This window comes from Arachis stenosperma, chromosome 9 (assembly GCF_014773155.1).
Source record: "Arachis stenosperma cultivar V10309 chromosome 9, arast.V10309.gnm1.PFL2, whole genome shotgun sequence".
Lineage (NCBI taxonomy): Eukaryota > Viridiplantae > Streptophyta > Magnoliopsida > Fabales > Fabaceae > Arachis > Arachis stenosperma.
This window is the reverse complement of record NC_080385.1, coordinates 26,162,051-26,234,139: the sequence shown is the minus strand read 5'-3', so window position 1 is coordinate 26,234,139 and position 72,089 is coordinate 26,162,051. Positions and strand designations below refer to the sequence as shown.

Sequence of the window (72,089 nt, the reverse complement as noted above, 5' to 3'; positions counted from 1 at the left end):
CATTTCAATTAAATAATTAAACGTAATTGCAAATTGAATTGAGCTAATCCAATATTAGATTAATCTTTTCTAAAGTGAAAAAATAATAAAGTAAAATAATAAAGATCTAATTACCTTTAAATTAGAATAATAAAACTCATACATTATAAAAATAATAAACTCAATAGTTATTTAAATCTCAATTTTTCATGTTATCAAATATTTTTTAGAACATTATAAAAATTATAAACTCATACATTTTTTTTTTGTCCACGATATCCTCTAACCTAATAAGCTAATGACTAATTTCTCGTAAATCAGAGCTCGCCCAAATCCAAAAGTTAAATTGATAACAAAAACTTTTAGAAGGTCGGCTAATTTTGACAAATAATTAATCAGTCTTAAGATATAATTACTTATGTATTTTTATTTATTAATTTAAATTTTTAACTATGATATAATATTAAAATTTTTATGGCTTAAAGATCTAAAGTCTAAGTTTTATTGACTTAAAAAAATCAGTATAAAAAATTAAAAGTATAACCATATACCTAAATGTAAAATAGTTTGAGCAAAAATCAAATCATTCGATTTGGTGCAGTAAAATTTAAGAAGAATTGAAATTATAGAGTTAAATTTGTATTAAATTAAAATTTAAAATTTTTAATGTTTAAATTGGAGCATTCAATTTACCTTAAAAAAATATTTAATTATTTAAAAAAACGAAACTATACTATGCGATTTTAATATGATAAATTTATTAAAAAAAATAAAATAAAATATACATATCTTTTGAATAGGAGTGTACATTAAAAAATCAAAATATAATTAATCGATTAAAAAATTATAATTATATTTTAATTAATCAATTTAATACAATAATTTTAAAAATTATATTCTTATTATTTAAAATTGGTTACTCAAAACCAAATTTATAAAACTAATTTTGAACGGACTAACCAAATTTAGAGAAATCCTGTTTTCAAAAGCCAAATATTTAAATTCTAAACAAAGTTCTAAAAATAAGTTCGAATTGACCAGTCGAATAATGAATCGACGCAAAAAACAAATTGATCAAATGTCAAAAATCGTAGATTCTAAAAACGTCTTTGAATAATTGAACTGGCCAGAAATCGATCGGTCGAATCGAACCATAATCTGCTCGGTTTTTTGAATTTGCTGAAACGCCATCGTTTGGCTGTGTAGAGGAACCCGAACCCTAATTCCAGCCCTAACCAAAACGCACTCTCTCACACTCAGCCACTGTCCAGAGCTCTCTGAGCTCCTGCTCCTCCCTCACTTCCGTCCAGCCATCCCCTGCTACCGTCGCCGTCGCAACTTCTAACTTCAAACAGCCACCGTCGCAACCTTCCAACTTCGAACAGCCACCGCCTGCTCCCTCACTTCCCCTCCATCGCGCAGCAAACGTCGAAACTTCCTTCCCTCCATCGCGCAGCCATCGTTCGAACGTTGAAGCCTCCATCGCACAGCCACTGTCCCGCCGCGCCAGCTCTGTTCCACTGCGTTCCTGTCCCTTCAGCGGCGTCAGCTCTGTTCCATCGCGCAGCCCTTCCCTCGAAGGTTTTTTTTTTTTTTTGTAACTGTAATTGTGGTTTTAGTTTGTTAGTTAATCATTTAATCTGTGATTTAATTCTGATATTCTTGATTCAACCTTGCTACTGTTAATTTTTTTTTATTGTGTATCACTGTGTCTAATTATCTATGTTGAGATTAATGGGTTGTTGTAAGCCTACAATATTGTTATTGAAAACATTGCAAACATTGAAAACATTGCTGATGGGCAATATCATGTGCAAACATTGTACGAACCGATCGGTGTTGCTGGTCAGATCATTCCCTGGAATTTCTCTCTTCTCATGTTTGCTTGGAAGGTTGGACCGGCATTGGCCTGTGGCAATACTATTGTTCTCAAAACCGCTGAGCAGACACCATTGTCTGCTTTGTACGCAGCAAAACTATTTCATGAGGTGGACATATTCTCTGTTAATGGAACCATGCTCATTTACTGGTTTGGAGGATATAAAGAGACATAGTTTAAATTGAAATAGCTTTGATGATCAATCTTTCTTCCGAATTTATAATCTGCTTAGCAGGCTGGACTTCCTGAAGGTGTTTTGAATGTGGTATCAGCCTTTGGTCCCACTGCTGGCGCTGCTCTTGTAAGTCACATGGATGTGGATAAGGTGCCAAAGTATTTTAATTCTGCAGTGGCATTAGATTCATTTTATTGATATCTTTGTTACTAAAATAAGTTTCTTCTGTAGTCAACTAGATGCCAAGAATATACTGCAGCCCATGTCCCCTGTAGTCTCATGAAATTCTATAACAAATTTCATTGCTATTAAATTTTCAATTCAATATTTAGTACTTGATTTTTACCCCGTCTGATTATTGTTGCTGTGGGTTACATACAATTGTTTTATTTGTAAATATATACAATAATGTCCCTTGAGATACATTATACAATATTTAATATTCTTTGTAGTTTATATGACACTTATCTCCTTTGTAGTTTATATGACACTTCTTTCCTTTGTTATTTGATTTTTGAGTTTGTATTTGAATGAGATTATAACATTGTGGAATATGTAGTACTTTTAATTTGGATGATATTTTAAAATTTATATTAGATTATAATTATACTTTAGTGTATTTTTATTTATATTTTATTTATTATTTTATTATAAAACAGTTTTCCGGTTGAATTATGGTTGAACTGGTTAAATCAATAAACCAGTAAATCAGTAACCAGAAAGGTTCGATGACCGGTTTGGTTCGCAGGATTGGTGATTTTTGGTAAAATAATCCCAACAAAGTTCATCGGTGACTATAAAAATTCGGATCAAAGTAGTCCTTATCTTATTTTCTTTGTTGTTTTCGTTTATTCTTGTTTGTTCATATAGAAATTTTGGTGATTATTTTCCCCATTTTTATGACCCTAAGACAAAATTCGTTAGGAAAATAAACTGTGATTGGTGATTATTCTTGTTTGTTCATATAGATAATGTATGTGGGAGAGAGGGTTATTTTGGGTGCATATGATAAAAAATAAACTGTGATTGTTTCAACTCCTCTCTTTGTTTTATTCCACAATTTGTGAAATGATTGGATCATATGCTTGTGTATGCATTGAGGCCCTTCCTTTGTACTTTGCTGTTTTTTGTTGTTTGATGGAAGAACAATATATTACAAACAACACATGAAAATGATTAATTGATGTAGAAAGGAGATAAAGTGAAAAATGGGGCTTTGAGTGGGTTGAGTAATGTCAAGCTAGAGTCGAAGAAACACGGTTAGTTCAGTGGGATGGAGCAGATATGGCAAAGAAAGTAAAGCATTAGAGAAGTATGATGGGTGCACTAGATATCTTTCTATGCTCAAGAGGTTTTGCTGGAATTCACTGATTTTTATTTTTCGGATAGGAAGAATTCACTGCTTGATTAACTCCTATTTGCTATTGTGTACAATTTAGCAGATTTTGTTATGAGCATTCTATAATTGTGTTCTCTTCTGTTGGTCATTTTATCACTTGCTAATCCAAATATCCTATACTTGAGCTTAAACAAGTGTCTTCACTCTTCAGTCCAAATATTCTTTTAACTTAAATGCTTATGAATGAAATGATAGTAGAGTCCCAATAACACACTTGATTATGCTGATTTCACTTCGACCATTCCAGATATTTTGCTCTTCGGCCCAGCACTGCTCCTTTGTGTGCTTCTTCCATGAAAGATCTTGTTACTGTATTTGTAGACTAGGAAGGTTCTGTTTTTAATACTTTGCTGTTTTTTGTCTCAATGGTGGGCACACTACATTTTGAGAGTTGATTAATTGATTACATTTAATTAATTTACACGTGAATTTTATGTCTTTAATTAATATGCTTTGGTGTTAGCGTTTTGCAAGCATGTTATTGGTTATTATAATTTCTGGTTCAAATTGTTTTACATTTTGTATTTGAAAATTTATATGTATTTTCTTGTGTATGCATGCAAATTTCTGCCATGAATTCCATTGCATTGTTTGAAACTCTGATTTTTCTATTGATGTTAAGCTTGGAGATAGAATTTTTTGGTTATATTTTTCTATTAATGTTTAACATTGTTTGAAACTCTGACTTTCATAATTATATTTTATGGCTTCTTATTCAGAATGAGGTAGCCGATCGTGATGTACCCATGTCAGAGTTTGCAGAGCATTTGATATGAAGAGGGTATGGCTTTCTAAGAAGTTCTCCTACATTTATGAATCTGGTCCTTCTACCAACCTCGCCTTCTTTATGCAATCTCTGTATGCCCAATATATAGGTAGGTGTTTAGATTCCACAGGTTTCAAAAAATGTAGAAAAGGCAGATATGCAAACTTAAAATTTATATATTTATGAAAATCCCACTACTGTGTGATGATTGTGATATGTTTAAGCGCAGAAACTTTCATTTTATTAGCTTTATATCTTTATTTCAGTATACAAACTCTCTTTATGTTGCTGTGCAGGTTACATGTGTGGTACTGCTTCTTTATCACACAGATTGTGCAAAAACCGTTTTTGTATGCAAAAAAATTGATTTTTGTGTTAAAATCGGTTTTTCGTTGTAAAAACTGGTTTTTTAGTGTAAAAATTGGTTTTTCAGTATAAAACCGGTTTTTCTATACAGAAACAGGTTATTTTTTAAAAAGTGGTTTTTATTTTAATAATCGGTTAAAAATCAGTTTTTAAATTTCCTAACCGGTTTTGTCATGTAAAACCAATTTGGTTAATTAACCTAAACTAAGCTTTTGGTTAACCAAAAACAGGTTTGGTTTTTGGATTAACCATAACCATGTACAACCCTACTTTTATAGAACAGGTTAATGAAATAAATCAGGGAGTCTGATCAGATTTAATTTAGTCAATGAGTATCCTCTACAATTTTGTAACTACCGGAGAATTTCAATAATATTAAGATCCGTTTTTTTGGCAAGAATATAGTATATACTGTTACTATATAAAACCACAAACTGAACGCTGAACACAAATTTCTGTTTAGTTTGTTTTTGTTGGTTTGCTTATTAAAGCTGAATATGGATGTTAATGTGCAGTAACTGATTGGCTTGGTTCGAACAGGATTCTTCTGCCTAAACCTGTACTTAAGAAGAACACACAGACACTCCCGTGTCTGACGACAGTAGTTGGACGGAACAAGCTTTGGAAGTGTCAAAATGTACAAAATACATAATGTTTTGGTGGTCATCCGGCCCTTTCACAAGCAGTGCACTTGGTCACATAAGAAATTCTGCCTTTCAAGAGGCTTAATCTTTGAGAGCCGGGTACATGTATCTGATTCAAAACCCCACAAATTGAGGCCCTAATTCTGACCATTACCTGGTAGAGGCATTTTCTTTATGATTGATTGTTGCCTTTGTTCATTTTAAACTGGAATATGGAGTAGACTCAGCACTTTATACACTCCTTTACTCTTGTTCTTCCAAACTATAGTCCAAACCTTTTTGTGTTCCAAACTTCATTTAGTCTCTTTTAATTTGAGTTTTTTGGTTGTATTGAGTTTATATGAGAAAGAGTGAAGCAATTTTCTTGACTGTCATCTTAATTGAACCCACAATGTCTTTGATGTACAGAAAATTGAGAAGCAAAGTGGAGGCTTTACTTGGGTTGCTGGCCGCAGAACAATGACTTTTATTCACCAAGTAAGTTCCAAACCGTTCAATCTCTTCACTAGGATTAATTTTTCCAGACACCACTTTCAACATTTACGGCTTCTTCATACACAAGCCGTGTCAAAGCATAATAATGATGATGTTACTGCAATATGCAACTCATTCAGAAGGGGTTGGAACTGGGATACTATAAGCATCAAATTTGGTACGTTTATGTTGAATGACTTGATGGTTGAGCGAGTGCTCCTGGAATTGAAGGACCCCAGTGATGCAAAGTGTGCCTTGGGTTTCTTTCACTGGTCCACAAAGAGGAGAAATATTGAACATGGAATTCGGTGTTACTGCATAGCAATCCATATCTTGGTTGGAGCTAGGTTGCTTAACGATGCTTGTGCATTGCTCGAATCATTGTTGAACAAAACCAAGGAAAGCAGCTCAAGGGTTATGGTCGCAGATACACTTCTTGGCTGCTACCCGGTTACTGATTCACATCCTATTGTATTTGATTTGCTGATACAGGCCTACGCAAAGCTAAGGCTGACTGATGTTGCTTTTGAGGTTTGCCTATATGTGGAGAAACATGGATTCTCCATCAGCCTCGTAAGTTTCAACACTTTGCTTCATGTCGCGCAAAAATCAGATCAATTTGGTCTAATTTGGGATGTTTATGAGCACATGATTCAAGAACGGACATACCCTAATCTAGCAACTTTGAGGATCATGATCAATGCACTGTGCAAGGATGGGCAGCTGCAGAAAATTGTGGATGCATTAGATAGGATTATGGGGAAGTGGAATTCTAGTCCTTCAGTGATTGTAAATTCTAGCTTAATTTTCAGAGTCTTAGAGCAGGGAAAAATGGAAGAAAGCATGGTAGTTGTGTTGTTGAAAAGGTTGTTACAGAAGAATTTGATTCCTCACTCAGTTGCTTATTCTCTGATTATTCATGCTAGGATTAGGTTGGGAAGTTTGGATTCCGGATGGGAGATGTATGAAGAGATGGAGAGAAGAGGTTTCCAAGCAAACTCTTTTATATATACATCATTTATAGGAGCATACTGTAGAGAGGGCCGAATTGAACAAGCGAATGTTTTGATGCAAGCAATGGAAGAAAGAGGCTTGAAACCATATGGTGAGACTTTTGATCATCTTATAATTGGATATGCTAATTTGGAGCAGTTGGAGGGGTGTTTGAGTGCTTGCGATAAAATGTTGAGTATTGGGCTTATTCCTAGTTGTTTATCGTTTAACACGATGGTAGAAAAGCTCTGCGCAAAGGGGCATGTGGAGCAAGCTAACTCCAGGTTGACTTTATTGTTAGATAAGGGATTCTCACCAAGTGATATCACGTACACTCATCTAATAGAGGGTTATGCCAAGAAGGACGAGATTCAGGAAGTTTTAAAGTTATATTATGAGATGGAGTACAGGTCTATGTCTCCTGGATTATCTGTTTTTACATCAATAATTCAGTGTTTATGTCATTGTGGAAAGCTCGAAGATGCGGATAAATATCTATGGATTATGAAGGGTCAGCCGCTAACCCCGTCTGTTACTATATACAAGACGTTGATTGCTGGCTATAGGCAGAAGGGTTACAGCATAAGGGCCCTGCATCTTCAGAACGAAATGGATTCTTTAGTAATACATAAGTGAAGGTTATCCTTTTAGAAGCTAGTTCACTTTTCCTTTTCGTGGAGTGCTAGGGGCAGCAACTTTTGTGATTTGTAGCTATCAAATAGCTATTAATGATGATTTTAATGGTGTGAGATTTCATCCAATGGCTCACTTTTTTTTGTTAGTTACATGCCAGAATTTAATAAAGTTGCTGGCTCCCTAAACTTTTCCTTTTTTATTTTCTGCAATGTATATATCAATAGCTGAAATGCAAGTTAATTTATTCTTATTCTCAATAAAAAAATATATGTAAAAAAGAGATTTATCATTTTTCAAACCATTTTTAAAAAATCTGTATAATTTATAAAAAGAATTTTGTATAGAAATATTCATTTTCTTCTTCATCTTGGTTCTTTCTGTTTTCACCAGCTTCAACAATTATAAGTCTATAACCATCGAGCACCACCTTCTTTTTCTAACCTACAACCATCTTCCACCACCAATTTCAGCCTTAGTATGGATGCCTTCTTTTTTTTATTAGTCACCTTCAACGTAATGACCAAACTTCCACCTTCTTTATCATCAACCTCAACACCAATGATGTCGTACCACATATAGTTGAACGCTAAGCTAGTAACTCAAAAATGGTGAACTCAAAGATGGTTTGCTTAGCAACTCAAAAATGGTGAACTCAAAGATGGTTGCACACGGGACAATAATCGGAATTTGTTAATAGGATACTACGACAGAGGAACCAACTTGACGACCTTTGATTTGTCTCCGCCCATAATTTTGTGAAACTCTCTGTTGAGCCAATGTACCCACTATTCTCTCGTTTATAAAAAAAAAAGTCTGAAAAGAGATGGTGGCCTCTTTTTAGGTTTTGGTAGTTTGTATCTCTTTTTATAAATTTAGGAGCACATTACTAAAGATATCTGAATTACTAAATTATTAATAAGAGTACTTTATCTTTAAATATATATTAAGACTTTAAAAATTAGAATTTAATATAATTTTTTTGTAAAATGACTAAAAAAAATATTTTTATTCTAAAATTTAAAAATTTTGAATATTTTTTTTAAGTTTTTTGTTGTAAATAGTCAAATATAATTTTAAAAAATTAGAGATTAAATTTTGTTGTCCTTTTTACATATATTTTTTAATTAGTTATTCAAATATAACCATAAAATTTTAGATTAAATACTCAAGAAGGCAAATACATAAGTATTTGTTCCATATAAGTGCATTCTTTTTATTATTTTTATGACATGTTAAAATTAAAATATTTTAATTGTTAACAAATTTAGAAGTGATTTAATAATTAAAAGCCATTTTTCGTTGTTTAGTCTAAGTTTAAAGGTTCATTTGTCTTTATTTAAAAATAAATAAATTATTATTTTTATTCATAAAAGTACAAAATATTAATAAAACTATCTATGAATAAACGAAATAAATTTTTTATATTCATGAAAGAAAAAAATTATTATTTCTATCCATAAAGATTTGCAATATTGACAAAATCTATAAAAAACAACAACAAAGCCTTGTCCCACTAAGTGGGGTCGGCTACATGAATCAAACGACGCCATTAACAAAATCTATATATAAATAAAAGTTTAATTATTCTATTAATTTATATAATTTTATCAAAATTATAATTAAATTTTATATTTCTTTTAATTGAATTTTTAAACTATTTTAAATTTTGTAAGTAGGTCCTATCTATTGTAACTAAAACGTTTTTGTTATATTTTTTGTCTTCTTATTGCACCTTGGAGTTGATTCGAATCAGTCTTGTCTTCTCTTTTATCAACTCATTCAAAAAACTTGCATATCCTATTAAAGCAAGAAATAATTGGGTAATGCTACCGCGAGGAAGCAATTTTTTTTCCTCATCTGTTGAAACGTACGTGAGCAAATGATAAATGTACGCATGTAGTGTGGGTCTTGATGGAGGAGGACAAGATCTGCAAACTATCAAATCTGTGATGCGTATTGATAGAAAATAATTAATTAAGTGAAATTGATTATTGGTTAATGTTATTTATTAAGATTGTGGGCTTTTTTTATTGGACCTTGAATGTTTTTGTTATCTAGTTGGTCTCTAGCTGATTTAGGCTTAGGAAAAAAATAACTGAATGTAAAATAAAAATATAGATTTAGTGTGATAAAGAAATTTTCACACAGAACAATGTAAAAAATGTTATTGAAATTAAAAATTAAATAGATTGAATTTAAATTAATAATTTAATGGGATTCAATTTGATAAAAATAAATGTACTGATAATTTGATATTATTTTTGTCGTATAATTAATTATGTTCATTTGTAAATAATTATTTTTTTTGTTTTGAAAATAATTATTTTTTGTAATATACATAAGAAAAAAAATCAAATCTTCTATCTTTATGGTAATATAAATACATAGGAAGTTTTTATTATGTTAACATGACACTCATATATTAAGTTTAAAAATTATTTGTTTAGGTGTTGTCACTCAAAATCTTTAAAATTTTATTTATAAATTATAAATTTTTTTTTAGATTGTCGCTTTTTGAATTTTTAAATACGCTTTATTAGGTTATTAGATATTTAGTTTTTAATATTATTAAACTAATTTAAAAAAATTATTTATAAATTATTTATGTAGATTGATATTTTTAAAATTTTTAAATTATAGTTATATTTTATTCTTATTATATAATTATTACTCTTTTATTTAAAGAAAAAACAAATAAATTATAATTTTTGAAGAAACTAAGTTCACATAATAACTAATATGGATTTAGTTTTGTGATTTTTGACACTCTCAATACTCCTGAATTTAATTACACCTAATTGGTTGGAAAGTTTATTGTTTTAGAAAAAATAAATTTATCGATAAATTTATTTATTTCATCGATTTTTTTCTTAGCAAACTTATTGACAACAAACTCTTTTTATCATTTTAAGTTATTTGCTTAAGTTGTTACTTTTTAAATTATAAGTTATTTGCATTTTATTCTTTTAAATTATTATTTATTATTTATTTAGGTTGTTATTTTTAATTTTAAGGTATTTGCTTAGGTTGTTTTGCTTAGGTTGTTATTTTTTAAAGGTTTAATTACTTTGTTGGTCCCTATAGTTTCACCAAATTGTTAATTAGGTCTCTATACTTTTTTTCTTTCAATTGGGTCCCTACACTACTTTAATTTTGAAATTAAGTCCTTCCTAGTGTAAAAAATATTAGAGTTAACTGAATATTTTTTTCTTAAATTGAAGATATTTATAATAAAAAATTTAATTTAATATTTAACAGCATGTATTTTGGTAAAAATATTATGTTAATTTTAATATTTTTAACATGAAAATGACGTAATTACAAAATTAAAAACAGTGTAGGGACCTAATTGGAAAAAAAAAATATAGGAACCTAATTAAAAATTTGGTGAAACTATATGGACCAACAAAGTAATTAAACCTTTAAAAAATAACAACTTAAGCAAAATAACCTTAAGCAAATAACTTAAAATTAAAAAATAATAACTTAAATAAATAATAAATAATAATTTAAAAGAATAAAATGCAAATAACTTAGAATTTAAAAAAGTAACAACCTAAGCAAATAACTTAAAATGATAAAAAGAATTTGTTGTCAATAAGTTTGCTAAGAAAAAATCGATGAAATAAATAAATTTATCAATGAATTTATTTTTTCTAAAACAATAAACTTACCAACCAATTAGGTGTAATCAAATTCAGGAGTATTGAGAGTGTCAAAACTCACAAAACTAAATCCATATTATAGGAAGGGCACTCTACTATACAGATTGAAGTGGTATAGAGCTAGGAAGCACCGATACGACACGCGATACGGACATGACACGACACGGATATGCCGACACGTTCTTTTTATAAAAAATTGGATACGACACGTTTAGGATAGTATACGTTGTGAATTAAAATTTAAATAATATATTAAATTAATAAAATATCATATTGTAAATATAAGAGTAAATATTTTTTTGATGGGAAAATATAAGAATAAATATAGTTACATAAAAAAGTCTTAAAATTATGCAATTATTAAAAAAAATAAAAAATTTTAAGCTAGTGAGTAAGTAAGCTACCAAAGACAAACGGTAAGTAGATTTAGGTTTTGATTTATTAATTATTTTATTTTTAAATTTTAATTTTAATTTATTTTAATTTTAGATTTAGAAAGAAAAAATTGGTTAATCGGGCCATAAAATTACAAAATCAATTGAAGATTTGCAATCCAGAAGAAAGATCCATCTCATGAACATCTGAATCGAGTCGGATTCGTTCGGATTCGTGACAGCTCTACCAAAATTCTACACCGCAAGAAGACACGCCGCCGATACGCTCGTTTGAAGTATCCGCCGCGTGTCGGCGTCGGATTCGCGTCCGACACGGATACGCCGGCACCATGAAAGAATATGTGCTTCATAGGTATAGAGAGAGAAAATAATTTTTTTATAATTATTTTTTATTATTTTATTGTTATTCAAAGTGTGAGTCCTACCTTTTTTTAATCTCTCTTTCATCCCATAAAAAAATCTATAAACTTATATCTTTACAGTATAATTCACCATTATAAAATACTTGACGATTTCATAAGTTTGTGTATAATGATACGTTGGTTTAAATCCATATTAATTATTATGTGAACTTAGTTTCTTCAAAAATTAAAATTTATTTATTTTTTTAAATAAAAGAGTAATAATTATATAATAAAAATAAAATATAACTATAATTTAAAAATTAAAAAATAACCATTTACGTAAATAATTTATAAATATTTTTTTTTAAATTAGTTCAATAATATTAAAAACTAAATATCTAATAACCTAATAAAGCATATTTAAAAATTCAAAAAGTGACAATCTAAAAAAATAATAATTTATAATTTATAAATAAAATTTTAAAGATTTCTAGTGACAACACCTAAATAAATAATTTTTAAATTTAATGTATGAGCGTCATGTTAACATAATAAAAATTCTCTATTTATACTATCATAAAAATAAAAAATTTGATTTTTTATTATATTACAAAAAATAATTATTTTTAAAATAAAAATAAATAATTATTTATGAATGAACATAATTAATTATACGACAAAAATAATAACAGTACATTTATTTTTATCAAATTGAATCTCATTAAATTATTAATTTAAATTCAATCTATTTAATTTTTAATTTTAATAACATTTTTTACATTGTTCTGTGTGAAATTTTTTTTTATCAAACTAAATCCATATTTTTAATTTACATTCAGTTATTTTTTTTCCAAGTCTAATTTTCATATAAAACAAATAAATGATCACATTCACCAAAACTAGCAACAATCAACTGGAGACTAACCAAATAACAAAAACATTCGAAGTCCAGTAAAAAAAACTCACGCCCTTAATTAACAACATTAACTATTAATCAGTTTCACTTAATTAATCCTTTTTTATTAACACGCAATATAAATATTGATAGTTTGCAGATCTTGTCTCCTCCATCAAGACACACACCACACGCATTAATTTATTGTTTACCCACGTACGTTCAGCCTTAGTATGGATGCCTTCTTTTTCTTATTAGTCACTTCAACGTAATGACCAAACTTCCACCTTCTTTATCATTAACCTCAACACCAATAATGTCGTATCACATATAGCTGAACGCTAAGCTAGTAACTCAAAGATGGTTGCACACGGGACAATAATCAGAATTTGTTAATAGGATATTACGACAGAGGAACCAATTTGACGACCTTCGATTTGTCTCCGCTCATAATTTTGTAAAACTTTCTGTTGAGCCAATGTACCCATTATTCTCTCGTTTATAAAAAAAAGCCTGAAAAGAGATGGTAGCCTCTTTTTAAGTTTTGGTAGTTTGTATCTCTTTTTATAAATTTAGGAGCACATTACTAAAGATATCTGAATTACTAAATTATTAATAAGAGTACTTTATCTTTAAATATATATTAAGATTTTAAAAATTAGAATTTAATATATTTTTTTGTAAAATAACTAAAAAAATATTTTTTTAATTTAAAAATTTTGAATATTTTTTTTGCAAGTTTTTTGTTGTAAATAGTCAAATATAATTTTAAAAAATTAGAGATTAAATTTTGTTGTCGTTTTTACATATATTTTTTAATTAGTTATTCAAATATAACCATAAAATTTTAGATTAAATACTCAAGAAGGCAAATACATAAGTATTTGTTCCATATAAGTGCATTCTTTTTATTATTTTTATGATATGTTAAAATTAAAATATTTTAATTGTTAACAAATTTAGAAGTGATTTAATAATTAAAAGCCATTTTTCGTTGTTTAGTCTAAGTTTAAAGGTTCATTTTTCTTTATTTAAAAATAAATAAATTATTATTTTTATTCATAAAAGTACAAAATATTAATAAAACTATCTAAGAATAAACGAAATAAATTTTTTATATACATGAAAGAAAAAAAATTATTATTTCTATCCATAAAGATTTGTAATATTGACAAAATCTATATATAAATAAAAGTTTAATTATTCTATTAGTTTATATAATTTTATCAAAATTATAATTAAATTTTATATTTTTTTAATTAAATTTTTAAACTATTTTAAATTTTGTCGTAACTAAAACGTTTTTGTTATATTTTTTGTCTTCTTATTACACTTTGGAGTTGATTCGAACCAATCTTATCTTCTTTTTTATCAACTCATTCAAAAAATTTGCATATCCTATTAAAGCAAGAAATAAATTTTCTATTTGACTTCTTTATTGTGCCAGAATTTTAGAAAACAAACGTGTCTCTGCAAAAAGCAATGAACCCCTTTTTTTTAATAGCTTAAACCAGTCACTTGGTGCATCTTTATCATCATCAATCTATTTAAAGATGTTGTATTTTGACATTCTGCCACAAACAATATACACTTTACCATGACTTGTTATTACCGATGAAGAAAGAACAACAAATGTCTTCCCATAAAAGATCAACCACAAAAAATCCTCAAAATATTCTTATGCTAATAAAAATAATCTCCACTTTATTATTAAAAAATATCTTTAAATAATTTAAAAATGTGCCAAAATTGTTCATATGTGAAGATAAATGTGGCTTATTAAAGTTTTAGTATCATGTGATAAATGGAACTATTTATTAACTTTTTTATTAGACTAAAACATTAAGGAACTTCGTCTGTCTTTACGGATGAATAATTTTGACATATTTTTAAATTATTTAAAGATATTTTTATTGATAATAAAAAATATTATTTTTGTCAGCATAAAATATTTTTGGACTGTTTTTTGCGGTTAACATAAAAAAAAATTTAGAGATTAAATTTTGATCCATTTTTATGCATACTTTATAAATGATTATCCAAACATTTTCACAAAATTTCGAATAAAATGGACAAGAATTTTAATAAATACAAAAAATTATTTACCACTTATTAAAAAAAATTATATTTTTGGATTGTTGGAATAAATTAATTTCTATAACCCAGATTATCCATATTGAATCACCAAAATATTATAATGCGGAAGCGTACCTGAATTCATAAGAGTCAGAAATTGATGGAAGAATTTTGGATCTTGTGGTTCTTTCGATCTTCCTCAACCAAAGTCTTCTGTATTCCTAGGCGGCTGAACTGTAACTCTTTTGATGGGGAAAGAGTAACAAAGGCGGCTTTTGGTATATCGGGGACCGAAACCCTGTAGGTCTATTTATATTTGAGCATGGCACCCATTAAACCTTTAAACCCAAATAAAATAGTATCTAAAGCTCAAAAGATAATATATCTAAAATCCAAAAGATAATTATCTAAGGAACAAAAGATAATATCCGGTTTTATTCTCATTTAATTCCAAATCAAAAGTAATAATGACTTATTCAATTAGCATTTATAACAATAAATGAGATCATCATTATATAAGTCATTTAATTTGAAATAGCATAATTTGTTATTATAATTAATATATGTATTGCCCACAAATAAATTAGGAAATCAAAATAATTTCCTAACAATCTCCCACTTGGGCTATACACATATTCTTTCTTGAAATAATCATATCTTATAAACTTTATGCGCGCATCTGAATGCTATTTCTCTCATTACTTTAACAATCTGGTCCGTCTCATACATTAGATATGGAACTACCGCAGCTTTTATCACATTAAATGCCGTGACTAAACCACGCCAATCACCATCCTAATATACTTAACGACATAGATCAAATTTGGATGAGTAATATGAAAATTACATGCCAAGTGATCTCATGCATGTCTATTTCCAGCTGGTCCAACTTTATTGAGATCAAACACAATACAAATATTGTAAAATGAACATTTCATATAACATGAAATAAACCATCAAATTAATTCTGCAGAAAAATAACTCAATATCTGTCATAGGACATATAGCATAAAATAAACTCCCATTAAACCAAGGCATCACAAATATTGACACCCATCCGAGCAGTGTGCTCATGAAAGACTTTAGGGGTCAATCCCTTGGTTATTGAGTCTGCTAGCATATACTCTGTTCCTATATGTCCTATGGAAATCTTGTTTTTCTTAAACTTTCTCCTTGACAACTAAGAATTTGATGTCTGTATGCTTCGATTTTGTCAAGCTCTTATTGTTGTTGGAGTATAATACTGCTGACTTATTGTCGCAAAATATCTTTAATGGCCTTTCAATGTCATCTACTATATAAAGCTCAATGACAAAGCTTCACAACCATATGCCATGAAATCGGAATCAGAGTACCTAATGATCTCCAAAATTTTCTGATCTCCGATAAACAAGCATGTAATCCTTTGTTCTCTTTAGATAATGCATTACGCGTTTAATAGCTATCCAATGATCCATGCCTGGATTGCTCAAGTATTTACCCAACACTCCCACTATAAATGATATATTGGGACTTGTGCAGACTTGAGCATACATTAAGCTCCCTAGTGCTGATGCATAAGGTCTATCATGCATTGCTGTCCTCTCAAGATCATTTTTAGGGCATTGCTTGAGACTGAACTTGTCTCCTTTAGTTACGGGTGTGTCCATTGGTCTACATCTTTCCATGCTATGTCTACTTAAAATCTTTTCGATATAGTTCTTTTGTGATCATCCAAGAATACCTTGAGAGTGATCTCTTAGTATCTTGATTCCTAATACAAAAGAGACATCACCAAAATCTTTCATTTCGAATTTGTTCGATAGAAATTTCTTAGTTTCATGTAACAAGCCTATATCGTTACTGGCAAGTAGAACGTCATCAACATGTAAGACCAAAAAGATGTATTTACTCCTACTGAACTTGCGGTATACACATTTATCTATAATATTTACCTCAAAACCATATAAGGTAATAACTTGATGAAACTCGTGATACCATTAACGGGAAGCTTGTTTGAGATCATAGATGGATTTTCTCTTTTCTCTATTGGATCTCCTTAATGACACTTCTTGAGGTTGTTGAGCTTGCTGTATGGATTGGGATTAAGGAGGATTCTCATTATTTTTCTGTGGATTCTCATTGTGCTCTTGTACTATAACTGTGTCTTGAGCAATAATAGGTACAAATACCTGATCATTGTCAGTTACAGAATCCTCATCAAAAGCAACATTCCTAACATTTCCTTCCCCCCAAACTCAACATCCTCAAGAAATATCGCATTTCCCGTTTCAAAAATAGACCTTAATGCAGGATTGTAAAACTTGTACCCCCATGAACGCTCAGCGTAACCAACAAAGTAGCAACTAATTGTCCTTGAGTCCAATTTTCTATCATGCGGCCTATAAGGCTGCGCCTCAATTGGACATCCCCAAATATGCAAATACTTTATATTGGGTCTTTTCCCAGTCCAAATTTCATATGGAATTTTGTTAACTGCTTTGCTTGGCACCCTATTAAGGATGTACACTGCGGTCTTTAATGCTTCTCCCCAGAGTGATTCAGGTAAGGAAGAATGACTAATCATACTTCTCACCATGTCCTTAAGAGTTCGGTTCCTTCGCTCTGCAATACCATTCATGCTAGGTTTGCCTAGCATGGTGTATTGAGGAACAATACCACACTCCTCTAGGAAAAGAGCAAAAGGCCCGGGACGTTGCTCACCTAAACCGTCATATCTTCCGTAGTATTCATCACCACGATCAGATTTGACAGCTTTAATTTTCTTTTCAAGTTGAAGTTCAACTTCAGCTTTGAAAGACTTGAAAACATCCAAGGCTTGGGACTTTTCATGAATTAAATATAGATACCCATAACGAGAGTAATCATCTATGAACGTAATAAAGTACCGTTGTCCATTCCAAGAGACAGTAGGGAATGGGCCACATATATCGGTATGTATCAGTTCTAAGACATCTTTAGCTCTCTCGATACCTAATTTCCTTTCGTTTGTCGTTTTCCCCTTTATGCACTCAATGCAGACTTCAAAGTCTGCCAAATTTAGGGGTCCAAGAATTTCATCCGACACGAGCCTCTGAATTCTCTGTTTAGAGATGTGGCCTAGGCGTTTGTGCCATAATGATGCCGAATTCTCTTTCAGTTTTTGTTTTGTACCCATTTGCAGTATTTCATTATTATAGGAATTTAAGTTAAGCCTATATAGATTATACACCAAATGACCAGAGCAAATATTATTCGAATTATAAAAGAGACTGACTTTATTGTCTCCGAATAAACAAAAATAACCTGATTTGTCCAAACGAGAAACAGAAACCAAATTTCGTCTAAATGACGGTACATAAAATGTCTCTAATAAATTCAAGTAAAATTCACTCATGGAACATAATCTAAAGGTTCCTATAGTTTCGACTGCAACTATATTGCCGTCTGCCACATAGATGTATCTTTCAGCATCACTTGGCGGCGGCTCCACAGGCAACCCTGCATAATAACACTTACATGAGTAGTAGTAACAGAATCTACCCACCAAGTATCAACAGGTGCATAACTTAAACTAGTCTCAGAACAAACGAAAGTAAGAATTATACCCTTCTTCACACGCCAAGTGGCATATTTGGTACAATCCTTCTTCATGTGTCCCACCTTCTTACAGAAGAAACAAGTTGAAACTTGATCTTGTTTCTTAGTCTTTTTCTGCTGAGAAGGCACATCCGCAGTAGTATCACACTTTCTTTTGTACTGAGAAGATGAAGCCATGTGAGTACTTTCAGTCTTATCTTGCTGTAGCCTCTCTTCTTCTTGCACACAGTGAGATATAAGCTCATTTAAGGACCAAGTGTCCTTCAGAGTGTTATAACTCACTTTGAATTGCCCAAAGTGTGCAGGAAGAGAAATCAAAATGAAATGCACGAGTAAATCTTCAGACAACTCTAACTTTAGTGCTTTCAATTTTGAAGGAAGATGGGACATTTCCATAATATACTCCCTTATGTTCCCTTTACCTTTATACCTCATGGAGACAAGTTTGCTCAAAAGACTACTTACTTCCACCTTTTCAATCTTAGTAAAGAATTTTTCAACATCCTTTAGGAACTGTTTGGCATCTTTATCCTCAGTAATTGAGCCCCGAAACGCCTCAGGAATTGAGCGTTTCATGATCATAATGCTCATTCGATTGGATCTCTCCCACTTCTCTATTTTAACCTCATTGAGATTTTCCAGAGTGGAAGTGAGTTTTTCCTCTCGAAGAGCTGTATCTAGATCCATACAACCGAGGACAATCTCCACGGTATCTTTCCAAACTTTAAAGTTTGAACCATTCAGCATAGGAATACTGCTAATTTGTGCAGAAACATTGGTAGCTGAAGCCATAGTTTCTGGATTAGAACAAAAAGAACATGCAGTAAACATTAGTTAAATAATGGAAAAAAAATCCATATTGAGATATCTAGAACAACATTAATTTTCAATCTTTGGATAGAAAAATTAACTATAAGTGATGCTCTCATTGCAGTAATCAAATATTGTCAAAATTCCTGTCACACATTAAGCCTTTCTTTGGACCAACTTAATGTGCACATGGAGACTTAAACTTTGCAACCTACTTATTACCGCATATATTTTCTATTAATTGGCCAAACAATAACCTTCATTTAGGCCGATTATTGACTGCATAATTAATAGAAAATAAACAAAAGTGTGCAATGCTTATTCTTTGGCCAAACAATAAACTTCCTTTGGGCTGATTATTGTTCGCATAAATAATAAGTATTACTTTATTCTTAGTTACCCAAATATTTATTTACCATTTATATGTGCATGTAATTCGGCCAAATATAGGCCTTCATTTGGGCCGACCAATATTCGCATGAATTACATATCACAATATTCCTTATGTTTTGAATAAATCAATTTTCACAAAAGAGGCTACTTTGGCAGCATAATATTCAATCAATTTATTCCAAAATCAAATCTTTATAAAATATGTGGGTATAATAATCCAAATTGTTACTAATTTCCTTATGTAACAATTAAAAAATATTTAAATCGCAAAAGGATTTAAATCTTAATGGTGTCTTTTTAGACCTTTAAAAATTATAATTTAATAGTACTCTATCAATATTTCAAATGAAATTATCAATTTTACAAACAAATAAAATACAACATGCTTTACACATTCTGTACGCAAGAATGTATATATACAATCAAAGAATAATATATATAGGGTAAACTATTATTTTGGTCCCCTACGTTTGGGGTGAATTCTATTTTAGTCTCCAACGTTTAAACTGTTCTATTTAAATCCTAAAAAGATTTGATTTGCATCAATCAAGTCCTTCCGTTAAGTAGGTGTCAAATTATTGACGCCGTGTCCGACGTGGTAAGGAAGAGGTGATAGTGGTTAGTAAACGTGTAAGCCTTCCCGCCTTTGGACATAACGCATGCTGCTTACCCTGACTCTTCTTCTTCTTCTTCTTCTTCTTCTTCTTCTTCTTGTGAAGCACGAAACGCAAAGGAAAAGCCACAAACCCTACCGCTAGTCACTGAAGGCTTGCGATTCGCAGCCAGAGAAGTGACATTATCGTTCAGTAACGTTAAAGGTCCACAGCAGCAGTGAGTTTGAAACCCTTGCTTTCCGGAAGAAGATCGTGTCAGGTATTCCATTATCAAATCTTCTGAACCCATTTGGTTTTCATCTTAATGCGTGTTTATATGTAATGATGTATGTTGATGTGTGATTGTTTTGTTTTATAGTTTCATATTCATTTCTTGTTCTGTTTTGAAAGTTTTTATTTTGCCCTAGTGATTTTATTTATGCATTTCTGTTGTTGTTGGTCAATGTGAGAATTTTTTGAAGTGTATTGTGTTTGTGTAACAGATTGGTCAAGAAATGAGCTATTTTAGTGTCAAGATACACCATAGGGGGAAGTTTGGGTTTGATGGTGAACCTTTACACTATGTGGGGGGTGAGACTTCGATAGTAGACTACTGTGATGAAGATAGGTGGAGTAGGTTCGAGGCTATGGAGATAGTGCTCGAACAGGGATATGTGGTAGAGAATATCGCTGCAATGTGGTATAAGTCTCTGAACGATGAAACAAATGTAGGGTTAAGGATGCTTCACACAGACAAGGATGCCATGGACATGGCTAGAATTGGAATGAGGGACAACATGGTAGAGCTTTTTCTTGTTCACAAAGATGCTGCTACTACTAGAAAAGGCTGCACTATTGAGGAAGTTGAAGAGATAGATGGTGATGAGGCTGCTGCACCCACTGTAGATACTATTGGGCCTGGTCCAATTGTGTTGCACAAGGCCCAATTTCTTGCTCAGGCCAAGGTGGGTAAGAAGCCCAAGGTGGTGACAAAAGCCCAGAATGATGTGCTGGAGGATGGTGATGAAGAGAGGTCAGAGGGGTCAGATTTTTCAGGTGATGAAGAATCTGAGGATGATGACTACCAGACAGAAATTGATGATGAGGGAGACAGTGATGAACAATGGAGTGAAAATAGCTCTGGAGATACTGATCTAGAGCTTGCATTTGATGACAGCGATGATGATTGGAATGGTGATGGGGTTTGTATGATGTTGAAGTCACAACTACAAAAGATCCCCAAAGGCCGAAACAGAGTGTTCCAACTAAGAGAGGACAAGGAGAGCACAGTGGCAGTGTTAATAAGGGTAAGGAGCAAGTGGTGGCTGCTGGATTAAGGGATGAGGATGATGGGTATGAGAGTGCGGGGTTGTGGGATGTCCCTGTAAGTGATGATGAAGGGGATCCCTTGTTCAGGAGGTACCCGTTGTATAAGGGTTTGAAGAATATGAAGGAGTATAAATGGGAGGTTGGGATAATGTACGTAGATAGGAATGCTTTTAAGGAATGTGTAACGAGCTATGTCGTGCACAGTGGCAGAGGAATATGGTTCTCGAAGTGTGATAGCCATAGGTGCAAAGCTGTTTGCAAAGAAGGTTGCAAGTGGTTTGCTTACCGCCATAAGATGAAGAGAGAGAATTCATGGCAACTGACCAGCTGTTACAAAAAACACACATGCTCTAAGGCAACCAAGATTGGTATAATGAGTTCTCAGTGGCTAAGTAAGGCTTTTATGAAGAAGATCTGTGAAAACCCAAAAATCAAGTTGAGAAGTTTGATAAAGAAGGCTTATAGTAAGTGGAATGTAGATCTCACAATGACCAAAGCTGCCAGAGTGAAGTAGCAAGCCCTGGATGAAATTAATGGTACCTATGGAGAGCAATATAGGAGGATTCATGACTATGCTGCGGAGTTACTGAGGTCTAATCCAGGGTCCACTGTTCAGATACAAGTGGAGAGACCTCCTGAATTTGAGCTAGAGACACCACCTCCTGGTATGGACATGAGACCACGATTTCAGAGGATCTATATCTGCTTGGATGCTTATAAACGGAGTTTCACGGTGTGCAGACCCATGATCAGCCTTGATGGATGCTTCATCAAGACTCCATATGGGGGTCAACTTCTAACAGCCATTGGATGGGACCCAAATGATCAGATTCTGCCAATTGCCTATGCTGTTGTTGAAGCAGAGACGAAAGATTCGTGGAGATGATTTTTGTTGAATCTGTGTGATGATTTAGGAGTTGATAAGATCAGATGGTGTACATTCATGAGCGACCAACAAAAGGTAACTCTCAACCTATACTTGTGTAATTAATTCTTTCTTTAATTCATGTTGTGCTGTTATTGACTGGTGATGTTTTTAAATTCTGCTTCAAAGGGATTGATCCCAACCTTTGATGAGTTGCTGCCTGGCATAGACCACAGGTTTTGTGTCAGGCACTTATATAGCAACTTCAGAAAAAGGTTCCCAGGTGTTCAGCTAAAGATGATGATGTGAAAGGCTGCAAAGGCAACATATGTCCAGGAATGAGAGAGGAGGATGAAGGAGATTCAGCAGGTTGATCAAGGAGCTTATAATCATCTCATGGAGATCCCTGCCAAGTATTGGAGCAAGTCCAGGTTTAATTATTTTCCTAGAGTTGATACACTTGTTAACAACATGTGTGAGTGTTTTAACTTTGTTATTGTAGAGGCTAGAGAGAAACCCATTGTGTCCATGCTAGAAGACATTAGGGTTTATCTAATGAATAGATGGTCTGATAACAGACAAAGTATAGTCACATATGCCGGAGAAATATTGTCAAAAATAAACAAGAAAATTGAAAGAGAGTTTGATAAGGGTGGGGAGTGGTTGGCCATATATGCTGGTAGGGACAAATATGAAGTGTCTAGCAGTCAGGGTAATAGAGCCAAGTTTGTTGTGGACTTAAACTTACATGAGTGCTCCTGTAGAAAATTTCAACTAATAGGTTACCCTTGTGAGCATGCCATGAGTTGCATTAGGAAAATGTGTCTAGATGTTAACAAGTGTTATAGGAAAGAGACCTACGTGGACTGCTACCAACATGTAATCTACCCACTGAATGGACCAAATCTCTGGTCCTAGACTGAGAATGATGATGTGCTGCCACCAGTGTTTAGGAAACCAATAGGGCGCCCAAAACTGAGGAGGAACAAGACTGGTGATGAGCCACGCAATAATGGACCACTGTCTAAGTTATCCAAGACTGGACAACAACAAAAATGTTCATATTGTTTTGCACTTGGTCACAACAAAAGAACCTGCCCTAGAAAACGTAAGATGGAGGCCGCAGCAAAAAAGGTAAAGTTGTTATTGTCAATTTGATTACAATTCCTTACATGTGAATGTTGATACTATCCTATTAACCCAATTTATTATTACTGTTTAGAGCAGAATGCAACTGCACAAGCCAAGAAAGGGGCCAAGAAAGGGGCTGGCACAACTAGGACTCCAAAACCCAATAAGATCCCTGCCAAGACAACAACACAACCAGCAACAAGACTTCAGCCAAAGAGGAAGAGCAGTACACAAGTTGAAGGAAGCCAGGAGTCACAGACATCATCCAAGAGAGCTAGATGCAGCAGCAGTGCCAGTTAACCACAACCATCAACAACAACAGTCACTAGCCCATCAAGGAGGACCCTGAGGTTCATGGCAAAAACACCACCTAGGGCCTGGAAGGCATTGGGATGAAGAACATAGTAGATTTTAGTGATACCATCTGTTTTGTAATGAATCTGTCAATGACCAAGGGCTAATGTCCCTGTGATACTTTAGACACCCTACTTTAAGACTACTACTGTCATGTTGATCTCTTTTGTGTTGTTACCTTTTCATGGTTATATTTAAGGCTTGTTTGGATATTGTTATGGTTAAGAGAAGCTACTTTAAGACTTCTCCATTATCTAATGAATTACATGAATTTTCAGCAGCATAGTTATGTGAATTGGCAAATTAAGCCTTGTATTTATTAGTAGATGGAACTAAAATAAACTTGTACAGAGCCAAATAATGTATGTCACAATACAGGAACTCATTGCAATTCATTTCAGTCAAAAACCTTAAAATGTTTACAGCAAATGCCTTTACACATACAGCCACAAAAAAATTTCATTCTCTTTACATCACTGTTATCACCCAACTGTATGTCAATTTTTTCAATCCCTAAACAATTGACATTCCCTACAAACTAGGGGACAACAACAGAATGGCAAAAATAAACAAAATGCTAACCCCCTAAACCTCAATTAAGTCGATCACATAGCAGCAGCCCAGCCATTGTCCATCCAAGAATTCCAACACCAAGTGCTAATGCAAATTTCCTTTCAGCTTTCTGCAGTTCTTCTTTCAACGAGCTTGGTTTGTTCTTCAGTCTTTGAATTTGTGGATCTTGTCCTTCAGGCTCTGCCCAAGCAAAATAATCGCATCCATCTCCTATCTGTTCTCAACCAAACCAACACGAACACACCAAACACTTCAGATCCTCCAAACACTTACACCCAATGCTATTTTCAAACAAGAGACAGAAAAGATGAGACTCACCTGAAAGTTGACGCAGCCCCAGAATCTTCTTCCTGGGTTCTCCGCTGTAGATGACGTGCGCAATACCGGTCTCTCTCCACAGAAGCAAGTCCTCCTTCTCCCACGACTCTTGGTGCTGCTACGCGAACCTTGGGAGGACGACTGGGTAGCCATTCTCAGCAGACGAAGAACATCAACTTTGGGGATTAGGGTTTACTTATTGGACCGGATTGCATTTTGTTTTCTTTTTTTTTTCGTGCTTCCAATTCCAACTGTTAACTACAGCCAAACTGCCAACTTTACCACGTCGGACACGGCGTCAATAATTTAACATCCTCTTAACGGAAGGACTTGATTGATGTAAATCAAATCTTTTTAGTATTTAAATAGAACAGTTTAAACGTTGGGGATTAAAATAGAATTCACCCCAAACGTAGGGACCAAAATAATAGTTTACCCATATATATATTATACATGTATATATGAATGGCCGAAGACACAATCGGATTCAACGCAAATAATATATATTATATATATGTATATATAAATGGTTGAAAAAGGAGCAAGCAAGCTTAACGCAAACACAGGAGCAAGCAAGCTTAACGCAAACAATCAATAATATATATACGTATCAATTTATATATATATATATATATATATATATATATATATATATATATATATATATATATATATACATTGATGCACACACACAAACGCAAACAAGTTCATATATATGCGTGCAACGGTTTTACCACGTAAACAACATACATATATATATTGATTCGATAATAAAAAAATAAAAAACGAATATTTTCGATGATTAAATTATGGATGGCTCTGATACCACTTGTTGGAATAAATTAATTTCTATAACTCAGATCATTCATATTGAATCACCAAAATATTATAATGCGGAAGCGTACCTGAATTCATAAGAGTCAGAAATTGATGGAAGAATTTTGGATCTTGTGGTTCTTTCGATCTTCCTCAACCAAAGTCTTCTATATTTCTAGACGGCTGAACTGTAACTCTTTTGATGGGGAAAGAGCAACAAAGGCAGCTTTTGGTATATCGGGGACCAAAATCCTGTAGGTCTATTTATATTTGAGCATGACACCCATTAAACCCTTAAACCCAAATAAAATAGTATCTAAAGCCCAAAAGATAATATATCTAAAATCCAAAAGATAATTATATAAGGAACAAAAGATAATATCCGGTTTTATTCTCAATTAATTCCAAATCAAAAGTAATAATGACTTATTCAATTAGCATTTATAACAATAAATGAGATCATCATTATATAAGTAGTCATTTAATTTGAAATAGTATAATTTGTGATTATAATTAATATATGTATTGCTCACAAATAAATTAAGAAATCAAAATAGTTTCCTAACATGGATATTTTTATTTCATTAAAAAATATTTTCAAAGTATTTTTATCATTAACAAGTTTAGAGAATACTTTTAACTCCAACTTGATAATTTTAGAACATTTTTAGTCGAATAACAAATAAACACTTAAACTATTTTTTAAGAAATCTCATACATTTTGGCCTTTTAAAAAAAAATTTATTCTTCAACAGTCTTCGAAAAGTGATTTTGTCAAATATAGTAGCCTCTTTATTGTTTTGAAAATAGATAATTTGTTTTACAGTGATATTTTTTAGATTTAATTATCTTATAATAAATTTATTAAAAATTTATTTATTCATTATACATATTAAAAATTTGATTATGAGCAGCAAAAGTAAAGTAGAAAAAACTAAAATTTTATGTAAAATTAAACACGCAAAATATAAAATTATAACAAAATTTAAATCGTAAAATTACTAAATTTAATAAAAAATTTGTAAAATTAGTCAATTTATTTAAAATTGTAATATTAAAAATTTTAAAAATTAAATCAAAATTCTAACTACTATAAATATAAATAAGAGAAACCAATTTGTGTGAATAAAAGTTTGTTTAGAGCATTCCTCATCTTAACTTTCATTTTAATTATATTTTATGTCTCACAAAATATCACTTTAGTATTTATGAGATCTATCGTTTCGATAGTTTGTCTCAGTTCAATTTAAACTACATTTGTATTAAAAACCTAAACAAAAGAATTATATAAAATTTTTTTTGGTGACTTAAAGAATTATATAAAATGATAATTTTTTATTAGTTCTCTATTAAAATAATATTATCTTTATAACGAGACAAATTTTATTTTATTTATTAATTTTAATATAAATTTCAATTTAAAAATATTTTATTTTCTGTATTTTAAAAACATTCTATTAAAGTTGCTCTTATAAATTAAAATATCTATGAAATTTTTTGGGAATAATTTGGACAAAGTTAATCCTTAATCTTCTCTTTACACTAGTTATGCCACGTGTTATGATAGCTCCACAAAGCTCATGTCACGTGCATGTTTCCAAAATAGACTTGCACACACACTAGATTCCCCTTACCTTATCTCCCTGATACCGGTGGGCACTGCTATCCATCCCAACTCGGAAGCAGAGAGCAAAGAGCACTCTTGCCGTTACTCTCTCTTCACTTCCAACACCCAATAATAAATAATAAATAGAACGAAACTAACTTCACTAAATTCCCGTTCCTCCGCGGCAATAACAACAAATTCGAAGCTCAAATTTCGCCGAACAGAAGCATGGCAGCGTCGTCACTCTGTTCCTCTTTCACCACCAAAGCATGGAGCAACGCACAGAGTAGTAGTAGTAGTGGTTGCCGTCGTAACCACCACAAAACCGTAACCCTAGCGGGTTCCAATTTTCTTCGCGGAGACTTTCAGCTTCTACATACGACATCGTTTCCTGCATCCGGGAGCAGAGCGCGGCGTGGCAGGAGGCGCCGATCGGGTGCGGTGGCGTCCCTTGGAGGGTTGCTAGGCGGCATCTTCAAGGGCACTGATACGGGAGAGTCGACGAGGCAGCAATACGCTGCGACTGTTAATGTCATAAACGGTTTGGAACGCGAAATTTCTGCGCTGTCAGATTCGGAACTGAGGGACAGGACTTTTGCGCTCAGGGAACGCGCGCAGCAGGGCCAAACACTCGATTCTCTCTTGCCTGTTAGTCCAAAATTTGAAGACATTTCTTTCTTTCTTTGTTTCTTTTTTCGTCTTAAAATATGCATTTTTTCTTTTTAAATTGGAAATGGCTTTTGTGCACGCATAGTATCTAACAGCAAGAGTGTTTGTCTTGCTACTCACTACCTCAATAGTGTTGCACATTGTAGCAAGTATTGTTGTTGTTATACTTATGCATAATTTGTGATAAGAAACTGTAGCATACTTTGGACCGCACCTAGCGAGGAAATATTTTTGCTGCTGTTGTTGTTGATTTTTTTTCTTCTAAATTTCTTGATATTTAAATTTATTGTAAGCAATGATATGGATGAAGTCAGGTGTTTTATTATTCCAGGAGGCTTTTGCTGTTGTAAGAGAGGCTTCAAAAAGGGTTCTCGGTCTTCGTCCTTTTGATGTTCAACTGATAGGTGAAACTTTTTGTTGTGCTTTGTTTGAACTATTTTGGATTTTTCTGCACAGGTAGGATACTGGAGCTCTAGCTGAAAAGCTGTTAAATTGGCTTGGTTTTTGTAGGTGGAATGGTTCTTCATAAGGGAGAGATAGCAGAAATGAGGACTGGAGAAGGGAAGACATTGGTTGCAATTTTGCCAGCATATTTGAATGCTTTAACTGGAAAGGGCGTTCATGTTGTGACCGTTAATGATTATCTGGCTAGAAGAGATTGTGAGTGGGTTGGTCAAGTCCCTCGCTTTCTTGGGTTGAAGGTTGGCCTCATCCAGCGTATGTCTCATATTTTTATCCTTTGCTTTCCCCTTTATATCAGATTATGTTTCTGTATATTATCCTTTTTTGGTCAGTTGGAGCATTGGTTGTTTTGATGATTCTGTCTTGCTTCCTTGTTATCAACCTCTTTATCATTTCTAATTTTAAGCCATTTCATGATGTATTTTATATTGATTTCATTTTGGCTGCATTTTATGTTACTCAGCTCTTTATTTATTGAGCTTTTATATTTTTAATTTTTTTTAATGCACACCGCGCTTTAAATCTATGCCATTGTTGCTAGCTTACAACGAATTTCATTGGCAGAGAATATGACAAGTGAGCAAAGAAAGGAAAATTACTTATGTGACATAACATATGTCACCAACAGCGAGCTTGGTTTTGATTACTTAAGAGACAATCTTGCCACGGAAAGTAATTCTTCCTGTACTTATTACTTGCATTTACTATATGGTTTGCAAATAGTTGTTTTTATCCATTACATTACACTGAACTTCAAATCATGGGATCTGCAGAGTGTTGAGGAGCTTGTCGTAAGAGGTTTCAATTACTGTATCATTGATGAGGTTGATTCCATCCTTATTGACGAAGCTAGAACTCCACTCATTATATCAGGACCTGCAGAAAAACCTAGTGATCGATATTATAAGGCTGCAAAGATAGCAGCTGCCTTTGAACGAGACATACACTACACTGTAAGTCTTCTAAAATTAAACTATATTTGCTTTTTGAACTATAGCAAAGTATTACGTTATCATCATATACTTTTTCTGCCTTTCTCTCTGCCTCAGTGCTTAACTGACTAATTGTTAGATAGACACTGACAAGAAAATTTAGCATCTAAAGAGGAGTCTGTATTCTGCATTCTGTATAGGTTTCAGGAGTTAGGAACTATGTGCATTAACTAGGTTATATGGCATACTTAAGTTCAGCCAATCTTGTATAAAGTAGAGAGATTTATTTATCGCCTGACTGTCTACTTTTTGGGCCTATAATCCTATATTACCTATGCTAGAAAATTATAGAAGGGATTGCTTTGTCATTTACTAATATTTCCCCCTTTTGGTGGTGACATGTAAATGGAAAAGGGAAATTTTTAATGCAGAACCATAATAACGACAGTGTTGTATTTAGACCTAAAGGAAAAGTCTAGGGGCCAACAACTTTATTAAATTATGGCCAGCATGTAACTAGCAAAAGAAAAGTGAACCATTGGATGAAATCTCACACCATTAAAATCATCATTGATGGCTACTTGATGGCTACAAATCACAAAAGTTACTGACCCCCTAGCACTCCTCCTGACTAAATATAGCGTGGTAAAAAGTCAAGAAGGAAATAAGACTGTTATATGTGGTGTATAATGGGTGGACAGTGGACACAGTAAACAAGATAGGATGGGGAATAAATGTATTGACTTTAATGGGATTTTGTAGATGCCAATAAGCATGAAAATGCAACTAAAAAAGCATACATTAAGCTATTTCAGGAAAAAAGTCAGTCTGGAATTATTTCTTTTGGTAAATGATTCAACTTCAACCTTTAATTTGTATGCTGACAACTTCTCTTATGGCTTGAGTGGATGCTTAATTTATTAAAATAGAAGTGAATCTTCTAATCTTATCTTTACTAAAACTGTCACTGTAGGTGGACGAAAAACAGAAGACAGTTCTACTTTCTGAGCAAGGTTATGAAGATGCTGAAGAAATTTTAAACGTCAAAGATTTATACGATCCACGAGAACAGTGGGCTTCATATATCCTAAATGCAATAAAAGCGAAAGAACTATTTCTCCGAGATGTAAATTACATAACTCGTGGAAAAGAGGTCCTAATTGTCGATGAGTTCACTGGTCGAGTTATGCAGGTATTCAGACATTCTAACACTCTCTTATGACAGTACATTCTATAATTTGCCAGGGAAAGACAATAGGCATAGTAGCACCTATAACATTTTCTTAGTATTATTTGATTTATTGCACGTGGTAATTATTATCTCTTCGTTTTGAACTATTTGTTGTGATAACAATAGTTGTTATGAAAATTAACTAGTTTGAGACTGAGTTGAAGTTTTGACACACGTTTTATTTTAGTCTACATTATAAACCGATCCACCATACCTTTCTAAAATACAAATTATTAATGGAGCTTCCTCCCTTTTGAGTTTTGATACATTTTATATTTTACCATATCTTCAAATTAATTGGTAATGCCATAATGGAGCTTCCTCCTTCTTAATATGTCGTACTTGCTTGTGAATATAATGCCAAGAGCTTGGTATTTATATTACATTCTGATAGTTGAAGTGTACAAGGAATCATCCTCTTTATAGAGGAACGAGGAATTACAAAAATAGAAATAACTAGAAAATAGGGAAAAAGAAAAAAATACTAGCCTAAAATAAAAGAAATCTAATCATAAAATTCCTAAAATTAAGCTAAACCAAAAAAGGAAAAGATTTATAACTAATTCTATTTACATAAAAGATTCATGAAAGGAATTAGGAATCTGATTTTGATTTGATCTAGTCAACACTCCTCTTCAAGCTGGCTTAAAGATATCCTTCATTGACAGCTTACTTATTATGCTATCAAAGGTCTTCTTGGGTAATCCTTTAGTTAGAACATCTGTTAATTGTTCCGTGCTTGGAATATATGAGATGCAAATCTGTCCTCTCTCAATCTTTTCCCTGATAAAATGCTTGTCAACTTCAACATGTTTAGTTCTATCGTGCAGAATTGGATTATGAGAAATAGAAATTGCAGATCTGTTGTCACAATATAACCTCATTGTTGGAGAAATGGGAACTTTTAGTTCTTGTAGGATTTTCTCTACCCACAGTGCTTCAAATATTCCATGAGCCACTGCTCTAAACTAAGCTTCTGCACTACTTCGTGCCACAACACTCTGTATTTTGCTCTTCCAACTAATCAGGTTTCCTCCAACAAAAGTACAATACCTAGATGTTGACCACCTATCCATGACATTTCCAGCCTAATTCGCATCTGTATAGGCTTTTACTTGAAGATGTCTATGCTTTTTGTAGAGTAACCCTTTCCCAGGCGACCTCTTTAAGTACCTTAGGATTCTAAAGACAGCATCCATGTGTTCTCGACCAGGTGAAGGCATAAACTGGCTTACCATGCTCACAGCAAAGGCTATATCCGGGCGTGTATGGGATAAATAGATTAGCCTTCCTACCAACCGTTGATATCTCCTTTTGTCTATTACATTTTTTGGTTCAGCTGGCTTCAATTTTAAGTTAGGCTCTATAGGTGTTTTAGCAGCTTTACAACTAAGTAATCCCGTCTCTTTTAAAAGATCTAGGATGTACTTTCGTTGGTTCATAAAAATGCCTTTCTTAGACCTTGCAAATTCAATTCCAAGAAAGTATTTTAATGAACCAAGTTCTTTGATTTCAAATGCTTTGGCAAGCTTTCCCTTCAAGTCTTTTAGCTCCAAGATATCATCACCTGTCAGAATAATGTCATCCACATATACAATTAAGATGGTAGTTTTATTAGCTGCTAAATGTTTATAGAAAAGTGTATGGTCAGCTTGACTGAGCATAACCAATTCCCTTCACCACCATTCCAAGTCGTTCAAACCAAGCTCTTGGGGATTGTTTAAATCCATAGAGAGATTTCTTAGTTTGCACACTTTATTCCTCTCTAGTTCAGTCTCAAATCCAGGTGGAAGTTTCATGAACAGCTCTTCCTCTAGCTCCCCATTCAGGAAAGCATTCTTTACATCCAATTGATGTAAAGGCCAATTGTAATTCGCAGCAAGAGATAAGAGAATTTGTACAGAGTTGACTTTAGCAACTGGAGCAAAAGTCTCTCGATAGTCTACTCCATAGATTTGTGTAAATCCCCTAGCTACTAACCTAGCTTTATACCTCTCTATGCTTCCAGCAGCATTGCACTTGATGGTGAAAACCCTCCTGTAGCCAACCAATTTTGTATTCTGTGGCAAATCTACAATCTCCCAAGTTTTTTATTTTTTTTAGTGCATGTCACTCTTCCATCACTGCTAATTATCATCTAGTGCTTCCTCTATGTTCCTAAGTTCAAACAGATTTGTAATTTTAGAAGTAAAAGCTCGATGTTTTTGAGAGATTTTGGTAAGAGACATAATTCGAAATAGGAGGTGTTGGTTTTGAGTACCTTTTTGGTGTAGGTTCTGGTTTCTTTCCTAGGGGCTATTGACAAGTTATTATTAGAAGTGACAATTTTAGATTTACCTAGAAGTTCCTAAAGTACTACAGTGGGGTCGGCTTCCGGGTTTTCAGATTGGGTTGGTACAGATATGATGGGTTGGTCTCTAGTCTTCTTATTTCCGAACATAACATCAAAGCTCCTTTTCTGATTCTGGTATTTCTTTTCTTGTTTGGGTTCCAGCTAATTCTGGCCCAATTTCAGAATTGGTTTCCACATCGTTTTTTGCAATTGTTTCAGAATTTACTTGATCAGTAAAAGTTGTCCTCAATATGTAAGATAGGAGAGGGTAAAGGTTCATGCAAAAAATTTTTTCACTTAGACTCTTCTCCTGAAGAGAATTTTTCTGAAAAAAGGTTTCATGTTCCAAAAAAGTAACATCCATGCTTATATGAAATTTCTGTGTGTGGATTGAAACATTTATAACCCTTTTAACTTGGGGAATAGCCAATAAAAATGCTTTTTTTTTTTCTTTGGATCAAGTTTACTTTGATATGAAGGTGTATGCAAAATCACAGTGCGACCAAATTCTTTTAAAGGTAAGTCAAAATGCAATTTACATGCTAAAAAATTCTTTTTGAAAATATCCAACGGTGTGCAGTAATTTAACACGTGTAGGCATTCGATTTATGAGATAGGCTATTGCTAGGACAGCATCTCCCTATAAATACTTTGGAACATTACCCTCAAACATAATGGCACGTGCTACTTCAAGATGTTTATTCTTTCTTTCAGCAATGCCATTTTGTTGGGGTGTATTGGGGCATGCAGATTGATGTTGAATACCTTTCTTTTGAAGAAATTCACCAAGATTTTTATTAAAGTATTTAGTGTCATTATCACTTCTTAATATTGAAATTTGTGTCAAATTGTGTTTCTTCCATTGTTGAAAAATATTGAAAAATTTTAGAAACCTCAAATTTTTCATGCATGAGATAGATCCAACATAATCGTGTGTGATTGAGTTGTTATTTTCGATGGACCCCATACATCATTATGAATCAAGTGGAAAGGTTTAGATACATGATAAGGTTGAGAATAATCAGAAACTTTATGGCTCTTTGAACGAATACAATTTTCACATTTAAGTAAGGAAGAATCAATATTATTAAACAAACTTAAAAACAAATGTTTGAGATATGGGAAACTAGGGTATCCTAGTCTATTGTGCCAGAGCATTATTTGGTCCTTTATAGGTATAGAACTTATACCACTAAATTTTATACTCTGAAATATCCTCAAAATGATAGAGTCCATCCATCATCTTAGCACTGCCAATCATCTTCCTCGATGTCCATTCCTGAAAAATACCATGAGTATCAAAGAATGTCACAGCACAATTGGAATACTTGTAGATTTTACTAATAGAGAGAAGATTACAAGAAAGCTTTGGTACATGTAGAACATTTCTTAGGTTAATGTTTTTGGACAATTTAATTGTACCTTTTCCAGCAATAGATGAAAAACTACCATCAGCAACTCTAATTTTCTCATTTTCAAAGTAAGGAAAATACAACAACAACAAAGCCTTGTCTCACTAGGTAGGGTTGGCTACATGAATCAAACGTTGCCATTGTGCTCTGTCATGTATCATGTCTACAGAGAGACTGTTTACATATAGATCTCGTTTGACCACCTCATGGATGGTCTTCTTAGGTCTTCCTCTGTCTTTCGCCCTTTGTCCATCTTCCATCTCATCCACCCTACTGACTGGGTGTTCTATCGGTCTTTTTCTCACATGTCCAAATCACCTGAGATACGATTCAACCGTCTTTTCCACAATGGGTGCTATTCCAACTCTCTCCCTTATATATTCGTTCCTTATTTTATCCAATCGTGTATGACCACTCATCCATCTCAACATTTTCATCTCTGCCACACTCAGCTTATATTCGTGCTCCCTTTTGGTCGTCCAACACTCCGTACCATAAAGCATAGCCGGTCTTATAGCGGTGCGATAGAATTTACCTTTAAGTTTTAAAGGCACTTTTTTGTCGCATATAAAACCAAATGCACTCCGCCATTTTCAAAGCAAGGAGAATAAGTTTTAAATAAAGGAGAGAGACTGGTCATATGGTCAGATGCACCTGAATCGACAATCCATGGTGCATTCAAGTTTGAGGTGAAGTTAAGGGACATAGGAATACTAAAATTACCTGTTTGAGCCAAAGAACCACTTAGAGTACTAGACACAAAACTGAAATTCAACAGCCTTATAAGCTGCTCAACCTGTTCCTTACTCAATGATGATTTTTCACCCTCATGAGCAGTTGGGGTAGAACGTATTTTGAGACCAGGTTTGCCGCCTTTAAGATGTGCTGGTTTTCCATGAATCTTCCAGCAGGTTTTTCGGATGTGACGAGGTTTATTGTAGTGGTCACACCAAAGATTGGAGGGTGCTTCTGATTTGATGAATTTTTAAGTGTAGCAGGTGTCACTAAGAGTGCATTAGACTCTAAAGAAGTCTGTTCAGTCTTGCCTTTTCCCATCATCACAGGTCTACGAGTTTACTCTCTTCTAACTTCAGTAAATACTTCTCCAATTGAGGGTAGGATTGCTCTTCCAATAATTCTGCCACGAACTTCATCTAGTTCCACATTGAGGCCTGCAAGAAATTGGAATATCCTCCCTTCTTCCATTGTTTGTTGGTGGTGTTTAGCATCAGTGGCTGAATTCCACTTGTAGTTATTGAAGTGGTCAAGATCCTGCCACTGTGTCACACCCGCTCCAATGTGTGAAAATATTTGATGTCACTCCCTTGTTGAATTTCTGTCGCTTTTAGAGTAAGTTCATAAATCTAAGATTTATTCCCAACATCAAAATACATTTCCTTGACACTATCCCACAATTCTTTATAGTTACTACTGATATCTTCCTCCATTGAGTTCACCAGCCATGTCATCACCATGGAATTTTGGTATCCCACACATTATATTGTGGGTCAGTGATATTAGGCTGGCTTCATTCACCGGTGAGATATCTAATCTTCCATCTTTCACGGATGTACATCTGAACCGATTGAGACCACCTAAAGATAGTTTGACCCATTGAGTCGAAATGTGGTGATTTGAACTGAATGGGAGTCACCACTAACTAGTACCCATTGCTCAGATTTTAAATTTGATGGAGTAAGAGTGGTGTTCTCCTTCTGTTCAAGATTAATGACCGAGGAACTGTAAGCCATAGTTATAAATTAGAGGCACAGTGTGGAGATTCTGCTCTGATACCAAGTTGAAGTGTTTGAATATAATGTTATTTCAAATGTACAGGGAATCATCCTCTTTATTGAGGAATTACAGAAATAGAAATAACTAGAAAATGGGAAAAAAGGAAAAAATACTTGTCTAAAATAAAAGAAAGATTTCAAATCATAAAATCTCTAAAATTAAGCTAAACCAAAAAAGGAAAAGATTTATAACTAATTCTATTTACATAAAAGATTTATGAAAGGAATTAGGAATCTGATTTTGATTTGATCTAGTCAACATGATTGTTATATGTTCTCTCTTGCTAATAGCAAATCAAATGTACTATTTCAATGGACGTCACTATTTAAACAAAGAACGAAACTAATATGAAGACACAATATCTTATCTTCAAAATTTTTAGTAGTAAATTTTGTTGACATCTCAAGCATTAAGTAATTTTTATTTACATTTTGTTCTTCTGTAAATTCAATTTTTCTTTATTGATAGGGGAGAAGGTGGAGTGATGGACTTCACCAAGCAGTTGAAGCAAAGGAAGGGCTACCAATTCAAAATGAAACAGTTACACTGGCTTCCATTAGTTATCAGAATTTCTTTCTGCAGGTTGGAAATGTTTCATTTTCAGAAATCAGGAATTCATTTACCTAAGAAACTACCTTGATGCTTTTTAATCTGTGTTTTTGCAGTTTCCTAAGCTTTGTGGTATGACTGGTACAGCAGCAACAGAAAGCACAGAATTTGAGAGCATTTACAAGCTTAAAGTTACAATCGTTCCAACAAATAAACCTATGATAAGAAAGGTTTAAATCTTGCTTGTCAATCATAGACCACTATCATGGCTTTTGCAATGTGAAACATGGAGTATTGGCTTTTACTTATTAGAGTTTCGCAAGATGAAGTAGTTGTCAAGATACTGTTTTTTATATATTAAAATACCATAAAATATTTTTGCCTTTCCTAAGACTTGAATTCAAGACCATTGGATAAGAAACCAATGTACTTACTATCTTGACCAATCCCACATTTATTATTACTACACACATTGAATATGATGCTTTTGTTTGAATATTGTGTTTTGATATCTTTGGTGAGTGTTAGGTGTGCGTTGCTATTCTAGATTAGTTCCCATTTACTAGTTTTTCTGGTTTCGGGGAAAGCGAGGAGGCTCTTTGTTACAATGTGCTATATAAGCCGTTGTTTGGAGTATTTAATTGGTGTCTAACTTCTGCACTGTCGTTGATAGATTTTTCAGACAAACAACTTTTGCAGGATGGGTGTACTGTAGATTTTTGTCTCTATTTGGTGTAAAGCCCATGATATATTTAGAGGCATTTCCCTTAAATGCTTAGAGATCGGAAAGTTATGCTTCAATGGTAGTATTTTATTTTGTTTGTTTTTGCTTCTATAAGGTGTATATCTTGTCCTCTCGTCTTTAATCATCATTCCCTTCATTAGTAATTCAAAAGTTATGCTTCATTGATAGTATTTTTTGTTTGCTTGCTTTTTGCTTATTTAAGGAGTATCTTGTCCTCTCAACTGTAGTATGCTTGTTTTCCCCTTTTGTAGGGAGTATCACTTACCCTCCCATGTACTGCCATTCTTCTCTTCATAATATATTTCTTGACAAAAAACTTGAAGAGTTTTATCATGTCTAATGAGCCTTTATTTTCTTCTCAGGATGAATCTGATGTAGTTTTTAGGGCAACTAGTGGGAAATGGCGAGCAGTTGTAGTGGAAATCTCTAGAATGCATAAAACTGGTCGTCCAGTACTTGTTGGCACCACCAGTGTGGAGCAGAGCGATTCTTTGTCAGAGCAATTGAAAGAAGCTGGAATTCCACATGAGGTAAAGTCTTTTTCGTTTTAATGGGGATGTTGGAAGATGTGAGCGCACATTATTTTCTTAATCTTACCTGTGTTGAATGTCTTTAATGGAGAAGGGTAGTGTATTCTTTGCCCGATCGGATGCCGCTATTAATAATTGTTCTTCTAGTTGAAAGAGTAGAGTTATACATAATGATAGAAACTGTTCTTTTTAATCCGATAGTTTTTTGGATATAATATAATGAACCCTGTCCCTGTATTGTTTAAGGTTCTTAATGCAAAACCAGAAAATGTTGAGAGGGAAGCAGAGATTGTAGCTCAGAGTGGTCGGCTTGGGGCCGTGACAATTGCTACCAACATGGCTGGTCGTGGGACAGATATAATTCTTGGCGGTAATGCTGAATTTATGGCAAGATTAAAGCTTCGTGAGATACTGATGCCTAGGTATTTTCTATTTCTAAATGAAAGAAGAATTAGTTTAGTGGAATGGCTTAGGGTCTTTAGGTGGAAGGTTGTATGTTGATTACTTGTCCTATGCAATTTTATGCCAGTTGATGAAAAGTTCGTAGAATGATCCAGAAGAGCAACACTTGTGCAAAATACTTTTTTTTTATCAATGCTTCATGCAAAACTATTTCATTTGATGTATGTTCTAGGATGATTTAAACTTTCTCAAGGTACAATCTCAATGACAAAGACAATTAAAATTATATAAAATGGTCTATGTAGATGTTCTTACCATTATAGGAATAGGAATAATAACTATAAAGACCTTAAATTTGTCTTCCCTGTGGCCTACCAACCATTAACTCTCTTGGCATCTCTTGGTTTCTCCCAAGTTAGATCCATTAGACTCATAAACTTTGCGGAATTTTGTATTTACATTGCATTGATACAACCAACAAGCAAGTTAGAAAGAATCAACGTATCATGCATTAGAACTGAAAGTTCCTCTTCAAACAACTGGAGGTCCTTGCAAGCATGCATTTCATTCTTTTTCGTAATATATGATTGCAGAGTTGTCAAGCCAGATGATGGAGTCTATGTATCAATAAAGAAACCTCTTCCCAAAAAGACTTGGAAGGTAGGTGCTGTCCTTGTTATGACTAAATTGAATTGTAATATAGGAGTGACATGCAAGGAAAAAGATCTTCTAATGAGGAAAATTGTAAAGTGACAAAGTAAGGGGTTAATTACTATTGAATTTGTAATTTCTATCGTGTGACCCCACTCCCTTGACTCAAGGGTGATTAGGCTCTCACTTTCTCACTTTACCAACTTCTTCACTTTAGAGGAGCTTGATCTAAATGCAAACATACCCTGCAACTTCGAATGAATTGCATTAACACCCACTTTTCCAGTTATTGGCCATTTGATACTCAAACTCTTAAAATTTATTGCAGTTAACTTTCCAGTCAATATTTTGTTAACTTTCATATGTTAGGCATGTGCATTTTAATTCTTTTGTATGTTATAACTGAAAATAACATGTTCTTGAATAATCAAATAAAAGATGTACTAAAACTCATCGTCAATAGGAAATCACAACCCTAGTACAAATGAAAGAAATTGGACTGAAATGTGATTGAGATTATTGTCAACACTTCCATCTGTTAGTGCCCCAAAAGAGTAATCATCACTGAGAATCTTTAGGCAAATCAAATGCAACTGCAGTTAGGCAATTTCATTTCTGGTGGAATTTAATCAGAACTTTAAGGTTAGCTTATTAAATCTATCTATGACCGAAACAGCCAGCTCAGCTTAGGTTTATAACCTACTGCAGTGTGCCACTCTCTGTCTCTCCATGTGCAGTGAAATCAAATGAGGGGAACCTAGAGAAAAGTTGTTACTAACAAATCAAACAAAGCAATTGCTGATGAAGTTTGAATGATGAAGGCGAAATATATACGGTGGGGAAAGAGATCCAATTTTTGGTCAGCTCTATTCCCAAATTTGTAAAAGGATCAGTTAATTTATTTTCAAATTAGAAAGTTTTTATTCGAAATATTTTAGTTGAGGATTTATATGAATATATAAATAAAATGTTAAAGTTCCACATGCATATTCACCAATTACAGTTAAATATATTGGATGAAAATTGTAACTTTTAAAGTTGAGTATTTAATACCTACTTTCATTAGTTGAGAGGGTGAAGGTTCAAAAACACTCGAAGTTAAAAGGGTTTGTTTGAATTTTATTTTTCTTATATTTTATCCAGCAATAACTGGTCTGAAACCCATGAACATATCAATATCCAGGTGAATGAAAAGTTGTTTCCATGTCAACTATCAACTAAAAATACTGAGTTGGCTGAGAAGGCGGTGCAGTTAGCAGTTAAAACGTGGGGACAGAGATCACTAACTGAGCTTGAAGCAGAGGAGCGCCTATCCTATTCATGTGAGAAGGTGACACGATGATGATGATCATGCTTTTATCGAATTAACACTATAATTGAGAATGCGTTATTAATGAATTTTCCGAAAAGAATATCTTAAGTGGTGTTTTCTTCTTTCTTGATATCACTTGAGCAAAGTTTTAATCTTGTGTCATTAAATCATGTATGTTTATGTAGGGGCCTGCTCAAGATGAAGTCATTGCTGAGCTGAGAAATGCATTTCTGGAAATTGTTAAGGAATATAAAGTCTTTACTGAGGAGGAGAGGAAGAAGGTTAATGTTTTACACTTGACTACCTCTATACTAAATCTATTGCCCTTAGCAAAGTTTTAATAATAATTGTGACTTTAGGTTGTGGCAGCTGGTGGACTGCATGTAGTTGGCACAGAGCGTCATGAGTCCCGGAGAATTGATAATCAGGTTTGCATTCTTTCCCTTTCTTGGGAATAGCTTCTGGCATTACACAGCCAAATGCCTTTTATAATTCTCAGCTATCATAGCCCCTATTCACAACTCCTTTCATGGATATATTGTTGAATAAGTAGTTATACTTGAAACTTCAATTTCTATTTGTTAAGTTGCGTGGTCGAAGTGGCAGACAAGGAGATCCAGGAGGCTCACGCTTTTTCTTAAGTCTTGAAGATAACATTTTTCGTATATTTGGTGGAGACCGAATTCAGGTAATCTATTTGATGTGCAGCTGCTGTGCAGGGTCATTGATCACCAGAAATATTATTAGTAACAGTGTGAATGTGTAGGGTCTCATGCGAGCTTTCAGAGTTGAGGACCTACCTATTGAGTCAAAGATGTTGACTAAAGCATTAGATGAAGCCCAAAGGAAAGTGGAGAACTACTTCTTTGACATTCGGAAACAGTTGTTTGAGTATGATGAAGTGCTCAACAGCCAAAGAGATCGTGTTTATACAGAGAGAAGACGAGCACTTGAATCTGAGAATCTTCAGTCTCTTCTTATTGAATATGCTGAATTGACAATGGATGATATTATAGAGGTAAGTTTTAATTAATAACAATTTCATTTATATTGTGACCTCTTGCCTTCTTGGGCAATATGATGATGAATTGAATTTTGAATTAGGCAAATATTGGTTCTGATACTCCAAGAGACAGCTGGGATCTTGAAAGCTTAATTGCAAAAATTCAGCAGTAAGTGAAATAATCTGATCCTCTTGCTTGATGCGGTGTTTGGTTAAGTCATGAGCTGGAATTTAATCTTGTTCATATAGCGCATTCATGAAATATCTTTGTTTTTTACTAGTATGTTTCTAGAAGCTGGTACTGCCAAAAGCAACTTACCTGTCATTTGTTTCATTCTGCCTGGTATATTATGATCGTATAGTGCTCAATTGAATTGCACTGGATTAGCAATTGCAGGGTAATTGTACTATGACTACCTAGCTTAATGATGCAACATCTTTTCAAGGTTATGGAGCATATCATTCAGTGTGTTGATGCATATAAAGGATTAAATTTTCGCAAGTGCATGCAAAACTTAGAAGATCCCTTTTACTTGTGGTGGGAGGAGGAAAGAGGAGGGGGGAGAGAGAGAGAGAGAAAAGGGGGGAGAGAGAGAAAGGGGGGGGGGGGGGGACATCATGGGTTATCTTTGATATGTTTCATAACCTGTGCATGACTTTGTGTAGTCCAGATCTATTCATTTTGCTGACAATAGACATTTGGATGATCCTCTCTCTCTCTCTCAGGTATTGCTACTTTCTGAGTGATCTAACCCCTGATTTGCTGAGGAACAATTGCTCAGATTATGAAGAGCTGAAAAATTATCTCCGTCTCCGTGGTCGTGAAGCATATTTGCAGAAAAGGGTCAGCTACTTAACATTAAATCTTCCTGACTAGTCCAAAGATGTCTATCATCATACATAGGATTGAATTTGAAAAGTTGGCATTTCTTTAGCGGATGAGACATAATTCTTTTTTTATTTTTTCATTTTGCATCTCATTATTACAAATGTTGCCGTAGGATATTGTGGAGCAACAAGAACCCGGTTTGATGAAAGAAGCTGAGAGATTCTTGATTCTGAGCAATATTGATCGCTTGTGGAAAGAACATCTTCAAGCACTAAAATTTGTTCAGCAAGCTGTAGGCTTGCGAGGGTATGCACAGAGGGATCCACTTATTGAATATAAGCTTGAAGGATATAACCTTTTCTTGGAGATGATGGCACAGATTAGAAGAAATGTTATCTATTCCATATATCAGGTTTGCATCAGACCTCCATCATATACATTCTTTGTTTTAGTTGCAGCATTTGAAATATACATGACTTAAACCGTTATTTATATTATTGCATTTGGCAGTTCCAACCCGTGCGGGTAAAACAAGATCAGGACAAAAAGGGGAATCAGAAATCAGAGAAACCAAATGCACGGAAAGCTAATACCAATGCCGATCCAGTTGGTAGTGTTGAACCTTCAACATCAAGTGCTAGCGCATAATTCCAGCACGCCACAAAGTTATATAACTAAAGATCTGGCGCTGATTTGCTTGCATGTAAAGTTTAATGTACAATAGACCATGACTGTAAATGACAAAAATGTAACATGTATCTAGTCTAGATATAAAGAACTACATTAGAATACAAGTTCAAGAATGGGTTATAAACTTATAGCCATTCATTTAGATGGCTGGGGCATGTCACTCTTCTCAATTTGTTCGCCAAATGTAGCAGTGAAATCTGGCCTGTCTTTTCCATGTTTAAATTCATTGCCTTTTAAAGTATATCTTCATAAATTTTATTGATGGAGTTCCCTTTTTCCTGAAATCGTTGAAAGATCAATAAGTGAATCAAGCCTCAAAATATGGAATCTATTGCGAGAAACTATGTGAACATAAGTACAAAACTCTGGAATCTATTGCGAGAAAAAGACCTCACCTTAATTCCAATAGCAATGGCAGTTTTCAATTTAACAAGTTCACCTAATCTCAAAGAACCACCTTTGTTATCTTTAACAAAGATTAAGGGCACCCCTCTTGATGAAGCCAAACCTGGCAGATGCTTAGTCAACCAATTTGGCTTAGTATCGGAAGCTACAAGGACAGCCTGCATAAGTAACCAAGAATGTAAATAATGTCAATTCAGGGAAACAAAACAAAACTACTGAAGTACTTAACCACACCCTCAAGGAGCCAGGAGGTACACAATACAAACCACAGCATTCATTCATGCTAAACATTATGTATTACAATTATCTCGTTCGATATTCTATTTTATTTAAAATAAGAACTAATCGAATTGGCATATGGAAAACAAGGTTGCCACTTCCATATGTGCATTAGTCACTAAGTGGTTATCATCATTAATAAATGATTAACATATTTTGGTTTTTTGGGTGCTTCTGCTAATCAAGTGAAGGTTGTGGATGATGCTTTTGAGATTTATTTTGCAAAACAGCAGGACTTAGAATTCAATTGCAGAAGTCTAGAGCATGTGCTCTGCTGTCGTTTCCAGGCACAGAAAAAGATTGTTTATATCTATCTCTTCAATTCTCTTTGCAACAGACCATCTTGGATTCCCTTCATTAACCAGGAGGCCTAATAAAAGTAATTTTTCTTTCATTGTTGACAAAATTAAAGATTAATCATTTGGAAAGGCAAATTACTTAACAAGACTGGAAAATTGAATCTTGCTAAATATCTTGTATCATCTCTTCCAATTTATGTCATGCCTTCCTATTCACTCGGTGCCTAGATCAATTTGTGATGAGGTTGATAAAGCTACCAAGTCTTTTTGTGGAGTAAATCTAACATAGAGAAAGGGTGACATCATGTCAAACCAATCATCAATTGGGATACAGCTCCTATGGGTTTTGCTTCAACTTTCGTTTCCTAAAAGAAAAAGTTAACCATTCATATGATCTACGTAGCAGAATACAGAAACTCAACCTGAAGTTTAACCGAAGGTGATTTATGAGTGCTGCAGATTAAAGGGGGAAGTTGAGCAGACTTTCCCAGCTCAGTGCATGGTCTCATTCGTTCAAGGACCCGGGTTACGTCATTAACCCCAATAGAAAACTGTTGCTGCAAGGAACCATAGGTATGTAAGCTTCATGCTAAATTTGTCATACATTTTAAGGTCCCATTAACAAATTTAAAGACAAACCTTTAGCCATATCTTTTCTGGCAAAGAATTTCCATCCGTGCGTCTCGCTAATTTGATCCCCCTGCTCATTGGAGTAACCACATGTCAGAATAGCTGAGAGAATATATGTACTATTTATTGATTAGTTCCGCGATAAGCAGGAAGCAATTCAGTACTTCACACATTATAACATTAAATCATCGGTGGTTTTATAACCTTGGCTTCACTAAACAGTATTGTCGAGAAAATCATGCTGGAAGAAAGCTTTGCTATTTAAATACAAAGTACAAAGACTAAATAGACGAATAAAGCGGTAAGGATAAAACCACATAGCACCTGTACCAGTTTTGTATGTGTTTTTGTGAGTGACTTTGTACTGATTGCTTTCTTACCGTTAAACATTCTCCTTAATCCACAGAACACAAAGATGGACAGAAATTTGAAATCAAAGCACAGGTGAGAAGGCACTAGAAAATCGATGAATTCTACCTCTTAGTTGATTGCAGCAGACTGGCAAGCTGCTCTCCTTCATAGCAGCTGCAGATTGCAACAAAGATTAAATTACAGTTTAGTCCAAGAAAATGTTGATGCATAAGGACACTTAACAATAATAGAATTATGAGTTAAAATATACTAGCTATAATTTTTTTACAACTTACAGGCTGAACATATACAATAGGAAAATGATACTTATATAATATAATATAATATACCAAGAAAAAGGAGTGCTGCATACATATTTTCGGTACTGGCTTTACTGGGCATTTTCTACTCTCAGAAATTTCAGACTCAAATTGAGTGCCTTCAGTAACAGGAAACTATATTCAGAGAAGGAAACTAACAACAAAGAAAAATTAATCAATTCACAAAACGTGTAAATAGCTAAAAGAATTTTCATAGCTCTCCAATAACACACCAATGCGGGTAAATTCCTCAATAATATTAACGAAATAAACACGAAGAGAAGAAGCAAAACAGGGGGAAAGATCTGAAAATATAAATATCTTAATTAAAACTGTACAAATACGCTGGAAAGAAAATAAAGAAAGAAGCAAGAGTGCAAGGTTGTAAACTCGTAGTTTCTACCTCAGATTCAGAAAGCTGGTGTAGAAGGAAAGTAAATATACTCGTATTTTCATAAGTCTCAAATAAACCAATTAACACATAAATGATGTTGAATCATAACAAGTCTAACTCAAAAGCCACCCAGTCACAAGTCACAAGTTCATAAGACAGAAACAGCCATGACTACATGAGCAGCGCAGAGAAAGAAAGAGCTTCGAACAGATTCATTCATTCAAAACAGATTCAATCCACCGAAGACTAGGCTGAGATGGAGGAGCCTACCTGAACTACGCGACAACAGCAATCCGCCGAAGCCAAGGTTGAGAGAGCAGCGACAATATGAACAACAGAGATAGTGAGGCACAAAGCACTGGGCAGAGTAATATTTATATAATTTTCCTTAATTAATAACATTAATTGTAATATACAGTTTGTTTGTGTTTCATTATTTTGATAAAAAAAATTTTTTTAATAAAAAATATTTTTTTTTTTAGTGTATTTGATAAATTTTTAATAGTAAAAATAAAAATATTAAAAAAAATAAAAAAAATATTTTTTTAAAAAACTGTAAATTATATTTTTTAAAAAAATCTTTTTTGTTAAAAACATATTTTTTATTAATAAATAAAAAATATTTTTATATAATTATATTCAAACATAATTGATAAATAAATTTTTTTTTACATAAAATATTTAAATATAAAATTATTTTAATTTTTTTATAAAATCTTTTAATTTTTAAAAAAATAACTCAAAAAAAAGATTTTTTAAAAAAAAACTCACCAAAGAAGCCCATATAATTTTATTTTTGTCACATGAATGGGATAATTCTCAATTTTAGGTCGGGTATTATATAAACATGGTGAAATATATGGTAAAGATGTTGTTTTAAAGATGTACCTACGTGGCAAAATCCAAACCACACATTCTAAAACTACACTTTTCACTTAAAACCGTAACTCTTCACAAAGAAAAGCGTCACCTAATGGAAAAAAGTAAATTAGAAGATTTAAGAGAAGAAATAATTAAATTATCAAAATTAATAGATCAAAAATTAATGATTTTAACCAATGTTAATTGTAATGACACTGAATTCTTAAAATCAATACAAAATGATTTCTCTCAAAATCTTTATTTTACTATAAGTTTTATTGAAGGACTTCAAAAACCTGAAAAAACTTATTTTTCACATGGAATTTTTAAAAAATGCTACCATGGAAATGATTCCCCACATCTTTATCATACTTTTAACCCACAATTAAATTCTATAGTAGATATGCTTGAAGAAATATTAGTGTCCATAAAATTTCAAAGAATTAAGGAAAAAGAGAATCCCAAAGAAGAAAAATTTCAAAATATAATCAACATAACAGACTTAAAAATAAAACCACCATTGAAATTATGAATATTGAAGAAAAATTAGAAGAAGTTACAATGCTTTTTAAACAATTAAAAATGGCTCAAGACAATAATATTATGGAACATGGTTTTCTGTAAAACCCGGTTAATTAACGGCTAATTAACCCATAAATGAGAATTTATTCTAGAAAGCCTAAAATGTGATTTTTATGGCTAAATGTGATAGAGGAGATTGAGACGAGAATTTCGGTACCAATTTTATAGAATTCGGACCAAGATTGGACCGAACGGGCCAAACCGGGCCAACCGGACTCAAAGTGGGCCCTTGGCCCAACATAACTTAACCAAAACCCTAGTTTTCAGTACTCTCTCTTCTCATTTGTTACACATTCACGCTGAAATGGTGGAGAGGAAGGGAAGAACATTCTCTCAACTTCTCTCTCTCACTTGATCTTCAAACCACCATAACTTTTGATCTAGAGCTCCGATTGCCGCTCCGTTTGCGGCCACGCGTTCACCGCGGAGAGCTCTACAAAATCCATATAATCAATCTTGAGATAAGCCACGTGTTGCTGTTCGAAATCTCAGCCCTTATTTTCGAGTTTCATGGGTGAAATGTTGAGATTTTGGGTTCTTTGATGTTATAGGACCCAACTCTCTTGAAGGAGAAGGTTAATCTTGTCTCCTTGGACCTTGGGTGTGGTAAGATTCTCAACCCTAGTGTATTTTGTTGTTTTATGATGTTTGGATTTTGAGATGTTGTGTATGGGTATGATGGTTGTGGCTTAGGTTGTGTATGTGTGGATATTGGAGCTTGATTGGTGACTTTGAAAAGCTTAGAAAGGGTTTGGTGGTGAAAAATCTGTTCTTGGAGGTTTTGAGGCCTTGAGAGCTTATGGATAAGTGGTTTGGAAGTGCTCCGGTGGAGCTTGGGAAAATCGGCTAAGGTATGGTTTCGGTTTCCCGTATCTAATATGTAATGTGGTAGGAAATACTTAGGCTAGAGGCCCTAAAATAGGCATTGAATGGTTGATGTTGTTAAATGATTGAGATATATGATGTGGTCATATATGTGATGATGATTATTGATGCCTTAATGGTATGATGTATGAGAAGTATGCATGTTGTGATATATGCTTGATGATTGGTTATGGTTGAATTGTGGGTTGAACCATGTTGATGGTGAATATGATATTGATTATGTATAATGATGGTTAATTGGAATTGGTGTTGTTAAAAATTGGCATGAGGAATAGTATATGATATGTCAATATGTTTGGGTTTGAGCCACTTGGGTGAAGTGGGATAAAATGATGAGATAGTGATTTTGGTAAATTGTGATAATGTGTCAATGTGTGAGTTGAGGAGGCTTGACGTTGCATTTGACACATTTTGATTGATGTCAAAGAAAAGGGGATGAAATTGGCATGTTTTGATTGATTTTGAAAAGAGTTAAAAATGGTTTGTTTTGAAAATGGCATATTGTGGTTTTGTATGAAAATATGGTTTTTGGGCATACTTTGACGGGACATAACTTGGACTACGGATCTCCGTTTTGTACCAAATCTACTTAGAAATGAAATTGGATCCGGGATGTCCATACCGTTCGAAGAACGGGTGAAAAACGATTTAAAACGAGGAAGTTATGTCCGTTGGAAGATTGGGGTGTAAATCTGTGAAATTCTGCAGCTTTTAACTTAGAAAATTTTTAGCAGAATGACCCCTTGCGCGTGGGCGCACCTGGCGCGTACGCGCCGATCTTCCGAAAAGTGCCATCCACGCGTACGCATGATGTGCGCGGGCGCGCCGATTGTGCTGCACCCAATGCCCATCCATTTTCCAGAGAGTTATGCCAGAACTGTGCCAGTGTTGTGCCTGGGGCACGAGGACACCCGCGCGTACGCGTGGTTGACGCGTGCGCGTCGATCGGCAAGTTTGTGATCCACGCGTTAGCGTGCATGACGCTTGCGCGTCGATGAGTTTTTAAGGCCATTCACGCGTGCGCGTGGAGTGCGCGTACGCGTGGCCCTGTTTTCATCCCAAAGTTGATTTTTGAGTTTTAAAAGCCAAATCTCATACTTCTAAGCCTCCGATCTCACCATTTATGTCTTAAATCATTATGACATGCCTAGCTATTAAAAAGGGGCTAGTGAATGAGGTAACTTGAGAGTGAAGCAAGGGAAAAATGAATGATCAATGAGGATCAAGATGATTATGTGAGATGCGGAGGATGGTGGTGGAAGTGCTTGTTATGCCATGGGCCGAAAGGCTGTAATTGTTAATGAAATGGCTGGTTATGGATTTAACCGTGAGCCGAAATAGCTGTGTATGCTATGAATATTGGCTGGTTATGGATTTAACCGTGAGCCGGAATAGCTGTGTATGCTATGAATATTGGCTGGTTCTGGACTGAACCGTGAGCCGGATGGCTGATATGGATGTTGATCCATGGATGAGAATTCATGCATGTTTATGCTGAATTATTGATAATTGAGATTTGCACTTCCACTATCAGAGATACGAGTTTCCCTGGGTAGTAGCAGTGGCTAGCCACCACGTGCTCCAGGTGGAGGCTCGAAACTCTGTTGACCCTATGTCGTAAGTGTGGCCGGGCACTGTGAAAGACCCGGATGAGCTCGCCCCCGAAATATTCACCAGTGAGGGTGATGGATATGGATCATGTTTATGATCAAGTTTATAACGAGTATAACTCGAGTTGGGGATGCGCGACAGAGGGACAGTCCAATGGTTAGCTACCAGGACTTGTCGAGTTGGCTCTATAACCGACAAGATGATATCATCGGCCACTAGGAACAGGCATTCATCATATGCATACTATGTGAATTGTTTGAGATTGCCTATTTGACTGCATATTACTTGCTAATTGTCTAAATGTCTTAACTGCTCCTATTTGTATATTTCGTGTCTGATATAACTGTGTTTGATATATTATACTCCTGCTGGTGGTTGGGAGGTTTGAAGGAATTGGAAAGGGAAGTATTAGTTAGACTGAAGAATCTTTAGTCAGATGCCCTTATATGGTTTAGCTTGTTTATAAGCTTTGAATTATCTGGAGGAAGTTCTAGGATTGCCTTTGGCTTTCCTCTATTATTATGTATTATATATGTGGAAGCTGTCACCATGCTGGGGACCTCTGGTTCTCACCCATGCGGATTTTGTGGTTTTCAGATGCAGGACGTACGGTTTCCCGCTGAGGCATGCTGGAGACTTCTAGATTTGCGAAGATTCCTTGTTCTTGGAGACTTTATTTAGTTTATATGTTTTGCTTAGATACTTTTATCTCCATTAAATAATACAAACTGTGATGACTCCTCTTATGGGAGATTTTGGAGAATAGGTTTTATGTATTTGTGTCCCTTTGGGTTTCCTTTGGGGTTTTCCTTATTTTATCATATGTATATATGTTATGCTCGGACCGGTTATCTTCGCAGCCGGATCTTGAGTCTTGATATTCCTGTTTTTGACACTCCTTTGTATATATACAATCTCGCGTTGGTTTATCCTTGTTCGTTACGTTATCGATCGGAGTGATGCGCTTTTGAGTTGCGATTTTTGTTTACCCCTTTTTCTACAAAGGCTCCTAGTTATAATCAATCATTCATACTACTATACGTACTAAATTTTTATTTTAGAGGTCGTAATACCTTGCCATCTCTGAATTATGACTTAAGCATAAGACTCTGTATGGTAGGGTGTTACATTATGGTATCAGAGCAGTTCGTTCCTATAGAGCCTGAGGGATGGACTGACTATGCTTCTGTGCATTCTCTGTGTGTGTGTTATGTGCTATTAGTATATCTGCTTGATATAGTTGGCATAAACGTTCAGGAGCATGCATTTGGGACTTTGAAGTACTAGACTTCCGATATTGAGACTGATCAACTTAATATCGATTGTTTGGTATGTATAGGAACCAGATGGCGCCTCGTGGACGCGGTAGAGGTAGTGCGAGAGGTCGTACGAATGCTCGTGCACCGGAGAATAACCCTAATGACCCGGTGAACTTTATGGCTACGTTGGAGAACATGGCTGCTGCTATGCAAGCCACTGTTGAGGCTCTTGGTCAACAGATGAACAACCATGGTAATGATGGAGGTGGAGTTCAGGGTCCGATGACCTTGGCAAACTTTTTGAAGGTTAATCCGCCTAAGTTCAAGGGAACTACTAGCCCGACTGAGGCTGATACATGGTTTCAGGCTATAGAGCGAGCACTGCAAGCACAAGTGGTACCTGAAGGACAGCGTGTCGAGTTTGCCACCTATATGTTCACCGGTGAAGCGTCGCATTGATGGCAAGGCATCCGACGTCTTCTGCAGCAGGGTGATGACTATATCACCTGGAATGTCTTTCAAGAAGAGTTCTATAAGAAGTACTTTCCGACTTCTGCTAGGACGGCTAAGGAACTTGAATTGTTACAACTGAAGCAGGGTACTATGTCCATATCAGAGTATACTGACAAGTTTGAGGAGCTGTTCAGGTTCTCTCGTATGTGCCAAGGGACTCCGGTGGAATATGAGGAATGGAAGTGTGTTAAGTATGAAGGAGGACTCCGGAGTGATATCTTCAGTTCAGTGGGACCAATGGAGATTAGGACTTTCTCCGAATTAGTGAACAAGTGTAGGGTTGCTGAGGAGTGTGTGAAAAGGGCAACCGCTGAGAAAGGGAGTCACAAAGGTTCATTCCCACAGAACCGAGGGAAGAGCTTTGCACCTATAGGTCCATCTTTCAAGCGGGGAGGCTCTTTCAGGAGGCCCAACAACAACAACTCCCAAGGAAAGAAGTTTGGGAAGCAGCCTTAGAATGATCAAGCTTGTTCTAGGTGTGGGAGTCACCATCCGGGAGCACCATGCAAGGCCGGATGGGGCTTGTGCTACAATTGTGGAAAAGCAGGGCATAAGATCGCAAGCTGTCCGGAAAAGCAGAAACAAGGTGCTGGGAAGGCACAACAGACTGGACGGGTGTTCACCACTTCAGCTGTAGGAGCTGAGGGATCTGAGACACTCATTCGAGGTAACTGTGAATTAGCTGGTCAAACTTTAAATGCTTTATTTGATTCGGGAGCATCACATTCATTCATTGCATTTGAGAAAGCCCATGAGTTAGGATTGAAGATTGCAACCTTAGGTTATGACCTAAAAGTGTATAATGCTACCCATGAGGCTATGGTAACTAGGCTAGGATGCCCGGAAGTTTCCTTTAGGTTCAAGCAGCGTGATTTTGTTCATAATTTAATCTGCTTACCGATGATCGGTCTTGATCTTATCTTGGGATTGGATTGGTTATCTAAGAACCATGTTCTGCTTGATTGTTCTACAAAGTCGGTGTACTTTATGCCGGAAGATACAGAAGGGCCGGTCGTGGTGAATAATTATTACTTGAACTCGATGATGGTGAACTGTTCCGGAACCGAATGTCAGGGTATCATGTTGTTAACCGCGGGCATTTCGGGAGATGATCAAAGGTTGGAACAGATTCCGGTTGTGTGTGAATTTCCGGAAGTGTTTCCCGATGATATTGATGAGTTTCCACCTAACCGAGAGGTTGAGTTTGCTATTGAGTTGGTGCCCGGGGCGGGACCAATCTCAAGTGCTCCTTATAGGATGTCACCGTTAGAGATGAACGAGCTAAAGTCTCAGTTAGAGGATTTGTTGGGAAAGAATTTTATACGACCAAGTGTTTCTCCGTGGGGTGCTCCAGTGTTACTGGTGAAGAAGAAGGATGGGAGTATGCGGCTCTGTGTGGATTACAGGCAGCTGAACAAGGTTACAATAAAGAATAAGTACCCACTGCCAAGAATTGATGATCTCATGGATCAGTTACAAGGAGCTGGAGTTTTCTCCAAAATTGATTTGCGATCCGGTTATCACCAGATAAGGGTGAGGGGTGAGGATATCCCTAAGACCGCTTTCAGGACTCGTTATGGTCATTACGAGTACACTGTGATGTCTTTTGGGTTGACGAACGCTCCTGCAGTATTCATGGATTACATGAATAGAGTTTTCCGTCCGTTTCTGGATAAATTCGTTGTTGTCTTCATTGATGACATACTAATTTATTCCAAGACTGAAGAAGAGCATGCGGAACACTTGAGGACCGTGTTACCGATTCTAAAGGAGAAGAAACTTTATGCAAAACTGTCTAAGTGTGAGTTTTGGAAGAGTGAGGTGAAGTTTTTGGGTCACGTGGTGAGTAAGAAGGGAATAGCCGTAGACCCAACTAAGGTGGAGGCTGTGATGGATTGGAAGCAACCAACCACCGTAACGGAGATAAGGAGTTTTCTGGGCTTAGCTGGCTATTACCGAAGGTTTATCAAGGGCTTTTCACAGATAGCTTTGCCAATGACAAAGTTAACCCGCAAAGACACTCCGTTTGTTTGGACTCCTGAGTGCGAGGAGAGCTTTCAGACATTGAAGAAAAGGTTGACCACTGCACCTGTGTTAGTGTTACCCGAGCCGAACGAGCCTTTTGAGGTGTATTGTGATGCCTCATTAAAGGGTTTAGGGTGCGTGCTGATGCAGCATCATAATGTGGTGGCGTATGCCTCACGACAGTTGAGACCTCATGAAGCTAGTTACCCTACGCACGATTTGGAACTCGCTGCGGTTGTGTTTGCCTTGAAGGTGTGGAGGCATTATCTCTATGGGGTTAAGTTCCAAGTTTTCTCTGATCATAAGAGCTTGAAGTACCTCTTTGATCAGAAAGAGCTTAATATGAGGCAGAGGAGGTGGATGAAATTGTTGAAGGACTACGACTTTGAGTTGCATTACCATCCGGGAAAGGCGAACGTAGTGGCGGATGCGTTAAGTCGGAAGTCATTATATGCAGCTTGGATGATGCTTCAAGAGGAGAAGTTGCTCAGAGGATTCGAGAGTCTTAAAATTGGTACTCAAGAAGTATCCGGAACCTTGTGTTTGAGCCGATTAGAAATCTCAAGTGACTTTAAGTCCGAACTCCTAAAGGCTCATCAAAATGATGAAGCTTTATGGAAGGTGTTACCGGCCATTGAGCAAGGAAAACAGTGGAGAGTGTCGGAAGAAAAAGATGGGTTATGGAGATTCAAGGGTAGAATCATTGTGCCGGATGTTGGCACTTTGAGGCAAGATATCTTAAAGGAGGCACACAAAAGCAGATTCTCCATTCACCCGGGAAGTACTAAGATGTACCATGATTTAAAGGCGATGTTTTGGTGGCCGGGTATGAAGAATGATGTGGCGGAATATGTTTCAAAGTGCTTAACTTGTCAAAAGGTAAAGATTGAACATCAAAGACCTTCCGGGATGTTGCAACCTTTAGAGATTCCACAATGGAAGTGGGAAAGTATTGCAATGGACTTTGTGTCGGGATTGCCAAGGACTAGGACTGGTTTTGATGCTATCTGGGTGATTGTGGACCGACTGACAAAGTCAGCTCACTTTTTGCCCATTCGTATGACTTACACCCTTGAGGAGCTAGCACGGTTATACATAAAGGAGATTGTGAGACTTCATGGTGTACCTGCTACTATAATCTCTGATAGAGATCCTCGTTTCACTTCAAGGTTTTGGGGTGCATTTCAGAAGGCTTTTGGAACCCGATTAAGCTTGAGCACGGCTTACCATCCTCAAACAGATGGTCAATCTGAGAGGACGATCCAAACACTAGAGGATATGTTGAGAGCTTGTGTTTTGGACCAACCGGCGAGTTGGGATCGATATATGCCATTAGTGGAGTTTGCATACAATAATAGTTATCATGAGAGCATTGGAATGGCTCCGTATGAGGCCTTGTATGGGAGGAAATGTCAATCTCCGCTATGTTGGTATGAAGCTGGAGAGAAAAGCTTGTTGGGGCCAGAAATGATAGCTGAGACCTCCGAACAAGTCAAGAAAATCCGAGACAGGATGCTCACGGCGCAGAGTCGTCAAAAGAGTTACGCCGATCAAAGGCGAAAGCCCTTAGAATTTGAGGAAGGAGACCATGTTTTCCTTAAGGTTACTCCGACTACAGGAGTAGGTAGGGCGATTAAGGCAAAGAAGTTGAATCCTCGATACATTGGTCCATTTCAGATCCTAGAGAGGATTGGACCGGTGGCGTATCGGATGGCTCTACCCCCTCATCTTTCGAACCTGCGTGACGTGTTTCACGTGTCGCAGCTTCGGAAGTACACTCCTGATGCTAGCCATGTGTTAGAACCTGAGTCGGTTCAGTTAAGGGAAGATTTGACGCTTCCAGTGGCTCCAGTCAGAATTGATGATACTAGTATTAAACGGTTGCGTGGAAAAGATGTTTCACTAGTTAAAGTGGCATGGAGTCGAGGCGGTGTTGAGGAACACACTTGGGAACTTGAGTCGGAGATGCGAACGGATTATCCGCATTTATTCTCAGGTAATTGCATTTGAATTTTGTGGGCAAAATTCCCAATTAGGTGGGTAGAATGTAAAACCCGGTTAATTAACGGCTAATTAACCCATAAATGAGAATTTATTCTAGAAAGCCTAAAATGTGATTTTTATGGCTAAATGTGATAGAGGAGATTGAGACGAGAATTTCGGTACCAATTTTATAGAATTCGGACCAAGATTGGACCGAACGGGCCAAACCGGGCCAACCGGATCCAAAGTGGGCCCTTGGCCCAACATAACTTAACCAAAACCCTAGTTTTCAGCACTCTCTCTCCTCATTTGTCACACATTCACGCTGAAATGGTGGAGAGGAAGGGAAGAACATTCTCTCAACTTCTCTCTCTCACTTGATCTTCAAACCACCATAACTTTTGATCTAGAGCTCCGATTGCCGCTCTGTTTGCGGCCACGCGTTCACTGCGGAGAGCTCTACAAAACCCATATAATCAATCTTGAGGTAAGCCACGTGTTTCTGTTCGATATCTCAGCCCTTATTTTCGAGTTTCATGGGTGAAATGTTGAGATTTTGGGTTCTTTGATGTTATAGGACCCAACTCTCTTGAAGGAGAAGGTTAATCTTGTCTCCTTGGACCTTGGATGTGGTAAGATTCTCAACCCTAGTGTATTTTGTTGTTTTATGATGTTTGGATTTTGAGATGTTGTGTATGGGTATGATGGTTGTGGCTTAGGTTGTGTATGTGTGGATATTGGAGCTTGATTGGTGACTTTGAAAAGCTTGGAAAGGGTTTGGTGGTGAAAAATCTGTTCTTGGAGGTTTTGAGGCCTTGAGAGCTTGTGGATAAGTGGTTTGGAAGTGCTCCGGTGGAGCTTGGGAAAATCGGCTAAGGTATGGTTTCGGTTTCCCGTATCTAATATGTAATGTGGTAGGAAATACTTAGGCTAGAGGCCCTAAGATAGGCATTGAATGGTTGATGTTGTTAAATGATTGAGATATATGATGTGGTCATATATGTGATGATGATTATTGATGCCTTAATGGTATGATGTATGAGAAGTATGCATGTTGTGATATATGCTTGATGATTGGTTATGGTTGAATTGTGGGTTGAACCATGTTGATGGTGAATATGATATTGATTATGTATAATGATGGTTAATTGGAATTGGTGTTGTTGAAAATTGGCATGAGGAATAGTATATGATATGTCAATATGTTTGGGTTTGAGCCACTTGGGTGAAGTGGGGTAAAATGATGAGATAGTGATTTTGGTAAATTGTGATAATGTGTCAATGTGTGAGTTGAGGAGGCTTGACGTTGCATTTGACACATTTTGATTGATGTCAAAGAAAAGGGGATGAAATTGGCATGTTTTGATTGATTTTGAAAAGAGTTAAAAATGGTTTGTTTTGAAAATGGCATATTGTGGTTTTGTATGAAAATATGGTTTTTGGGCATACTTTGACGGGACATAACTTGGACTACGGATCTCCGTTTTGTACCAAATCTGCTTAGAAATGAAATTGGATCCGGGATGTCCATACCGTTCGAAGAACGGGTGAAAAACGATTTAAAACGAGGAAGTTATGTCCGTTGGAAGATTGGGGTGTAAATCTGTGAAATTCTGCAGCTTTTAACTTAGAAAATTTTTAGCAGAATGACCCCTTGCGCGTGGGCGCACCTGGCGCGTACGCGCCGATCTTCCGAAAAGTGCCATCCACGCGTACGCGTAATGTGCGCGGGCGCGCCGATTGTGCTGCACCCAATGCCCATCCATTTTCCAGAGAGTTATGCCAGAACTGTGCCAGTGTTGTGCCTGGGGCACGAGGACACCCGCGCGTACGCGTGGTTGACGCGTGCGCGTCGATCGGCAAGTTTGTGATCCACGCGTTAGCGTGCATGACGCTTGCGCGTCGATGAGTTTTTAAGGCCATCCACGCGTGCGCGTGGAGTGCGCGTACGCGTGGCCCTGTTTTCATCCCAAAGTTGATTTTTGAGTTTTAAAAGCCAAATCTCATACTTCTAAGCCTCCGATCTCACCATTTATGTCTTAAATCATTATGACATGCCTAGCTATTAAAAAGGGGCTAGTGAATGAGGTAACTTGCGAGTGAAGCAAGGGAAAAATGAATGATCAATGAGGATCAAGATGATTATGTGAGATGCGGAGGATGGTGGTGGAAGTGCTTGTTATGCCATGGGCCGAAAGGCTGTAATTGTTAATGAAATGGCTGGTTATGGATTTAACCGTGAGCCGGAATAGCTGTGTATGCTATGAATATTGGCTGGTTATGGATTTAACCGTGAGCCGGAATAGCTGTGTATGCTATGAATATTGGCTGGTTCTGGACTGAACCGTGAGCCGGATGGCTGATATGGATGTTGATCCATGGATGAGAATTCATGCATGTTTATGCTGAATTATTGATAATTGAGATTTGCACTTCCACTATCAGAGATACGAGTTTCCCTGGGTAGTAGCAGTGGCTAGCCACCACGTGCTCCAGGTGGAGGCTCGAAACTCTGTTGACCCTATGTCGTAAGTGTGGCCGGGCACTGTGAAAGACCCGGATGAGCTCGCCCCCGAAATATTCACCAGTGAGGGTGATGGATATGGATCATGTTTATGATCAAGTTTATAACGAGTATAACTCGAGTTGGGGATGCGCGACAGAGGGACAGTCCAATGGTTAGCTACCAGGACTTGTCGGGTTGGCTCTATAACCGACAAGATGATATCATCGGCCACTAGGAACAGGCATTCATCATATGCATACTATGTGAATTGTTTGAGATTGCCTATTTGACTGCATATTACTTGCTAATTGTCTAAATGTCTTAACTGCTCCCATTTGTATATTCCGTGTCTGATATAACTGTGTTTGATATATTATACTCCTGCTGGTGGTTGGGAGGTTTGAAGGAATTGGAAAGGGAAGTATTAGTTAGACTGAAGAATCTTTAGTCAGATGCCCTTATATGGTTTAGCTTGTTTATAAGCTTTGAATTATCTGGAGGAAGTTCTAGGATTGCCTTTGGCTTTCCTCTATTATTATGTATTATATATGTGAAAGCTGTCACCATGCTGGGGACCTCTGGTTCTCACCCATGCGGATTTTGTGGTTTTCAGATGCAGGACGTACGGTTTCCCGCTGAGGCATGCTGGAGACTTCTAGATTTGCGAAGATTCCTTGTTCTTGGGGACTCTGTTTAGTTTATATGTTTTGCTTAGATACTTTTATCTCCATTAAATAATACAAACTGTGATGACTCCTCTTATGGGAGATTTTGGAGAATAGGTTTTATGTATTTGTGTCCCTTTGGGTTTCCTTTGGGGTTTTCCTTATTTTATCATATGTATATATGTTATGCTCGGACCGGTTATCTTCGCAGCCGGATCTTGAGTCTTGATATTCCTGTTTTTGACACTCCTTTGTATATATACAATCTCGCGTTGGTTTATCCTTGTTCGTTACGTTATCGATCGGAGTGATGCGCTTTTGAGTTGCGGTTTTTGTTTACCCCTTTTTCTACAAAGGCTCCTAGTTATAATCAATCATTCATACTACTATACGTACTAAATTTTTATTTTAGAGGTCGTAATACCTTGCCATCTCTGAATTATGACTTAAGCATAAGACTCTGTATGGTAGGGTGTTACATTTTCAAATAGAAGAAGAATTAGTAAATGATGAAAATATAGAAAATGAAGAACACATTTTAGATTATTCAAGTGACGAAGATCCAACAATTCCAATACAAGTAAAAAATGAAGCTGGAACATCTAAGGATAATCAATCTCAATTTAAATGGGAAACAGGTTTTGATAATTATGCTTTTAAAAAAGGGTTTATAAATAAAGATTCAAAATATACAAAAATACCATCAAAATACGTTCCTAAAATCCAGGAAATGGAAGGAGAAAGAATGCTCGATTTAGACTGCAAAAAGAACGAAAAAGAAATTTTCGAAAACTGGTTGAATTCCTTCTTATTAGAAGCCTTTACTAATCCAAAACTTAGTGAATTGTCTGGAAGAGACATTTGGAATTACATAGGATTTCATACTAAAGGAACTATAAGAAATTATATGACATCAATAGAAAACCAAATAATAGAAGAATTAGAAACAAAAACAACAGCTTATGATAAGATATTATATATAATGATGATTCTATATAAAGAATTTTTTGGAAAAAATATTATAGATCATAGACAAGAAGTCTATAATAAAGAATATCAAGAAGCAAAAACCATTTAGCTAATATTCAGATATATGATTTATGTAATGTGGAGTCTTATATATGTGAATATAGAATACATTATTACAAATTAAAAGAAGAAGATAAAAATCATTATCTTAGTATGTATATAACAAAACTTCCATATCCTGCTAATGAATTTATAATGGGAAGATTTATAAGAGAAATAAATAGAGGAACAATTGAAAATAATTTTGATGGAGCAACCTCTGCAATAAGAGAGGAAATAAAAGAACGTTGTATGCAAGAAGCAACTCAAAAAAGATTTGCAAATATAATTAGAATTTGCTGTCAGGATAATGAAGAGATACCTCAAAAATATGGTCTTAATAAAAATTTTCAAAGAAAAAGAAAATATCAATTTAGAAGAAGAAAATACTATCCAAACTGGAGAAAAAAGAGATATTTTAGAAAAGAAAATAACAATAAAAACAAAAGACAAAGAAATAACTATTGTCCAAATAAAAAAGAAAATTGTAAATGTTGGTATTGCCAAGAAAAAGGACACTACGCAAATGAATGCCCAAAAAAGAAGAATAAAAAGGATCTTACTAAACAAATAGAAATTGCTAAGTCTTGTTTCATGGAACCATTAGAAGAATCCGATGATAACTTAGACTATATTTTTGAATATGTCTCAGAAACAGACTCAGAGACTGAGTAATAATGCTACATTTATTACTATAAAAATAACAGAAAAGTTTATAAATGCTTTCATAGATTCTGGAGCAACACAATGCTTTGCTAGTTCAAATATAAAACTTGATTGGAAAAAATTAAAGAAACCATTAAGAGTTAGAATAGCTGACAAATCAATACATAAAATTGACCAAAAAGCAGAGATGGTTGAAATTTTTATTCAAAATTATAGGTTCATTGTTCCATCTATATATATGTTAGATTCTGGAATGGATTTTATCATAGGAAATAACTTTTTAAAGCTATATCATCCATTCATTCAAGAATTAACATATATAGTTCTAAAAGCTCCACACAATTCTTCAATAAATCAAAAATTAAAACGTATAAAAATACCAACTACTACTATAGATAAGATCTTAAAATTTAAAATATTTTCTATATTAGAAACATGTTATTTAAATCTATACTTTCAGATAAATATTCCAAAAAATAATCTTGAAATAAAAATAGAAGAACTCTTGGATGAAATTTGTGCTGAAAATCCTTTAGATATTAAAAATACAAATAACGAATTAGTAAGCATTAAATTAAAAGATCCCACAAAAGAGATAAATGTTCCAAATAAAATTCCTTATTCCGCAAGAGATAGAGAAGAGTTCTCATTAGAATGTAAAGATCTTTTGGAAAAAGGAATTATAAGATTAAGTAAAAGTCCTCATGCGGCTCCAGCTTTTTACGTTGAAAACAATAATGAAATTAAAAGGGGAAAACGAAGAATGGTAATAAACTATAAGAAAATGAATGAAGCAACTATTGGTGATGCTCATAAACTTCCAAGAAAAGATTCTATTTTAGAAAAAATCAAGGGAGCAACTTGGTTTTCATCTCTTGATGCAAAATCAGGATATTGGCAACTTCGTTTAGACGAAGAAACAAAGAAATTAACTGCTTTTACTTGCCCAACAAAAGAATCAACAAGTGTGTTGCTTTATGAATGGAATGTATTACCATTCGGATTAAAGCAAGCCCCAGGTATTTATCAAAGATTTATTTAAGAAAAACTAAAAGAGTTAAATGAATTTGTTTTAGTATACATTGATGATATACTAATTTTTACAAAACAGGATAAAGAAGATCATCTTCAAAAATTATTAATAGTTTTAGAAAGATGTAAACAGAAAGGATTAGTTCTTAGCAAAAAGAAAGCAAGAATAGCAAAACAAGAAATAGAGTTTCTTGGATTAATTCTATCCACTCAAGGAAAGCTAAAACTTCAACCAAATGGTAAATTTATTTCCTAACAGAATAGAAGATAGAAAATAATTACAAAGATTTTTAGGGTGTATAAATTATATTTCGGATTAAGGATTTTTAAGGAATATAACAGAATACACTAAAAGCTTATTTCCAAAAATAAGTACTAAAAAAGAATGGAAATGGGATGAAAAAGATAGTATACAAATTCAAAGAATTAAAGAATTATGTGAAAAACTTCCAGAACTTTATATTCCAGAAGAAAATGACTACTTAATAGTAGAAACAGATGCTTCAGACATAACCTGGTCAGGATGTCTAAAAGCTAAGAAAGCTATAAAAAGTTTGGAACAAGAAAAAGAATCACTAGATTCTAAATATCCCCCAAAGGAATTACTTTGCAGGTATATTTCAGGGACTTTTACTCCAACAGAACAGAGATATACCACTCATGAAAAGGAAACTCTAGCAGTAATTAAATCTCTTAAGAAATGGAAAATTGATTTACTACCCAGGGAATTTACATTAAGGACAGATTCAAGTTACCTAACAGGTTTCATACGATATAACTTAAAAGTTGATTATAATCATGGACGATTGGTAAGATGGCAATTATTTTTGTTACAATATCCAATAAAAATTGAATATATTAAGGGTGACAAAAATGTTATTGCAGATACATTAACAAGAGAATGGAGTTCGTCTACAACGCATTAGATCAAGAAATCCAGAAATACGAACAAGAACTCGAAAAATGCAAGCATTGTCAGCAAATAAGGACACAGATCCAATCCCTCAAGAAGGCCATCGAAGCAATGAAATCAACACAACAACCAAAACCATCAGAGTTCAGCCAGCTAAGCGTGGTGGACAAATCAGGTGAAGAAAAATTCCAGAAAATAAAACAATTGCTGAAATTATCAAAAAATCGCCCAAGATAAAAAATATTATGTAATTTATAATGGCCCCATGAAAGGAGTATATGATGCCTGGGAAAAAGCAGCACCATTTACACATCAATCAAGGATAATTCATAAAGGAGGGTTTTTAACACTGGAAGAAGCAAAGGAATCTTTCAGGGAATATGAAGCTCTTCATCCAGAGCAAACCCTAAAAAGAGCAGATAAAGCTCCAATTCAAACCCAGAGAACAGGAATAATAAGAAACATTCCTACAAGGGCTGAAATCAAGGAAAAGAAAAGGGTCTGTAGATCAAATCTCAGAGAAACCCTTAACATAGTCCTGAATTGGACTGAAGAAAAAAGGGCAATCTTGGGATATTATCCTATTGCCAAAGAACAGCTAACAAAGCTAGTTATATTTCCAGATGCTTCCCTATCTAACACCTATCAGTTTTTCCAGTATGGATTAATTGATACAATTTTAATTTTTAATGATTTGAAAATTATTAGTGAGTTTCCTGCAGGATTCATTGATGCAGTAAAGAGATTTAAAAATATGATTGACAACGTAAATCCAAGGGATATATCCCTAAAATTTACGAATAGTCAACCTATTTTTAATGAAGAAGAAGAATGCTTGGTTCCAGCACATCAAGTAATATTCATGTCCGTCTTCCCAGGAAATTTTCAACCAATTGATCAAGTTCAAGATTTAACAATCTACAGTCATGAAGGAAGACTAGCCAGCACACTAGCAAGGGTCTTCGAAAGAACTCAAAAGATAACAAGGGAATCTCACACAAGAATCAATTATAAAAGCAGAAATACTTTGCTTGTGTCCAGTAAAAGGAATGAAATTGAAGAAAGAGAGATGAGACTCTTAGTGGAATTTGAATCAGCATTCTACAACTTATCTGGACTCTTAGAAAAGCTCCCCGAAGGGATAAAGAGGAATCTCTGCTATTTGATAAAAGACAGAGAAGACCACAAGTGCCAGCTATATGCCTCCGAGTTATCTGAAGAAAGCAATAATGAAACGGAATCAACCCACATGATAAAGGAAGAAGACAACGCATCTGAAGGTCACATAATGAAAGAGGAGGACAGCACATCTGAAACACCTCTCAACATTATTGCATAGTGACGTAAGCGCTTAGGTCATAGAGCACCAACAATGTAGTTGGTGCAAGATAATAAACAATGACGTAAGCAATGACGTCATAAGAAGGGTAAGGATGGGAATTGTCCATCAGACCCAACCATTATAAATAGGTTGCTTAGGCAATTGTAGAAGGCATCAGACAATAGAAAGCAGGAGGCTAAGAGTACTCATATGCTAGGAGAGCAAGGAGGAAGCTGCCAAGGCGATTCTATAGTCTGAAGAAGAATTCCCTTAGGATAAACCAATTCTAAACTCCCCTCTAGAGTTAGTATCTACAATCTCCCCTCTGGAGATAAAAACATCTTATGTAAAATATTCTAAATAAAGGAAGTTTTTCTCCAGAAAGGTACGCCTTTATCCTAATCTCTTAGTTATGAATTATTTAGAAAGTTTAGAATTAATAGAAGAATCTGACTATTATAGATTATCTGCCTTATTAGATAATGAAAAACAGGCTGTTCTAAAAACAGAATTAAATCTCAAATCAAATGAAAATTTTAATAAACAAAATCTTTTAAAAGAAGTTTTTAATAGAAAAAATATAATATACTATGGAAAAATTCAACTTGAAGCCCCTATAAAGATAAAATCCGCCAATGGAGAACTTGAAATAGCTTTGATAAATGATGAAGAATTGAGTAAACAGATTGAGAAAATTAAGGATCAACAAAAAAGATCTAAAATTGGATGGATCCATATTAGTACTATACAAGTCTTAATCAAATCTACATATATGAAAGGAATTAATTCACCAATAAGCTTAGCAATCTGTGACAAAAGAATTACTGATGACCCAATAGATCAAATAATTGGAATTGTTCATGGAAACTTGGCTAACGTAAATGTTAAATTCAATGCCCATCTTGGATATGCTATACCTTTGTCAACTGAAAATCTTGGAAGATCTATAAGTTTGGCTTATAAATTTCACAGAAAGAATCTAATGGAACAAGATGATGAACCATTTTCAATTACATATGCAATAAATTATGCTTTAACAAATAGGCATCATAGTATAATATTTAAAAACAGAGAAAGAATTTATGTTGATGAATTATTTCAGAAAATTGTAAAGACAGAAATACCAAAATATAAAGCTATTGAAAATCCAGTTCTTTTACTAAAAGAACCATCAGGAAAATTAGTTTCATCGAATTTTCAAATAAGAGAATCTAAAATTAATAGCCCTTTAAGTTTATCTAAGTTAAAGACTAAAGAAGAAAATTCTGAAATAAAAGAATTAACAAAAAAGGTCGAAAAATTAAATGAAACCCTAAACACTAAGTTATGACAATAAATAAAGAAAAAATATATGTAACCTATCAAGACAAGAAACAAGAGCTCTTTGAAAGAGAAAATCGGTTGAATTATTTACAGTTTTCTGAAATAAATCAAAGAGCATTTAAAGCTCTAAAAATAATCTATGACAAATTGAAAGGAGAAGTTGAAGAGTTAGAAAAAATAATAGAATCCCTAGAAAATAGTGATGAATCGATGATAGAATTTGCAGAAATTCTAAGATAAATAATGAAGTTTACAAAGATTGAAAGACCAGAAAACAAAATAAAAAGAAAAAGGGCGAAAAAATTAAAAAGTAAAATAAAGGAGTATAAAAGGGAATTAAATAATCTTCAGTTCGAAATTAATGACCTTATAATAAAAAGGATAGAAATAAGAACAAATATAAACAAGTTGGAGATAAACTTAAAAAATTTATAAATGCCTGAAAAACCATATTATGACTTAAAAGAATTAAAGTTGTTGAAAGAAAAAATGGAAAATGAAGTTGAAAAATTAAAAAGATATTTAGAAACAACAGAAAGTGTAGAAATAAAAAAAGTTTTTGAGGATTTGAAAAATTATATTAAAGAAAAGGACAAACAGATAAAAGATTTTATATACAATAATTCATGCAAAAAAGAATATTATAAACTAAAACAAGATTGAAAAACTATAAAAATGAAATCAGAATTAGTAATAGTAGAAATTGTCAATACTTTTGATTATGAAACTGCAAATTATAAAGTACCACCAACCAAATCTATACAAATTATAAAAGCAAAATACGAAGAATTTTTGAAAAAGAAATTACATTTTAAAAATTGGTATCACAGCCAAGTTAACGATTAAGGGTAACACTTTCTCTTTAAGTAACACTTTTAGTGACACGCTTTTAAAATCAACAAATAACCATAAAAGACAAAAATCTTTACAAATGCATCTGTACACTAGATGCCCCTATAAACATACATGCTTAAGAGTATCTCCAATAATTATATTACTCTAATGTTTTGTCTCATTTTAACCTGAAAATTCAATGTGAGATTTTTTGTTATGAAGTTATAATGTTTATTTAACGGAGGTTTAATAAATTATATAAGTAGTACTATTTTACTCATCTTTCTTTTATAATTTTAAAGATGGTATATGTTTTAATTTTAAATTATTTCAATTACAATAAAAATAAAAAAGTTATGTTACGTATAAATTAAAATTAGCCATTAAAATTAGTTATCAGTATAAAATATATGATAGAATACAAATAAATATTGAAAATAAAATAAATTATACACGTATTTATATACAAATATAATGGTGACTGATTTTAGTGGCTAATTTTAATATAATAACATTTTTGAAATAAAAAATAATACCTAAAATTAATTCTATTAAGGTCGCTCTAAAGAGTTACCATAAGTTGATTTAGTCAAATTTCGAATATAAATGTACTTATTGCAAGACATGTATGATTGACTCTAGGGGTGCATAGACCCGATCCGGTCCGAAGGTCTGGCCCGGTTTTGAACATTTTATAGGCTAATTTGGTGTGATTTTATTGGGTTTAGGGTCGGGTAAGGGTCTTAAAAATAGACCCGGTCATTATTTCGGGTCGGATCCGGGTCATAGTTCGGGTCACCCGAAATCGGCCTGGTGGCCCAGTCATCATACACAATTAATATTTTGTGTTATTAGTGATAGATCATGACTATTCTTATGTGAAATTTAAGTATTGTAAACCTTAATATTTTGTGTTATTAGTCATTATAAGACTATAAGTTAATGTTTTATGTTTAGAATGCATAAGACTTTAGACTAATGCATAATATTGTGTTATTTGTATTGATTTAAATATTTGGTATTATTAGACAATTGTGGTTATACTTTAATTTTAAAGAAGGGTTGGTTATTGTTATATTTTTCTAAGTGAATTTTACCATGTTAAATAATGGTTGGAGTCTTGGAAATTTGAATATTTTTACATGCTAACTTACAAGAAGGTATCAACGTAATGTAATGTTAACGGTTCGGTTTTTACCGGATTTTCACCCGATATAATTGTGGCCCGAAAGTGTATTAGTTTCATCGGGTCTATGGTTGAGTTCGGATCTAATAAATAGATCCGGTGTATATTTCAAGTCAGGTCTGAATCCCATTAAACCCAGTTTCACCCGACCCATATGCACCCCTATGATTGACCATCGAATAAGTCCTTTAAGGCCAGAAAATGAACCCTACCCTAGTTTCCTCTTTTCTTTTTTTTTTGTAGTTTTTTTGGTCAGGTATAATTACTTTTTCCGGGTTTTTTTCTGTTTTTGGCCCAAGATTCATTTGCCAATAAAAAAGTAAACCGGAAAATACACGTGTTCAAGTCCAAAAAACAAAAAATACAGGTGTTTCATCCGATACGGTCATAGTCGTCAATTCATACGGATTACAGAATAATGACAAACACTAGGCTGATAACTTCCCATCTCAGTTCTCGCCACGATTTTATTTTCCAGCTCTTGCTTTTGGACACTCACTTCTTTACATATAAACCCCTAGCTTTAAAAATATCACCGATGATCACACTTTCCAATAACCCTACCTTAAACCCAGTACCAATGCCTCAGGACGACGATGAAGACCCTCGAAACGGCGCCGTAGAGGCAAACGACCACGCCCACCAAAGCCCCTTAAAGAAGCCCAGACTGACCCGACCCATTTCTGAACCCGACATTCTGCAAGAGTTCTCCCACCACCAACAGGGCTTTGCCAGAATTAACAACGGCAGCTTTGGGAGCTGCCCGCGGTCAGTTCTCTCTGCCCAGAATACGTGGCATCTCCGATTCCTGCAGCAACCCGATGAGTTTTTCTTCAACTCGCTCCGAAAGGGGATCCTCGAGTCACGCGCCGCCGTGAAGGCTTTAATCAACGCCGACGACGTTGATGACGTGTCACTCGTCGACAATGCTACAACCGCCGCCGCTATCGTCCTCCAGCAGGTCGGCCGCCAGTTCGCTGACGGAAGCTTCCGCAAGAACGACGCCGTCATCATGTTCCACTGCGCGTTCCCGGCGGTGAAGAAATCCATCGGCGCATACATCGGCCCCGCTGGTGGCTCCGTCGTGGAGGTTCGGCTTCCCTTTCCAGTTCGCAGCGATGAGGAGATTATTGCGGAGTTCAAGAAGGGGCTTGAGCGAGGTAAGATTAATGGCGGAAGGGTTAGGTTTGCGATGATTGATCACATAACTTCGATGCCTTCGGTTGTTCTTCCCGTTCGGGAATTGATTAGGATTTGCAGGGAGGAAGGTGTGGACCAGGTCTTCGTCGATGGCGCCCACTCCATAGGGAGCGTGCCTGTCGACGTGAAGGAAATTGATGCTGATTTCTACGTGAGCAATTTGTATAAATGGTTCTTTGCACCGCCTGCTGTGGCTTTCTTACACTGCAAGAATTCGAAAGGTTTGGTGGATTTGCACCACCCAGTCGTGTCCCAAGAGTATGGGAAGGGGTTGGCGTTAGAGAGCTCCTGGGTTGGGAACAGAGACTATACTCCCCAGCTCGTGGTGCCGTCGATTTTGGAGTTTGTGAACCGGTTCGAAGGTGGTATTAAGGGGATCATGAAGAGGAACCATGATGGGGTTGTGAAGATGGGGACTATGCTGGCTGAATCATGGGGAACAATGCTGGGGTCGCCGCCAGAGATGTGCGCAAGCATGATCATGGTTGGATTGCCTTCTAGGCTATGTGTGACGAGTGATGATGATGCCATGAGTTTAAGGACGCACCTGAGGGTGTATCACAGGATTGAAGTTCCTACATATTACCAGGCTTTGAGGAATGAAGATAGGGATCCCAAGGACAAGGACGGATTTATAACTGGTTATGTTAGGATATCTCGTCAAATTTATAACACAGATGAGGATTATCATAGGCTTAAGAATGCAATTAATCAGATTTTGGAGGATGGGAAAATTTGCAGCATGCTTCCTGTTGAGTGATCCAAAAAGAGCGAATAGGTATTTTTTCCATGACAACTTCACCCGCTTTTGAATTGTTCGATTTTAAACTAACATATGCTTGAAGAGCACATTTTATGAGTATACCCAATTTTCCTGTTGTGCTTGGAGTTAAACATTTATTCCACCTAGTTGCTTTGCAATTTAACATGTAGCATAGCTTGATAGCTTCTGATCTCTGTATGTCTATAATTGATTGTACCTATGATTGAAATTGTTAAAAGAAACCATTAAACCAAGCTGTTGTTGGAGTGTACAAATGATCAACATCCTTTAATGATCATGTGCTGTTTGAGAAACTTTCCCGTCAAAGAACCATTTGCATTCAAGGATCCACTGGCCATTGGGTTTTTAACCAGTTCAGAACTAGTTTCGTTGTCTTCAAGCAATTTTATTTTAAGAAACTGAACCAAAATTTCAGTTTAAATTCAGTTGAATTTGGTCTTTCTAATGAACCATTAGTATAAGGAATAGAATTGTGATAAAATTGCCACATAACTACATAATAGTAATAGTGATAGGGATAGGGATAGTGATAATGATAGCAATAGCGATAGAGAAAGCGAGAGCCATAGCCACAGTGAGAGCCACGGCCACAATTTATGACTCAAAATTATGGATGTATTCACTTTGACTACTTTATAGTTCATTGGAGCTCATAAATTTAGCCACAGCAACAACGATAGCAATATACGATGTCGATTTATGACTCAAAATTTTGATGGATGCATTCACTTTGGCTACTTTATAGTTCATTGAAGCTCAAAATTTTTTGGATATGGGTACTCTGTGCTACAGGTAAACTGCATTTACATTGTAAATCGAGAAATAAAGAAACATATGAATTGGTGTTTACCTAGTTATTATATAAATTTGCATTTATCTACTTTCTTTAGACATCATGTATCTGCGTTTAAAATAGAAATGTTTAAATTAGTGTCTGTTTCTAGGACTATGAGAATATGTGTTTTTAAATGGAAGAAATAGTTACCATGGTGGAATGAATTACAGTCTATAAGTGGTTCTATCAAGAAGAGCAACATGTGTGCAAAATACCTTTTTCAATACTTCATGCAAAATTTTTTATTTGGTGGATGCACTAGGATAATTCATTTTTTCTCATGGTATAATCTCAACAACAAAGACCATTAAAATTATATAACATGCTTCATAATAGATGGTTTTTTTAAGTATTGTTGTGGTGCCTAAGATTTAGGTTCAAAATCAAATTCGTCCCCAACGTTATTTTGGATTTAAAGTCATTTTGGATTTAAAGTCGTCCCCAACGTTTCATTTGGTATTAAAATCGTCCTTTTTAATAAAATTTTTAATTTTATTACTAAATTCCCCTAATAAAAAAAATTATAAAATAAAAAAGGAAAGAACGCCAAAGGGGTGGGGGGAGGAAGAGGGGGAAGGGGGGAAGGGAAGATGAGGGGAAAGAGAAGAGGGGGAGGGGGGATGGCGCCGGCCACTGCCACTGCCAGGGAGAGAGCTTGCCGTCGCGCTCCGCCGCTGCCGCCGCTGCTACTAACCTCGCCGCCGCTACACCTCGCCGATTCTGAAAGAAGAAGAGGGAGAATGGGGACGGCGCTGGCCACTGCCACTGCCAGGGAGAGAGTTTGCCGTCGTGCTCCTCCACTGCCGCCGCTGCTACTGACCTCGCCGCCACTGCACCTTGCCGATTCTGCTTCTGCTTCTGCTTCGGCTTCTGCTTCTAATTCTTCTTCCGATTCTGCTTCTGCATCGGCTTCTGCTTCCAATTCGGTTTCTTCCGATTCGGCTCCTGCTTCTGCTTCTTCCGCTTCTGCTTCTGCATCTGCTTCTACTTTTGTTTCTGATTCTGATTTTAATGTGTTATTTTTCTGATTTCATTGTTGTTGTATATTGATTTTGTTGTTGAATTTGATGTTTTTCTGAATTTGAATAATGTATTATTGTTAGTGTTGAATATTGTGTTCTTGAATTTGATTATTGGTATTTGCTGGGAGTAAGGGAGGTGGTGGTAGAGGGTATTTTTGTCCGTAAAAAGTCGAAAGGACGATTTTAATACCAAATGAAATGTTGGGGGCGATTTTTAATCCAAAATAACGTTGGGGACGAATTTGTTTTTAACTCTAAAACTTAAGGACCAAAATAGTACTTCTCCCTAATAGAAATAATAAAGACCATAAATCTATTCTTCCTTGTGGCCTACCTGACATAACTCTCTTAGCACGTCTAGGGGAAATGTGGATTAAGAAATTGAATATACATGATTTGCAATTTGTTTTAAAGTCATCAACCGGCCTTTTCTACATCTACCTCACCATGCCTGCCTCCGAGTTCGACCGCATCAAGCTCCCACGCACCCTCTTAGATCTTTGCCTCCTTAAGTAAATAAAGATTCCTCTTTTCATTATTATGTTATTATTTTTATAGATTTATTTGAATCAAATTAACATTAGATGAACGAAGCATATGATTAGCTGGAACATTAGTAATTTTAGACAGGTGGGAGAAAGCTTTTTTTTGTGAAAAAAAGAAAATTTTGAAATTTGTTGTGTTGTTTTGAGTGTAAGAGTGTGTTTGAATCTTTTTGTGTAGTTTATTGTGTTGCTGAATTTGATGGATGAAACAATAGAGGAGAAAGTGGAACCTGCGGTTGAGATCGGAGTCGAAGAGGTAAAAGGAAGAGGAAGGGTGGCGATGGTAATGGAGGTAGTGATCGTGGTAGTTGGGAATGAGAGTGATGGCAGAGTTTGGAATTGTAGTGCCAAGAATATTTAGAGAGAGAGAGAATGGATAGATGATGGTATTAGTGGTGGAAAGAATAGTAGTTTAAAAATTTTATTTAATTTTTTAGGATTTAAATAATTTTACCTGTAAAAATTTATTTTTTATAGGTATAAATAGTAGTTTCTATCTTCTATAGATAGATATATTAGCGTTTTTAACTTTCATGGATATAAATAGTAGTTGATAAATTTGACATGTCTAGCATTTTATTTTTAAAACCTCAATGTATCATTTTTTCTTGCAGAATGTAACTCATAGAAAAACTATATGTTAATGTTCTTTCATACTCCATGAAATAAATTTTATTTTGCTCCATAGAATATTCTCATTCATTCATTTCAAATAAATGCAACTGATGGGAAAAAAATAATTTTATATCCTGGAGTAAATAAAAATTTAAGAATTTTTCAAACTTTATTGAATATTCACTATTCATTATTCAATACTACATAAGTACATATGTAAGAAAAACATTATATTCGATATCAAAAACTATTGTGATATTAACTTACACGTGCATCTTTCAAGAAATTTATTGTAGGTATACTTTAGACGTTTTTTACAAAGGAGTAAACAGATAAATCTATTTTATATATATAAAAATAAATATCATGTTTTCTTAAAGCAATTGTAATGAAGTGTTGTTTAGAATTTTAAATATGACATTACATAAAGTAAAATAGTTCCAAATTTCACTTCTCAATAAAATCGCTCTCATTTTTTAGAGACAATTTTATTTTTATGGATAATCAATTAAATTTTGTCATCTTCTTCTACAAATTTAATAAATTAAAATATTTTCTATAATATATAATCTCACAAATAT

General features: G+C 34.8%; 5 protein-coding genes across 20 annotated transcripts; 3 read left to right on the top strand and 2 right to left on the bottom strand.

The window, feature by feature from the left end:
* The first annotated feature begins 1,141 nt into the window (after positions 1-1,141).
* LOC130950585 (pentatricopeptide repeat-containing protein At1g66345, mitochondrial) lies at positions 1,142-7,509 on the top strand. 14 transcript variants are annotated; one of them, XM_057879130.1, is made up of 5 exons: positions 1,142-1,560; positions 2,094-2,159; positions 4,152-4,307; positions 5,080-5,365; positions 5,617-7,509. In XM_057879130.1, exon 5 carries the CDS (start codon positions 5,668-5,670, stop codon positions 7,309-7,311), a length of 1,644 nt encoding a protein of 547 aa, XP_057735113.1. In that variant the 5' UTR covers positions 1,142-1,560; positions 2,094-2,159; positions 4,152-4,307; positions 5,080-5,365; positions 5,617-5,667; the 3' UTR covers positions 7,312-7,509. The 14 variants fall into 14 exon arrangements, with proteins under 14 accessions (XP_057735113.1, XP_057735112.1, XP_057735108.1 ...); XM_057879125.1 differs by lacking the exon at positions 1,142-1,560 and adding an exon at positions 1,568-1,967; XM_057879129.1 differs by lacking the exon at positions 2,094-2,159.
* Positions 7,510-24,332: 16,823 nt separating this feature from the next.
* LOC130949281 (uncharacterized) lies at positions 24,333-24,784 on the bottom strand. Its single transcript, XM_057878047.1, has 2 exons — positions 24,632-24,784; positions 24,333-24,527 (listed from the first exon to the last, which is right to left on the bottom strand). Exons 1-2 carry the CDS (start codon positions 24,782-24,784, stop codon positions 24,333-24,335), a joined length of 348 nt encoding a protein of 115 aa, XP_057734030.1.
* Positions 24,785-27,084: 2,300 nt separating this feature from the next.
* On the top strand, positions 27,085-42,818 carry LOC130948259 (protein translocase subunit SecA, chloroplastic). The gene is made up of 20 exons (XM_057876966.1): positions 27,085-27,701; positions 28,054-28,126; positions 28,233-28,439; positions 28,749-28,852; positions 28,958-29,137; positions 30,090-30,308; positions 36,354-36,467; positions 36,551-36,664; positions 37,542-37,709; positions 37,956-38,131; positions 38,705-38,771; positions 39,946-40,092; positions 40,260-40,355; positions 40,434-40,502; positions 40,661-40,762; positions 40,841-41,092; positions 41,179-41,246; positions 41,804-41,921; positions 42,079-42,318; positions 42,417-42,818. The coding sequence occupies exons 1-20, from the start codon at positions 27,282-27,284 to the stop codon at positions 42,552-42,554; spliced, it is 3,072 nt and encodes a 1,023-aa protein (XP_057732949.1). The 5' UTR covers positions 27,085-27,281; the 3' UTR covers positions 42,555-42,818.
* Positions 42,380-45,624, bottom strand: LOC130948260 (uncharacterized). Of its 3 annotated transcripts, none has more exons than XM_057876967.1 (7): positions 45,545-45,624; positions 44,934-44,999; positions 44,687-44,734; positions 44,219-44,279; positions 44,002-44,136; positions 42,992-43,159; positions 42,380-42,874 (listed from the first exon to the last, which is right to left on the bottom strand). In XM_057876967.1, the coding sequence occupies exons 2-7, from the start codon at positions 44,960-44,962 to the stop codon at positions 42,830-42,832; spliced, it is 486 nt and encodes a 161-aa protein (XP_057732950.1). In that variant the 5' UTR covers positions 44,963-44,999; positions 45,545-45,624; the 3' UTR covers positions 42,380-42,829. The 3 variants fall into 3 exon arrangements, with proteins under 3 accessions (XP_057732950.1, XP_057732951.1, XP_057732952.1); XM_057876968.1 differs by having other exon boundaries at positions 44,934-45,034; positions 45,545-45,607; XM_057876969.1 differs by lacking the exon at positions 45,545-45,624 and adding an exon at positions 45,284-45,522 and having other exon boundaries at positions 44,934-45,034.
* Positions 45,625-66,977: 21,353 nt separating this feature from the next.
* Positions 66,978-68,724, top strand: LOC130947668 (L-cysteine desulfhydrase). Its single transcript, XM_057876371.1, has one exon. The coding sequence runs from the start codon at positions 67,046-67,048 to the stop codon at positions 68,465-68,467; it is 1,422 nt and encodes a 473-aa protein (XP_057732354.1). The 5' UTR covers positions 66,978-67,045; the 3' UTR covers positions 68,468-68,724.
* The last annotated feature ends 3,365 nt before the right edge of the window (positions 68,725-72,089 follow it).

Excerpts from the sequence above, each read along its gene's own strand:
- LOC130950585 (XM_057879129.1), top strand. The coding sequence starts at position 5,668 with ATGACTTTTATTCACCAAGTAAGTTCCAAACCGTTCAATCTCTTCACT.
- LOC130949281 (XM_057878047.1), bottom strand. The coding sequence starts at position 24,784 with ATGGCTACCCAGTCGTCCTCCCAAGGTTCGCGTAGCAGCACCAAGAGT. Across the intron at positions 24,528-24,631 it reads GGGGCTGCGTCAACTTTCAG|ATAGGAGATGGATGCGATTA; the intron begins GTGAGTCTCATC and ends GGTTGAGAACAG.
- LOC130948259 (XM_057876966.1), top strand. The coding sequence starts at position 27,282 with ATGGCAGCGTCGTCACTCTGTTCCTCTTTCACCACCAAAGCATGGAGC. Across the intron at positions 38,132-38,704 it reads CGTGAGATACTGATGCCTAG|AGTTGTCAAGCCAGATGATG; the intron begins GTATTTTCTATT and ends ATATGATTGCAG. Across the intron at positions 40,093-40,259 it reads TATCCTATTCATGTGAGAAG|GGGCCTGCTCAAGATGAAGT; the intron begins GTGACACGATGA and ends ATGTTTATGTAG.
- LOC130948260 (XM_057876967.1), bottom strand. The coding sequence starts at position 44,962 with ATGCCCAGTAAAGCCAGTACCGAAAATAT. Across the intron at positions 44,137-44,218 it reads CAGAAAAGATATGGCTAAAG|CAACAGTTTTCTATTGGGGT; the intron begins GTTTGTCTTTAA and ends GGTTCCTTGCAG. Across the intron at positions 43,160-44,001 it reads CACCTTCGGTTAAACTTCAG|GCTGTCCTTGTAGCTTCCGA; the intron begins GTTGAGTTTCTG and ends TTACTTATGCAG.
- LOC130947668 (XM_057876371.1), top strand. The coding sequence starts at position 67,046 with ATGATCACACTTTCCAATAACCCTACCTTAAACCCAGTACCAATGCCT.